The sequence below is a fragment of the Triticum aestivum genome, chromosome 3A (assembly GCF_018294505.1).
Source record: "Triticum aestivum cultivar Chinese Spring chromosome 3A, IWGSC CS RefSeq v2.1, whole genome shotgun sequence".
NCBI classification, from domain to species: Eukaryota; Viridiplantae; Streptophyta; class Magnoliopsida; order Poales; family Poaceae; genus Triticum; species Triticum aestivum.
This window is the reverse complement of record NC_057800.1, coordinates 650,662,656-650,734,744: the sequence shown is the minus strand read 5'-3', so window position 1 is coordinate 650,734,744 and position 72,089 is coordinate 650,662,656.

The following is a 72,089-nucleotide window of genomic DNA, read 5'->3' as shown; positions in this document are numbered from 1 at the left end:
CCGTGGTGTTAAGCGCTGAGCCGTCGTGCCTTGCCTCCAGACCACAGGAGACCGCTCTGAGTCACCCTATCTCCGGTTCCAACCCGGACCCGCCCGCCATGGCCACGCCTCCTCTGCACCCCTTGTGCGCGCCGCTCCGGCCTTCCCTGCCCGTTGAGCCCTCGCTGCTGTTCCATTACTGTGCACTGATGATCCTCTCGTGCAACCTGCGCCCCGTAAACCGGATCTTGCAAAGCCATCTATTACCTTACGTCTTTGAGGCCGCGGTGGACAAAGTGGTTACTAACCACGCCTTGACCAGAGTCAACAAAAAAACGGAAAGGGGTTAGTATGCTTGGTGTTACATACACATTATGTGGAGTTGAAAAGCTATTGTTCACTTCGTATCCAGACAAAAGTATGGAGCTATCATCAAAGTACATCAGGTGATATCTTTCCTATGTATTTTATGAGTATGTTAATTCGTCTAGGAACATTTACATGGCATGTAATATTGTTTTTGCAGATAATTGTTCATTACAAATGTGGCAAATGAGAACGTAAACTACAGGTACGGAGCACACACTGGCGGCTGTTCTGACCCGGCGTTTCATCCGTGCCACATTACCCGATGAACGGACGTGCGCAAGTAGCCCGGTCTACATTAACTCGTTCGTCTGCACCGGCTTACCACATTGCGGCCGGTTCACCCGTGACTGATTTCAGCTTCATCCGGTGATCATCAAGTCCGTGACGGATCATTTCCGACCTAAACGAATCAGGTGCTATCCATCTAAAGTCTATTTTATTAGCACGTGTTATTTTTTGTCAAAGAATAATTACTTTGATCTGTGTATTTTTATATACAGGACAATCATTCACTACAAATGTGGTTTATACCATGGGTACGGAGCACGCGCTGGCAACGCCCTGCCCAGTGTTCGTCCATACCACGTTACACGATGAATGGACGCGTGCAGGACGTCACCCTTACGGCCCGGTTTACATCAGCTTGCCGGGACCGCGCCTGCAAATGACTCCCCCATCCATACTGGCTTACAATGTCGCGGCCGACTCATCTGTCTGAGCCGCCTCTGATGCTGCGGTCATTTTTCCATCTGTCTCTTGTGGTCTGGTCTACATCAACACACCGGGCCGCACCTGTCTGCATGAGCTATTTATTGAATATGAGCAAGTCACTGCTTGGGTAGCCCCATTTTTCTTCCAGTACATTGGAGGCAAATTATCATTCAGCCACCGTCAGCACTGGATGGATCAATGGACATGCGCACAAATTGCTGCCACTACAGTTTGGTCAAACTCAAACAGCCAATTGGAAGGAACCATTGGCCGAGTTGCTGACACGGCTCATACGGGATCATTTATAACCTGCCGCAGTCACCTCAATCTTCTGTGGATTTACATCGCATTATTAACACCGATGATATATACCTTCTGCTATGGTCAAGTACGGAGAATCTCAAGACAACTCCTTGAGTCATCTTAAGACTCGGGGGCTACGATGATATGACGCAGCAAGTCTTGCCAGTTTCAGCAAATTCAAGTGCCCCAGGATGTTGAAGGGAAACCCGGTCCCGGAGGCTACTGTTATATTGATGAAAATTTAAAGGCCGTCAGAAATATTCCGGCTCACAATGATACTTCCGGTTTATAATCCGGTTCAAGGGAGATCTATTCTCCTGCAAAGCTCTGAAGCTCTCAAATCCGGTTTAAAAATGTCCAGTTCAAAAAGGAATTAACTTCTCGCAAGTTCGAGTTTAAGGGCCATCGGAAAATTTCCGGTTGAAAATGAAGATTCCGGTTTAAAATCCGGTTCAAGGGAAAGACGTCTCCCACAAAGCTTTGAAGCTCCCAATATCCGGTTCAAAATCCCGGTTCAAGAAAGATTTTATCTCTTGCAAAAAGTTAAAAGGTGCCAAAGAGGACCTGCTGCCATGATGCGCGGTTCAAACATGGGTATCATGCCTTATTGGCTTATCATATTATTAATCACTTGGGGGCTTGGTCGTATCCGAACCATAGCTACACCTCTTGATCGGTGCAATGCCACAATATCACTTGGGGGCTTGGTCACGTCCGAACCATAGCAACGCCATTTGGTAGGCGAAAAGCCACAACATCACTTGGGGACTTGGTCATGTCTGAACCATAGTCACGCCTCTTGATCGGCTCAATGCCACAGCATCACTTGGGGGCTTTGGTCGAACCCGAACCATAGCCACGCCTCTTGATCAGCGTAATGCCACAGCATCACTTGGGGGCTTGGTCATGTCTGAACCATAGTCACACCTCTTGATCGGCTCAGTGCCACAGCATCACTTGGGGGCTTTGGTCGAACCCGAACCATAGCCACGCCTCTTGATCGGCGTAATGCCACGATGTCATTTGGGGGCTTGGTCATGTTTGAACCATAGTCACACCTCTTGATCGGCTCAAAACCTCGCCTACAATGGTTGTTATTTTGCCTTTGTTTGAGTTTTGTTCTCTTTTTGATAAAGATTTTTGTTGTTGCTTTTTAAATCGGCATTAACAACCCGGTTCGACTGTCAATTACAAGTTGTCAGTACATGATCAAATCATAATTCGGAGACTATCAGCCCGGTCTGGTTTGACTACAAGTCACCAGTATTATATATGGTTAATCCGGTGTTTATCGCAAACCCGGTACGGTTTTATCATAAACCGGCACAATATGGAAGGAGTTATCAGTACTCAAAATTTGGGTTATTACCTTTACTACAAAAAGTTGGTAAACCAACGATGTGATTCAATGTCACAGGTATGATATATTTCATATTTGATTATTCTTAAGTGTAGCCTTGGTTATCAACCCAGGTTATATGTTGGGCATTGTGACCCGTCCGGCGGTAAACCGCCAGGACACTTTAAACTTGTTGTATGCAGAAACAGGTTGAATAAAGTATGATGATAAATTATCCGGTGTTTATTAAACCGGCCTGGCTTTCGACTATATGTCACCAGTGTGATGATAAATTATCCGGTGTTTATTAAACCGGCCTGGCTTTAAGACGCTAAATCGCCAGTCTATGATGAGAAATTGTCCGGTGTTTATTAAACCGACCTGGCTTTGGACTATAAGTCGCCAGTACATATTTGGATTGCGCCATTGGAATCATGAGCTTATAAATCATTGGATTATATCATTCAAATAGCCAACATGGCTGGATTTTTATTATGGTTATTAATATTATGATTAAGGTTTTCGAAGTCGCTTTAGCGCAATGGATATGAATATGATTCATTCTGCAATGGAAGGAATAGTCCCAAGTCGCTGCAGGCTTACGACCTGACACTTGGGGGTACATTATTCAAAGTTGAGATTATATCAAATATGCAAGTCTCATGTCGCTGCGAGCATGCACCATGACACTTGGGGGCTAATGCAAAGTCATATTTTGCTCATCTTATTGAAGACCCGACTCATCATATCATAATGAGCCAGCCCTTGGGGGCTACCAATTGCTCATGTCAACAATTCAAGTCTACATGATCATATCTACAATGTCCCTGCTCATTATTACATAATGACTCGGCCCTTGGGGGCTACACGTTGCTGTTCAAATCTATATGATCATATCTACAAAGTCCCTACTCATTATTGCTTAATGACCTGGCCCTTGGGGGCTACATTGGTTGAAGTTCTTATGAGTATAACGCAATTACAAGTCCCAGGTTGCTGCAAGCATAACAACCCGGCACTTGGGGGCTACATATGTGGAATATTCAGTTGTGACTAGTAACTGAGATGAACAATCTAGATTTCTTCAAGGTTGCAACATTTATATTGACACAAGTCTTAAGCTATCATTATGTTCTCCTCTTAAGACTCGGGGGCTACAGGTAATATGCATATAAAGGAGGAACATCTTCAAATTCTCAGTTTTTGGCAAATTGGGAAGATTAATTGTGTGATCCGGCGTTGGCAACAATCATAACCCGACGTCTATAAATGTTCATAATCCGGGATCATCAGTTTTTATAACCCGGCCATTTTGGTAATGTTAAACCAGCAAGTTTTTACATCTTCAAACCAGCTGAATATCAGATGAATATTTCAAGACCAATATTTCTTAAACCGACGCTTTGGAAGCCGACTCAAGTGGATTATTCTTCACAATATTTTTCTGTGAGAAACCAATGTCAGCAAATTGAGTATGACGCTGGCTTATTGACCTAGATTTTCTAGAAGGAGGAAATGACAAGGACTTAAGGATGATCAGGTGCCGGTTTACAAGAACTCTTAACCCGAAGCACAACCTGTCAAGTTTGTTCTTGTGTTTATTTTACAGGATCAGTTTAACATGGATAAATCCAAATTAAACTGGGGGCTAATGTCGGGGATATACCCCGTGGCGTAAACCGGCCGGAAGTATAACCCGGCCGGACTGGACGACTCACTGGTAACCCGCCCGGAGCTTGGCGGTTCACGGGCTACCCGCCCGGTCTTGGCGGTTCATTAGTAACCCGGCGGGCGGGTTAGATGGATGACGAGGCCCAAGGCCTAGAAGGCCGGTTCATGTTTAATGGTGGGCCGGTTTATGAGGAAAGCGTAAGGACTATTCTCCTACAAAGGAAGCAAGACTAGGACTCCACTTGTAATAGAGTAATCCTAATCCAACTAGGACTAGTTATGTAACCCGCCTCTTCAACATATATAAGGAGGGGTAGGGCTCCCCAAAGAGCTACAAGCAAGAAGAAACAGTCTTAGGGCTAGACACAAAGAGGAGAGCCGGTTTACGGCGACTCCCTCGTGATGATAATGAGACCTAGCCTCAAACAACATGTAGGGTTGTTACCAGATGATGTTTCCTGGGGCCCGAAGCTGTCTAAATCCCTGTCTTGTGTTGCGTCTCTCGATTCCGCTCAACCCCTCTCAAGCTACCACATAGATGCGTTGGCCTCGCGACTAAGTCCTGACACTAAGGACATCTGCCGTGACAATTCCACGACACTTACCATGTGTACATGCCTATATTCGCCCTTCAGCAATCAATGGCTAGAATAATATCCTCACAAAATTTTTGCCCACAGAACACGAGTATATAACAATGCATGGTCTGTTAGTTACCTTGAAGAATTTGTTTGTGAGGACAGAACATGATTACATAACATGCATGACATGGTAGTTTCCTGTGAAGAATCGATTGCGAGATAACATGAGTATAACCATGTATGGCACTTCTATATTTTCGAACCCAGTATACATTTCCCTGTATTTTCCTCACAGTTCCAACAGGGACATATCGATGTTGTTTCTTGCATTATCCTACTCATACTCTGAACAATGCTGATCTTACATTAAAAATGCATGTCCTTTTTGATATGATGCAGTGTCCCTATAGTTACTGTCCTTTGTAATCACACCACCTTTGCCAAAAACAGGGAAGCACAACTGGTTCCTCGCTCGATCAGACGACGACAAAAGACTGATGATCATTCGGACACATGAGCCGGAAAAGTTATATTGCCAAAACCCCAATGTATACAAGCACCGTGTAATACGTGAGTATCCGGATAGTGGTTGTTACGTCTATGAGCAGGATACCAGCTTGTTGGGGCCTTTGGGATTTTTTAGTTGGAGGCGGGTAAACAACCTTGGTTCACACTCTCTGTTTCTCGGACTCAATTATCCGATTAACCAGGAGATCACCGTTGGCAAGGACCTTGATGGCAGAGAGGCTCTGTTTGCTATGGAAAACTGTGTCTACACGGCGAGCCCTAGGAGTTCGGGAGGAAACTCCCCTGATTGTCAATGATACAGCTTGCAGCCAAAAGAAGGTGAGAATGACAAAGGCATCTGGATTAACTTTGATCCTTGGATGTCTCAATTACGACAGGCAGTGATGTGGTTCAAGCCTTCAGGTTGATAGGTAATTGGGCTGTTGCATCGAAAGGGTGGAGTACTGGTGTCTCCGGATCAATGGTCGTTGAAGCGAGGCTACAAATTATGATGGTGTTAGATCATCTCTTCGAATGACTTTGTTGCTTTTGCTGCTGGTTCTGGATGGGTAGTTCTTTCTTTTGTTATGCATATTCCTTGTCATTTGGTCATCCTCATCTATGTCACTCTTACTATGTAATAGTTGCTTCTGTTTAGAATGTCATTCTCGTTTGGATCACGAGAGTCTGAGCGCTGCAGATGGGTGCATTTTGTTGGTGTAGCAAGACTCCTTATGAACTATCATGTCTTGACGTTTATGTCAGTAGTAGTCACTAGTCAGTGTTTGAATGTTGTATAAATCGTTGTTTCGAACTGTTTATTGTCTCGAACTACTAGTGGGCTAAATCAGGGCATCACCATTCTCCAGTGTTCAGAGTATATCTCCTTTTTTCAAGTTATATAATTTGAGCTTAGTGTCTTTTCGATGATGTACACTTGTTTGGACCAATGAGGTGTCGTTGAATATCGGCCGAGTAGTAACACAATGCCAAACAGGTCAATCATGACTCTCAGGTCGGGCTCTCAAAAGATCCTGAAAAAAGGTCGGGCTCTCCAAAAAAGAAAGAATAAGGACTCTTAGGCCGACATGTGTGCACCACCGGTGTTTTCGTGCACTTGCGCGCCGAGAGCATATTGGCGCATGCTCGAAATTCATGCTACCTTTTCATCCCCAATCTCCCGCCCCTCCCCCACCTATGGAATCTCGATTCCTACTCCAGTTCCCCCAAATCCCCCTCCTGAACTCAAGCGCACTATCATGTCGCTGGTCAACGCGGATCTCCAAGCCGGAGATCCTGAGGTCCGTCCTACCTTCGGTCGTTGTGTGTTGTCGCCAACAGTGGCATGGCGGCGCTAGACGACCAGTTTGCCAGCAAAGTGCTGATGGTAACCATCAACAGCGACCGGCCTCCCGTCTCGCCGGACGACCTTGTCAAAGCTCTTGGCATTGCGCACTGCATCCAAATAAGTGACTTGCTCGTCGAAGTCTGTCCGCCACCGGCTGATTTCTTCGTCACGTTCCGGACAACTTTCGACTGTAGTCATGTGTTCGAATCTTCCCGGCGTTTGTTCTGCGATGCCGCACTGGTGAGCTTTGATCGGTGGCACCCAGGATGGGGCTCGGTACCCTCTGAGCTTGAGTTTTTAACAAAGCTTACCTTCCACGGCATGCCTCGACGTGCTTGGAACAGCGAGTCCATGAACGAGCTTATCAACGACCTTGGAGGTGAGCTCGTAAGTATGTTTGTTCCTCCAGACAGCTGGGCTCTAACGGTTATGGCATGGATGAAGAAGACGTCCACGATACCGAAGGTGATTGGTGTTGAGATACCGGTGCAGGAACCGGGGTTGTACTATTCGTCGCCACCAAGGCCGCCACGGACCATGTTAGGGATGTACCAGTATAGAGTGTTCGTGCATGTCGAAGAAGTGGTCAATCCATCAATCGAAGTCCTGCCGCCGCCGCTGGTGCCAGGGTCCGTCTACGGTGTACATTACAGGAGTCAACGTCATACTTTCCCCGTGTTGCTCGAAACGATGAATGGCACAGGGCCTACTCCATCGCGCGGCGGAGGCAACTGCTTCTTTGGGAGAAGAGGCAGGGATGGCTGCCTGGATGTGCTTTAATTTGAGGTAACAACTGAATCTTGTCAGATACTAGTTAAATCCGAGCTATGGGTGTGAAGCATTGATATGGCAGTACATTTGATTGTGACATGTTCTAATTTTGTACCTGAACTTTTTTTAGAAAGGGTTGTACGTCAACTTAATGTGCTAGCAGAACTTATTGTGTTGTCTGTCTGTTTTCTTTGCACAACATTCAAGATATTTCCCCATCATTGATAAAGACGGTGAACTGTTATGTACGACTTCGTTGGTTTCAACATAGCCCTTCCCGTAGCGATCCACTGCTTCCATCCTGATTGTGCCGCTTGCGTGAAATTTTTGTATGCATGTTCTGTGTGCTATGATGTTCTATATGATTGTGTCAACTATATAAGTTTTTACTGAGCATCAGCAATGCATATGGCTGAAAGATGTATTTACGAGCATCGACCAATGGGTCTCTCTCTCTACCTATCTCTCTCTCTCTCACACACACACACGCACACACACGCGCACACGCACAAGTGGGACCTGTTGAATTATTTATTTGCTCGTGATAGCTTTTAATTAGGTTCCACTGTAATCTAACTTTTTTCTTAAGTTATTAACTGAGCTCAATGACTTCAAAAAGTTGTACAGAAGCCTTGTTTGGGACTTTTCGGCGTCGCTGAATGTGGTCTGAGTAACCATGTTAGGTTGTATTGTACTACACAGGCCTTTTTTTCAACATCAGCAATGCAACTGGGCCGAAAGTTGTACACAATATCCGGGTCAACTTGTTATTCTCCGCCCCGCTGGGCTGCAAACTTCCCTATGAGGTATGCATTAGGCTTAGCAAAAAAATGGACTTTAAGAAATAATAAATGATATGTAATTATAATAACTGGACAGTTACTATGCACCAAACATGTAATTAGTTTGAAAAATATATTATTTTTGGAATTTGAAATTTTTAATTTCACTACTTGTTGCGCGCGCAATATTTCGTTGGATTTTAACGTAATACAACTTTATTTTGAAATTGTATTTAACCTGACTAGAAATTTCGAATAAAAATATTTCAGATCCCATCAAAATGTGGGAATTTTTTTTAATTCTGTTTTGAGCGGTTGTTTGAAATTATTAATCGTTGTCCTAGCTAAAAGCTTGGTTGTACTTTTAACAAACTGTAAATGGGCTATAGTAAATTCCATTAGAATTAAAAATGGGTTGTATATTTTTACAAATCGCAAATGGGCTATATGTTCTCTGCCAAATCCAAGTTGCGGGCCTACTAAGTTGACGCGTACCAAGGGCTTTGTCAACTTAGTCAATCTAAATGATTCTAGCTGCAATGATCGTACGATGTCCATCCAACGCCGTAGTGCTTCTTCAACCTCTGGTCTTCTTGCTCCAGCTGCCAAAAGCAGCGCCGGTCGTGTCGCGTGCTCCTGCCTCCCGTGGCCGGCTGTGATGTCGTGGAGGCCTCACCGCCCCGTACTACTCCCACCGCTGGCCAGGCCATCCCTCTACTCACCGACACCCCCTATTATTCTACGGCGATGGCAGCCTCACACCGCAGCCGAACCAGTGAACCCTTGTACTCCTCTCCGCGCGGGCTTCCACTGATGCGTCTTCCTCGGCTCCGCGTCGTCCCCTTCCTAGGCCTCTCCATCGTCCAGACCACCGCCCTAGTGCTCTCGGCGCGGCATGGTCAACGACCGACTAAAATTTATCTACTATAGTCTAACATAAACATATGACAACATGTAAAAATTTACAAAAATAATTAAAAACACTAATTATATGACTAAAACAACTACATAAGAAAAAAAGTATTGTTTTTGCAACAAACCTAACTTCAAATAAACTAAAAATAAATAACTATATGCTACTAGCTAAACAAAACAATAACAAAGCAGTAGCAGAAAGAATTAATCAAAAATATTTTATAAAACTCAAAATACGGCCAAAATAGTGATTTGAATAAATTTCATCAAACTAGATTTTAAACTACTCAAATTTCAAATCCAATGGCACTACCAGAAACTTCAAGAAATTTTGAATCTAATGCAAAAAAGAGTCACTCAATTTGGACTTAAAACATAAAAGATATAAGAAATCTTAGATTGAAACTATTCCTGTTTTTTAACAGAACAAAAAAAAACAAATCGGACAAGTGCTACGTGGTGGGCTATTACGGGGCTAAACGGTGGGTGATCCATCGCCAAACCGCGCTCGGTCGATATATAACCAAACCGCTAACGCCTGTACGAATAAAAGAAAACCAGTGAACCGGTTTAGATCTAAACCGAACTAACCGTAAATAAACCGCACTAAAACTGATCTAATCAAATAAAACCTAACCATACAGAGATCTAATCTAAGCCGCTGAAAAAGGATCGGGGGGAGGAGAAGCTCACTGTGGCGGCGATGAACTCCGGCGAGGTGCTCGGGCTTCGGCGGTCGATGGGGACGGTCCTCCGGTCGTCGGCGAGCTCGGTGAACTTGTCGGGAGGATGAAGCAGACGAAGGCGATCATGGTTGTGGCCTCGGTGGAGCTCGGGGACGTCGGAGGAGGACGGCGGCGAGCTCGGGTGGCGGTGACGTTCGATGGTTGATGAAGATGGCGCTCTGGCAATGCTGGAGCTCGGGTGAGGGCACGGGGAGGTGTGGGAGAGCACTGCAGAGCGAGGGGTGGCGTCGGACGGCGGTGAGGGTGGCCGTGGCAAGCTTGGTGGCGGCAATGGTGGAGGTGGATGTGGTGAACTCCGGCAAGGGATTGAGGTGGCGTGGGCGCGAGGGAGAGAGGGGTTTCGAGGGGAAACACATGAGGGAGGCATGCCCTTTATAAGGGGGTGTCTTGGGGCAGGGGGTGAATCGGGGATGCGATCCCGAGAAGATCGGGATACGGCGGCGGCGTTGCCCTGCGTGGCTTGCGGAGGAGGAAGAAGAAGACGCGGGCGGGGCGATCGAGCAGTGGGACCCAGCGGTTAGTGGCACAGGGCGAGCGAGGAGTGAGCGGTCGACCGAGCCGAAGGGGCTTCGGGCACGCACATGGGTGCTGGGCCAGCCTGGCGCGTAGATGGGCCGAGGGAGAGAGAGAGGTGGGCCTGGTGCGGCTGGCTGTGGCCAGTTTTTTTTAACAATTAGAAGGAAAAGAAAACAAACAAAATAAATCGAAATACTATATAGGCAAAGAATACATCAAAAGTTTTAGAAAAATAATTTCTAAAACATGAACACATTTTCAGAGGCAAAGAAATCTACAAAAATTCAAATAAAGCAAATAGTGGTACTGTTGCATTAAAACCCAACAAAAATCATTTTTAAAATACCAGAGTGACTTCAAAATTATTTTCTCCTAATTTTCCATTGAAGGGAATCATTTTACCCTTATTTCCATTTATTTAATTTTAGGAGAAAAATAATTTGATTAAAAGCCAAATAACTCCTAAATGGTTTTGAAATTGGAATTCAAACCACTTCCAAATCTTTTCTGTTTTTCCTCATTCAAATATATTTCAAATTTGCCCCTGGTTTGGAGTGTCATATTACTCCTCTCTTTATTTTGCAATGGGTCGGAGGAATTTGAAACTATTAAAATGGGAGGGATTCCGAATGGAATTTCAAAAGTGGTTTAACTCCCCACTCTCTTTCATTTAAACTTTGGAGAAGTCATTTCATCTCCTCTCTTGAAAGTCCTTGAGTGGCATGAAGTTTGCATTACTTTCAAATGAGGTTTCAAATCATTTAAGATGGAAACACTTTTGGGAAAGTCCTTTCATTCCCTCTCATTCAACTTTCAAAAAGTTTCAAATTGCACTCAATTTCACACAGTCATTCACACAACAATCAAACAAACAACCACAATTATTTATTTAATATAAAATTCCAAAATTTAGAATTTTGGGATGATACAATCTGCTTGGAGTGCTCGGAGTTGATGCGACGGGGATTTTCGATGGCCCGACAGGTCATCGTCGGCTCCGTAGCTGAACGGGCGATCATAGTAAAATCGCCCAGCTGGAGGGTTTGGCCCGGGGCCAAAACTACCCCCGCGGTAACGTTGTCTTTAATGACAAGGCGAGCCATCAAGCCTTTCATCGACGGCACAGTGTAACTCTCAATGAAAGCACCAATGTCGGTGTCAAAACCGGCAGATCTCGGGTAGGGGGTCCTGAACTGTGCGTCTAGGATCGATGGTAACAGGAGACAGGGGACACGATGTTTACCCAGGTTCGGGCCCTCTCTATGGAGGTAATACCCTACTTCATGATTGATTGATCTTGATGAATATGAGTATTACAAGAGTTGATCTACCACGAGATCGTAATGACTAAACCCTAGAAGTCTAGCCTATGGTAATGAGTATATATGGTGTCCTTTCCGGACTACCCCCTTCCGTTTATATAGACACCGGGGGGATCTAGGGTTTACATGGAGTCATTTACATAAGAAGGAGTCTTCGATCGCTAAGCTTGCCTTCCACGCTAAGTAGGGTCCAATCCGGACACGATGCAGTCTTCGGCCTTCATGTCTTCACAGCCCATCAGTCCGGCCCAAAGGATAATAGGCCGGACGCCCGAGGACCCCTTAGTCCAGGACTCCCTTAGTGACCACAACCCACCGGGGCAAGCCAGGGCCCTCTGGCATGCCCTGGTGGGTTGTTCCCACCTCGTAGCCCTTCTGGCCCTCCCATGAAGCTTCTAGTGCCTCTTTTGTTCCAAAAAAATCATCAAAAACTTTTGTTGCATTTGGAGAACTTCTATTTCTAGATGAAAAACAACACCATGGTAGTCCTGCTGAAAATAGCATCAGTTCAGGTTAGTTCCATCCAGATCATACCAAAACCATATAAAAAATTTGTAAACGTGGCATGAATACTTCATAAATTATAGATACATTGGAGACGTATCAGTGCCCGGACCCCTTTACCCTAGGTGCTCGGACCCCTCCGGTTGTGCCTCCGTGCACTATGGGAAAAAGTCCCTTGTACCCCCCTTTTCCCCCCAATTTGTTCCTAGCCTATAAGTACTCTTCACCTAGCTTGTTTTTAGGGTTATCGAAGTATTGGATAGACATTGAGAGAGATTTGCTCATCTTCCCCCTTCTTGGAGATCAAGACCTCTCTTGGGAAGAATCTTTGTGGATTATCAAGGCCTCCTCTTGGAGAAGATCATCATCAAGACCTCACCTCCTTGGGAGCAGGAAGAACTTTACCCTAGTGCCATTTTCCTTGAATTATTCTTGTATGCTTGTGGATCTCTTGTATGCTACTCTAGTGGATGTGTGATTGGGTTTGTTTGAGTGTTCTTCCCCTTGTGTTCTTGTGAGTTCATCACTTTTCCCCCTCCAAGTGTGAAAAGATCTCCCTTAGGGCTTCACCCTACAACATCTTGGTATCATGAGCAAGGCTGATTCACATCTTGGAGTCCCTGCCCCTCATTCGCTAGCCTAATTTCGTTGCTTTTTGGTCCCAAATTAAAAATCCCGACAAAAATAGAACCAAAAAATTTCTTGCAATTTGTTAGATCTTGTGAGATTTTGTTGTTTTGTTCCAAGGATTTGTTGTTTGTCAAGTGGATCTAGCCCCTCCCAACCATCCCCACCCTTTCCACCATGAAATCCACTGAATTTGGGCTCTTCTCAAAAATTTCGGCCCAAATCCGACACCACCGGATGCCCGCACCCCCGAGCAAGTTTTCCCTAACCACCCCAGGCACCCGCACCCCGTACCCTCAGGTGCCCGCACCCCCCCCCCCAAGAATCAGCCCACCAACAACACCATTTTGGCCATAACTTTCCCTGCCAGCGTCTGTTTTTGTGTCCTTTAGCTTGTTTTGCAGCTCTTAACATCCGCCATCCACAAATATCATAACCACCACCATTTTCCTCCATCAAATATTTTATCATAAAAGCATCCACCTTCCGCATTTGACTAATTTTGAGTTGCGGTTTTCGTTTCCTAAGGTGTTTCGGCTACTTAGGAATGGTGTGACTTCGACATCACCACCATTCATCATTGCCCCGGAGTCGTCATCACCAACAATCTTCACCTTTGATACCGCCAACCGTAAGCAAGGATGGTAACCTCGACAAAACTTAGTACATTTCCTTGCCTTTGCATTGATAACCCGAACCATTTTGCGTCACTTACCCATCGAGACTAACGAGTTGAGAATTGCTGAGCCACAGTATATTGTGCACCTTAGTGATACCTGATACGTACCTTAGTGATACCTGATATCTCTCCAACATATCTATAATTTATGAAGTATTCATGCCATGTTTACAACAATTTTACATGGTTTTGGTATGATTTGCATGGAACTAACCCGGACTGACGTTGTTTTCAGCAGAACTACTGTGGTGTTGTTTTTTGTGCAGAAATGAAAGTTCTCCAAATGAGCTAAAACTTTTTGACGGTTTTTTGGAACAAAAGGGACCCTCGAAGCTTCATGGGAGGGCCAAAAGATCCACGATGAGGGCACAACCCACCAGGGCACGCCTGGTGGGCCTGGCTTGCCCCGATGGGTTGTGCTCACCTCGGGGACCATCTTCGTGTGAAACCCACACCAAAAAATCCTATAAATAGAGAAACCATCAGGGTTAACCTAGAGTAGAAGTTCCGCCGCTGCAAGACTCTATAGCCATGAAAAACTAATCTAGACCCTGTTCTGGCACCCTGCCGGAGGGGGAAATCATCACCAGTGGCCATCTTCATCATCCCGATGGCCACCACGATGAGGCGAGAGTAGTCCACCCTCAGGGCTGAGGGTCTGTACCAGTAGCTATGGGTTTAATCTCTCTCTCTCTCTCTATCTCTCATGTTCTTGATATGTCACGATCTTGATGTATCACGGGCTTTGTTAATATAGTTGCATCATATGGTGTTTTCCCCTCTCTATCTTGTTGTGATGAATTGAGTTTTCCCTTTGAGATTTCGTTTTATCGGATTGAATACTTTTATGGATTTGAGAGCACTTGATGTATGTCTTGCTATGAATACCCGTGGTGACAATGGGGTATCATATTGATTCACTTGATATGTGTTTTGGCACTCAACTCGCGGATTCCCGAGGTGACATTGAGGTAATCTATGCATAGGGGTTGATGCACGTTCTCGTCTTTATTTCTCCGGTAGAAACCTTGGGCCACTCTTTGAGGTTCTTTGTGTTGGACTGAGTATTATGGATCTGAATTTGTTTTGGTGTTATTTTAACTCTCGATAGATCGATCGGAAAGAATAACTTGGTGTTATTTTAGTATGAACTCTTGATAGATCTATTGGAAAGAAATACTTGGTGTTATTTTAGTACGAACTCTTGGATAGATCGATTGGAAAAAATAGCTACAAACAATTCCTTCTTATGTTCTCCGCTAGATAAGAACTTTGGAGTGATTCTTTGTTGCACGTTGTGGGATGGTTATGTGATCCAATTAGATTAGCATTGTTGAGAGATTGCACTAGCGAAAGTACGGACCCTAGGCCTTGTTTTCAAGCATTGCAATATCGTCTGTGCTATGTTTTATCAATTGCTACCTTGTTGTTTTTTATTGTTCCTATTACAAAAATCAATATCTACTATCTACTACACTTTTATTACCATCTCTTCGCCGAACTAGTGCACCTATACAAATTACCATTGTATTCTGTGTGATGGGGACACAAGAGACTTTTTGTTATTTGGTTGCAGGGTTGTTTGGGAGAGATCATCTTCATCCTATGCCTCCCATGGATTGATAAACCTTGGGTCATCAACTTGAGGGAAAATTGCTATTGTCCTATAAAACTCTGCGCTTGGAGGCCCAACATGACTCTACATGAATAAAGTTGTGTAGTAGACATCAAGCTCTTTTCTGGCGCTGTTGCCGGGGAGGTTAGGTAAGCAGAACTCACATCCCTTCAACGAAGCTCTTTTGTGGTGCCGTTGCTGGGGAGGTGAGTGCTTGAAGGTATATCTTTATATCTTGCAATTGAATCTTTTAGTTTCTTGTTTTATCACTAGTTTGGTCTATAAAAAACTACAAAAATGGAATTGAGGTTGCATCATAATATTCATATTTATAATGTCTTTAGTGAAAATGATGGAAAGGAAAATTGTGCTCAACTGATAGAAAAAGAATTCAATAAAATGGTTGACAATTTTTTTTGAATGATGAGCATGATTGCAATGTTGTTAGTATGAATTCTTTGAATATCCATGATGCCAATGATATGCAAAGCCATAAGCTTGGGGATGCTATGTTTGATGAAGATGATATTTTTAGTCCCCCAAGATTTGATGTGCAAATTTGTTATAATGATTGCATGCCTCCTATTTATGATGATTTTAATGATAAAATTGGATTTGGAGAGGTCATGACTTTATTTAGTGATGAGTCCACCATTTTGGATGAGGCTTCAATTGACTATGGTAACAAAGTTGCTATCTATGATGATTACGGTGATGTCATGTATGCTTCAAAGAATAATGATAACCATGAAACTTGTCATCATGATTTTAATTTTCACTCTCATGATAGTTATTTTGTTGAGTTTGCTCCCACTACTATTGATGAGAAGAAATTTGCTTATGTGGAGAGTAATAAGTTTTCTATACTTTTGTGTCATGAAAAGAATGCTTTATGTGATATTTATATTGTTGATTTTCTTCATGATACTACTAAAAATTATTATGAGTGAGGAACTTGTGCTTGTAGTAATTGCAATAATATCAGGTTTTCTCTATATGTGTTGAAAGTTTTGAAGTTATGCTTGTTTTGCCTTCCTATGCTAGTTGATTATTGTTCCCATAAGTTGTTTTCCCAAAAAATCCCAATGCATAGGAAGTGAGTTAGACTTAAATGTGCTAGTCATATGCTTCATGATGCTCTCTTTGTGTTTCAATTCTTATCTTTTATGCGAGCATCATTGAAATCCTCATGCCTAGCTAAAAGGCATTAAAGAAAAACGCTTGTTGGAAGACAACCCAACACTTTTACCTACTGTTTTTGTGTGCTCACATGATTAGTCTACTGTAGTAATCATGTTTTATTGCTTTTGTTTCAATAAAGTGCCAAGTAAGACCATTGGGGTGGCTTACGTTGATAGTTGATTTGATCTTGCTGAAAAACATAAACTTTTTCGCTCAGGAAAACAATTCTTGTTTTTAAAAGGAGCGTGATAAAGTGCTGATTCCTTTTTTAGAATATTAACAGACAAATTTCTCAGGTTTTCTTATTTTTCAAGAATTTTTGGAGTAGCAGAAGTATGGTTGGAGTACAGATTACTACAGACTGTTCTGTTTTTGACAGATTCTGTTTTCAGTGCATAGTTTGCTTGTTTCCTAGTTTCCATGGCTTATATTGCTCAATATAAATTGTGGAAATGATATGCTATAGTAGGCATTGTGTGGAAACAATTATTAATCTTGTCTTTGACAGTACCAAAGTGAAATGGTTTGCTCTTTATCATACTAAAATATCTCACGAAGTTCCGTTAAGTTTTGTGTGATTGAAGTTTTCAAGTTTTTGGTGAGATGTCGATATGAAGAGAATAAGGAGTGAAAAGACCCTAAGCTTTGGGATTCCCAAGGCACCCCAAGGTGATATTAAGGGAAGATCTAAGCCACTAAGCTTGGGGATGCCCCGGAAGGCATCCCCTCTTTCGTCTCTAACATTATCGGTAACCTCACTTGGAGCTATGTTTTCATTCGTCACATGATATGTGTTTTGCTTGGATCATCATTTTATTTTGTTGGGATTTACTTGATGTTATTCGTAATAATGTTTTGCATCTTTTATTTAAATAAAAGTGGCAATGATAGCCTTTACTATGCTTATTTTGCAAGTATACATGTTGCTGTTTGAAAACAGAAAGTTTACCGCTGTTGCAAAAATTCCCTAGGAAATTCAGAATGTGATAAAATGTTAAAACTTTTTGAAAAATGAAATCTGATAAATTTTCTACAGTGTGGTAAATTTTCATAATTTTTGGATTTTAATAAGTATTGATACTCTTGTGTTCTTTACACACTGTACTGGTTTGGCAGATTGCTGTTATGTTTGCATTGTATGCATATGTTTGCTTGTAATGATTCTATTTGAGGATAGGAATATTAAATATGTAGAGGAATTTAGTGTGCAATTTTGAATAATAATTTTAGTGATTTGCTACAGTAGAGAATGATAAGGTTTTTGCATTGGTTTATACTTACTTATCTCACGAGTCCTTGTTGAGTTTTGTGTGGATGAAGCTTTTGAGATTTAGGAAAACCGTGATATGAGAAGAATTAAGGAGACACAAAAGCTCAAGCTTGGGGATGCCCAAGGCATCCAAAGATAATACTGCAAGAAGTCTCAAGCATCTAAGCTTGGGGATGCCCCGGTAGGCATCCCACCTTTCTTCTTCAACAATTATTGGTTAGTATCGGTTGAGCCTAAGTTTTTGCTTCTTCACATGATGTGTGCTATTCTTGGAATGTCATTTTATTTTGTTTTGCTTAATGTTTTAATAAAATTCTTAGATCTTAAAGTTTTTGAATAAGAGAGAGTCCTCAAATAGCTACCTATTTACTTAACTACTCGCTTGATCTTCACTTATATCTTTTTTTGGAGTAGCTCGTCATTTACTCTTGTGCTTCACTTACATCCTATGATTAAATCATTGAATGAATTGAATATCATGAAGTTGAAATTATATCACGCCTAGTGGTAGCTTCATATTGGGTTTAGAAAGTGAATCTTTTGAGGCTTGACAATCACAATATTGGTTAAACAAGCAATTTACGAATAATTAGTATAAGGAAGAGAACTTTCACATGCAAATACACTATCATGGAAATCTTTTGTTATTGTGAGCCCCCATCAAAATATTATATGCCAAAATTGTTGACATTGGACAATGAAGACAACGTAATGGTTTATGTTTGTTCATATTCACATAGAAGTTATATTGTCATAGATCCTTCAACATGTGCTGCTTGCCCCCCATCCTTGCTAGCCAAGAATTCCGCACCAAGTAGAGATACTACTTGTGCATCCAAAAACCCTTAAACCCAAATCTTATCTTCAAGATTCCACCATACCTACCTAAGGATTGAGCAACATCTTTCAAGTAAGTTGTCATCGGTGCAATAAGGCAATAAAAATTGCTTCTAAAAGTGTGAGCTCATTTAGTGTAAGAGAAAATTGAGCGTTGTACGAACTTGTGATGGTGAAGAATAAAAGCGACAAACTGCATAATAAAGGTTTCCATCACAAGGGGCAATACAGCATGACGTTCTTTTGCACTAAGGGGTTGAGCATACAAACAAATAAGTGCATGGCAACCTCTGCTTCCCTCTGCGAAGGGCCTATCTTTTACTTTTATTTATTTACTCTTATGCAAAGAGTCAAAGTTCTTCTCTCTATTTCTTTTTATTTTTCTCTTTTGGCAAGCATCATGTGGTGAGGAAAGATCTAGGCACATATATCTAGTTGGATATGGGTTGCAAGAGTTATTATTGTTGACATCGCCCTTGAGGAGAATGCGTTGGGAGGTGAAATTATAAGCCCCTATCTTTCTATGTGTCCGGTTGAAACGTTTTTATCATGTGTATGCGGTGAGTGTTAGCAGTCATAGAAGACTATATGATGGTTGAGTATGTGGAGCTGTTACTTAAACTCTGTTGAATAAGTTGAATTACAATTGATTGGTGACTGAGAACATAGGTTGTTGAGTTTCAAGAGAATTCATTGTTTGAACCTTAACATGTGAATTGTTGGCTACATTAACAATATGGCCTGGCAAATCAGGGGATTACACTGCCAAGAGCTTCTACATGATCATGCACTCTCATCTACCTACAATACAACCTTGCAAATGGTTGTGGCAGAGTAGGTGTACCATGAATATCAAGGTGTTTGGGTGGCTCCTTTTCTTTGACAGGCTAAACACCAAGGACATGCTGGTTAGAAGACACTGGCGCTCTAGCCAAGATGACAATTTATGTCTCATTTGTAGTGAGCTGGTGTATGAGGATAGAATCCATCTGTTCTTTAACTGCACCTTCAGCTCTAGAGTCTGGAATTACCTGGGCATTGATTGGACTGGGGGCTCAGATATCTTGCAATGTATCATGCATGCTAGGTCTAGCTTCAGGCATCCTTTCTTCTTTGAAGTCATGCTAACAGCAGCTTGGAACATTTGGATTTTAAGAAATGGCAGAACCTTCAGAGCTGAGAGAGCTACCTTCAGTGCTTGGAAGTGTAAATTCATCCATGACATCTCTCTGCTTGCTCATAGGGTGAAGGATTGTATTAAACCAAAACTATTGGCTTGGGTTAATTCTCTGTTGTAAAATAGGTAGGGATGTTTAGCCTTAGGTAAATTTTACCTTTCTTTGTTTGTATAGCCTGTATCTTGTTTGTACAGTTTCACTTGCTTTAATAAAGGGCTGTGGGGCTTTGCCTCACAGTAAATATTCAAAAAACATTAACATGAGAAGTTTTATAAGAAAGAGTTGTTGTTATGATGCTAGGAGAAGTGATTGAAATTATCATTGATCAAACTTATGCACTTTGCTAGCATTCACACTTCATAAATTATTTCTTTTATCATTTACCTACTCGGGGAAGAGTAGGAATTAAGCTTGGGGATGCTGATACGTCTCCAACGTATCTATAATTTATGAAGTATTCATGCCATATTTACAACAATTTTGTATGGTTTTGGTACGATTTGCATGGAACTAACCCGCACTGACGTTGTTTCAGCACAACTACCATGGTGTTGTTTTTGTGCAGAAATGAAAGTTCTCCAAATGAGCTGAAACTTTTTGATGATTTTTTTTGGAACAAAAGAGACCCCCGAAGCTTCGTGGGAGGGCCATAAGAGCCACGACGAGGGAACAACCCACTAGGGCACGCCTGGTGGGCCTGGCTTGCCCCGGTGGGTTGTGCTCACCTCGAGGCCCATCTTCGCGTGAAACCAACGCCAAAAAATCCTATAAATAGAGAAACCATCAGGGTTAACCTAGATCAGAAGTTCTGCCGCCACAAGCCTCTATAGACATGAAAAATCAATCTAGACCCCGTTCCGGCACCCTGCCGGATGGGGAAATCATCACCAGTGGCCATCTTCATCATCCCGATGGCCACCATGATGAGGAGGGAGTAGTCCACCTGGCTAAGGGTTTGTACCAGTAGCTATGTGTTTAATCTCTCTCTCGTGTTCTTGATATGTCACGATCTTGATGTATCACGGGCTTTGTTAATATAGTTGGATCATATGGTGTTTCCCCCTCTCTATCTTGTTGTGATGAATTGAGTTTTTGTCGGATTGCGGGTTCCGGCAGACCCTTGTGAGGTTCGAACTCTTGTGTGTGCACGAAGGACTCTCTCTCCCTAGTTCGCTCGCTCAACGATCTCACGGCCTAGCCCGACGAACCCGAAGAACATGAGACATGATGGTTTATACTGGTTCGGGCCACCTTGCGGTGTAATACCCTACTCCAGTGTGGTGGTGGTGGATTGCCTCATGGGCTAAGGATGAACTAGTACAATGGATGAATAACCTCAGGAGGAGAGGTGTTCTTGAGCTCGGTGAGCTGGTGGATGTGAGGATGGGATTGATCCAATCCAGGATGAGTCAATCACTCCCTATGTTGGTGGCTAGTCCTATTTATAGAGGCCCTGGTCCTCTTCCCATATGTTAGGCGGGAAGGGATCCCACAACAGCCAAGTTTGAAGGGAGACAACTAGTACAAGCTATCTTGACAAAAGGCGGTCTTTGCCTGCCAAAGGCTCTGGTGGTGACGCTGGTGTGGGCTCCGCGATGACCTCCGCCCTACCGTCCTGCTGGTCTTGGTCTCGTTGCACCAATATGGAAACCTTTGCCTGATGCCTCGGGACCCCATGCCTACGCCTGCCTCTTTAGCACGAAAGAGGAAACTGGTACACTGCACCCGCTGGCGCCCGCCTGGCCTCGGTCGTCATGGCTCACGTCACGTGAACCTCGTGAGGTACCCCTTGCATAGAGATCTCCGCTCCTCTGGAGCCAGCCTGGTGAGGCTAGCCCTAGGGAGGTCTTGGTGTCATCCGCCTCACGAGGCTTGGCCCCTCGCGAGGGGCTTGAGTGGTTGCTGCTAAAGATGGGCCGTACCAGGCCGTCGGTGGAGCCACTCACAAGCCCGCAGGCAGGCAAGTCTGGGCACCCCCGGTCCTAGAGTGCCGACAGTAGCCCCCGGGCCCAAGGCGCACTCGGACTTGTCTTCGAGGCGAAGCCAAAGGGCAAGTGCGTAACACCACGGGCCCCAACCACCTACGGCCTTGATTGACACGTGGCGATTGACGGGACGTGGGCATCTCCGCTTCCCCATGCTGCCTCAGCAACCATTCGACTTGACAAGACCCTGCTGCATCCAGAAGAAAAACCATCATTACATGTGATCATGGAGAGGCCGACGGTTGGCCTCCTTCTAACTATAAATGAGGAGAGGGGTGGAGCCCCTGTTGCTCATCTCCTCCTTCACTCCGTCTACTTATTCTTCCTCCTCTTTGCTCCGCCGTCTATTGCGACACCCATGGCGCCGATAAGGAGATTCTCCGTCACTGAGAAAGGAAAGACCCCCCGTGAAGAGCATGGGCCACTTCCTCCGAAGAAGAGGTTGGCCCACTCCCGCGACGTCATCGCGAAGTGGGAGGTGATGAGGCCTTGGTACGAGCGGCCTCCCCTGGCTACCCGCTGCCCTTGTACGCCCAGGCACAAGCCTCCGGAGGAGGAGGCAGCGGACCGCGCCGCTTGGGCCCGGCCATGGTGGTCGGGCCTGGTGGCTCGCGCCGCTGGCCCACAAACTCACGTCAAGGGCTCCTCGCGCGAGCTCGTGGTGTGGGCGGTGATGCCACCGCGCTCGTGGATCAGATTCCCGTAGTTCTTCGCTGAAGAGATGCCGACGAGGGGGCCGCTCGAGCTGTGGTTGCAACATGCCGAGTGCGGCACCCCGGCAACGGGAGTGGAGGTCGAGGTTGTCTCCCCGGGCAAGATCTTCATGACCCGTGGATGGGGCGAGGTCGCCCGCGCCTGCCACGTCAAGGGGGCCCTCACCATCCATTTTGAATATGATGGCTCCTCCACGTTGTTCTTCAAGGTCTTCGACGAGGAAGGCCGCCACCTGGAGTGCTGCCCTGGAGGGGGTCGCCAGGACGGCGCAGCGGCAGGCGCTGGGCCCGCCCTTGGCCTTGCCGACAGCTCCTCTAGCAGTAGCGATGGCGCCTGGGAGTCCAGCGACTCTCCTGAGCCTGATGAGACTCCAGAGATGAGCGACGACAACTACATGCCCCCGAGCTCTCGATGTGCCCGGAGCGCAGCAGCGGCGTCCGCTCGTCGTCGTCATTGATTTGGATGGGGTCAGCGCCGGCCCCTCGTGTCCCACTTTTGATGATGGCGTCGGCGGCAACATCTGTAGATATGACTCCTGGAAACCTCCTTCTTTTGTTCCCTGCAAGGAATCGAGATGAACCCCGTGGGTGTGTAAAGAACCTATAGTGCTTTGCATCAATGCTATTCCTATTATGAAATTCGCGATTGCGCATCTTGCTTTGGCATTGTCCCCCCTTTTCGTCCTCACGGTAGCTTAGTGCTCTACGTCGATAGGTCCCAGTCCCCAGGCAGGCTTCAGCCATCTCTGGTATGCTAGGTCACGATGCCGTGGTCAAGGCCAGGAGGTGAGTAGCCCAAGGTCCGATAAGAGCTCCTGAGGCGCGATTCTCAAGAGGTCCCCCTTAGCATGCAAGCCACTTCCTAAATGCATAAAAGGAAGGCGGCATTGCCAGAGCAAGGCTGCAAGAGTCGAAAATCCTGAGCCGACGTGCCGGGCCAACTTGAATGTGTGACGTATCTTAGCGAGCCTAAAACGATTCCTTGTGCAATGCCTAATTTATGCATCAACAATGGTGGTACTTCTAGGTTAGATCTGCGCCAGCTTCCCCCCTTTCATGCTCTTCTAGGTGCTCTGCGTCCATGGGTCCCGACCCTCGAGCAAGGCTCAGCTGCCACTGGTATGCCAGGTCGCAATGTCGTGGTCAAGGCCAGGGGTGAGGGCTGGAGAGTCGCTAAGGGCTCCTGAGGCGCGACGCTCTGAAGCCCTCCCTTTAACGCGCAAGCGAATCGCATGAAAAGGAGTAGCTGACGGGGCTACCCGTAGCTAAGCTCCGAAGATTCCTGCGAGTTAGTCCGAGGGGGTGATATAGCTCGTAATCACATTTCCTACCCTACCGCTGATCTTTCCGCAAGAAGATGAAGGCACTAAGGGTCTGGTGAGGTGACGTACGCGGGGCGTGCCGCGGGCCAGAGCTCGACCACTCAGGTTTGTCAGCGCTGCAGGGATGGACCTGAGCACAAGCGTCGTGCCAGCATGTGTAGTCCCCATTGCGGGATGAGCAGGAGGCTGGTCAGCAACACGGGTGGCCGTGAAGGGCAAGCAGGTGGTGATCATAAGGTAACTCATGCAAGGAGGCAAGCTAGCTCAAATAGATGCAAGAACGATACATGCCACAGGGATGGACCCATGCGGCCTGGGGATGATGTAGCCCAAGGGGTGCCCCCAACAGAGTAAGCTAAAGATGCATAAGGATACATGTCGCAGGGATAGGCCCATGCAACTTGGGGATGATGCAGCCCAAGGGGCGCCCCCAGCTGAATAAACCAGAAAATGTCACCTGGCACTATTGTCGACGAGGTGTTGGAATAGCTGAAGATGCATGCTGAAGAGGTCGTTCCTCATGGGCCGTCCGGCGGTCGGTTCCCGTGGGACCCCGGAGGTTCTAGCTCCTCGTCCCCCTAGACCTCCTGGCGCCTGGCCTCGTGAGCCACCAAGGCGCCCTGCATGAGCTGCTGGAATGTGACAGCAGCGTTCGGCAGGCCGAAAGGCATGCGAATGTAGCTGTGAGGGGGACCCTTGCACCGACCAACGCTCGATGGCCAGAAGCGCCCCTGAGATGCGGCCCTGTTGAGCCCTGGAATGTCGACATAGACGCGCAGCTCGTCGTCCCCGCCAAGACAAGGAGCTGCGCCAGGTGGTGGGTGGCGTTCGCCATGCATGGCTCTCGCTCCTTGGAGCTCCTCGGTCGCCTTGATGATGAACTCCTGAGCACCAGGCACTCCACGCCCTGTGTTATCCTGAGGGACACATGCTGTGAAGCACGCCTCCATGTGGTGCCCGAGTACCTCCCTCATGATGTTGGCTAGGTCTGAGGCTCTCCCGAAGAGAGCCCCCGAGCCCATCCTAAGGAGGGTGCCGGGCACGCCTTCCTATACAAGGGAGGGAGGCGCCCCATCTGCGGACGCAGGTCCAGAGGTGGTGCCACTGGAGACACCACTCTCCTGAAGCCCTTGATGGAGCAGTTGCTTCTTCTTCTTGGGGATGACCTCGGGAGGGTAGACGGCGCCTCCGTTATCTGGGTCTTCGGCCGCTGCATCTTGGTAAGCGCGCTCGAGGGAGCACACCGCGTCCTTCTCCTTGTAGGCGACCGTGATGATGCTGCAGCTCCCAGGCATCTTTAGGACGTTGTAGCCGTGATGGGTCACTGCCATAAACTTGGCCAGGGCTGGGTACCTGAGGATGGCGTTGTACGGCAGGCGGATGTGGGCGACGTCAAAGTCGATGAGCTCGATGCGGTAGTTGTCGCGCCTGCCGAAGGTGATAGGGAGGCGAACCTGCCCTCTCGAGGTGGGGGAGCAGTCGGTCACTCCTGAGAAGGGCTTGGTAGGCTGTAGCTGATCGTATGGGACTTGGAGGCGGTCGAACGTTTCAACGTACAGGACATTGAGCCCTGCACCATCGTCGATGAGGGTCTTGGTGACTTGGACATTGATGATGATTGGTGAGTAGAGCATCAGGAGGGCGCCGACAGTTGCCGCGCACTTGAGCTGGTCGGAGGAGCTGAAGGTAATGGTGCACTTGGACCACCTGAGCGGGGGTGTGGCCTCGAGCCTGGGGAGGGCCGCGTTCACCTCGCAAGCAAACTGCTTGAAGATACGCTGAGAGGCTGGGGCTTGAGTGCCACCCAAGATGCATGCAATGGCGCGAGGCTCCTGGAAGCCCCCTGCCCCCTCATCCTGATGATGGTCGCCGTTCCTTCTTGGTGGTGGCGGCAGCGGAGGAAGACCAGCATTGCCCTGGGGGCGGTCCTCGCGAGGCCGGTCTCTCCAGGCGCCCTCGCGAGGCTGGTCCTGCCAGCGGTGCTCACGAGGCCGGTTGCGCCACTCCTGGCGGGGGCCACGGTCGTCCTAGCGTCCTCCACTGTGGCCTCCCCCACGGTCTTAGCCTCGGTCGTTGCGCTCGGAGCGTTGCTACCTCTTAAGCATGTGTTGGTTTTCCCTTGAAGAGGAAAGGGTGATGCAGCAAAGTAGCATAAGTATTTCCCCCGGTTTTTGAGAACCAAGTTATCAATCCAGTAGGAGATAACACGCAAGTCACCTAGTACCTGCACAAACAATCAAGAACCTTGCAACCAGCGCGATAAAGGGGTTGTCAGTCCCTTCACGGCCACTTGCAAAAGTGAGATCTGATAAAGATAATAAGATAAATATTTTTGGTATTTTTGTTGTATAGATTGAAAATTAAAGATTGCAAAATAAAATAAATAGTAAACTAGAATTGTAGATCGGAAACTTATATGATATAAAATAGACCCGGGGGCCATAGGTTTCACTAGTGGCTTCTCTCATGATAGCATGTATTACGGTGGGTGAACAAATTAGTGCCGGGCAATTGATACAAAAGCGCATAATTATGAGAAAATCTAGGCAATGATTATGAACATAGGCATCACGTCCGTGTTAAGTAGACCGAAGCGATTCTGCATCTACTACTATTACTCCACACATCGACCGCTAACCAGCATGCATCTAGAGTATTAAGTTCATAAGAACAGAGTAATGCTTTAGGGAAGATGACATGATGTAGAGGGATAAACTCAAGAAATATGATATAAACCCCATGTTTTTATCCTCGAAGGCAACAATAAACTATGTGCCTTGCTACCCCTACTGTCACTGGTAAAGGACACCGCAAGATTGAACCCAAAGCTAAGCACTTCTCTCATTGCAAGAAAGATCAATCTAGTAGGCCAAACTAAACCGATAATTCGAAGAGACTTGCAAAGATATCAAATCATGCATATAAGAATTCAGAGAAGAACCAAATATTGTTCATAGATAAACTTGATCATAAATCCACAATTCATCGGATCTCGACAAACATGCCGCAAAAGAATATTACATCAAATAGATCTCTAAGAACATCAAGGAGAACTTTGTATTGAGAACCAAAGAGAGAGAAGAAGCCATCTAGCTAATAACTATGGACCCGAAGGTATGTGGTAAACTACTCACACATCATCGGAGAGGCTATGGTGTTAATGTAGAAGCCTTCTGTGATCGATTCCCCCTCTGGCAGATCGTCGGAAAAGGTCCCAGATGGGATCTCATGGGTACAGAAGGTTGCGGCGGTTGGAAAGTGGTTTCGTGGCTCCCCTGGATGTTTTTAGGGTATAAGAGAATATATAGGCGAAAGAAGTATGTCGGTAGAGCTACGAGGATGGGGTGCCTTGGTATCCCCAATCTTAGGCTCTTGCCACTCCTTATTCCAAAATCCATCAAACCTTTACCCAAAAATTTGAAAACTTCACAACACAAAACTCAACAGAAAATCTCATGAGCTCCGTTAGTATAAGAAAACAAACCACCACTTTAAGGTACTGTAATTAACTCATTCTTTATTTATATTGGTGTTAAACCTACTGTATTCCAACTTCTCTATGGTTCAAACCCCCCGATACTAGCCATAGATTCATCAAAATAATCAAACAACACACGAAAAACAGAATCTGTCAAAAAAACAGAATAGTGTGTAGCAATCTGGAGGTTCCGGATACTTCTGTAACTCCAAAAATTCTGAAAAATTAGGAAGGCCTAAATAATTTTTATATTGATCTACTTCAGTTGGAATTGGTATTTTATCGCTCTTTGGTACAAAACTAAGATTATTCTCGTGAGCGCATACTTTCTGTTTTTTCAGCAAGATCAAACAACAATCACCCAAGAAGATCCTAAAGGCTTTACTTGGCACAAACACTAATTAAAACATAAAAACAGAATCATAAGAGAGTATAGATGATTTATTTATTACTAAACAAGAACAAAAAGCAAGGAACAAATATAAAATTGGGTTGCCCCCCAACAAGCGCTATCGTTTAACGCCCCTAGCTATGCATAAAAGCAACAATAGATCTAGGTATTGTCATCTTTGGTATGCAATCCATAAGTGGCTCTCATAATAGATTCATAAGGTAATTTAATTTTCTTTCTAGGAAAGTATTGCATGCCTTTCCTTAATGGAAATTGGAATCTAATATTTCCTTCTTTCATGTCAATAATTGCACCAATCGTTCTAAGGAAAGGTCTACCAAGAATAATAGGACTTGTAGGATTGCAATCTATATCAAGAACAATGAAATCTACAGGCACATAATTCCTATTTGGAACAATAAGAACATCATTAATCCTTCCCATAGGTTTCTTAATTGTGGAATCTACAAGGTGCAAATTTAAAGAACAATCATCAAATTCACGGAAACCTAACACATCACACAAAGTTTTTGGAATCGTGGAAACACTACCACCAAAATCACACAAAGCATAGCATTCATAATCTTTAATCCTAATTTTAATACAAGGTTCCCACTCATCATAAAGTTTTCTAGGAATAGAAACTTCTAGTTCAAGCTTTTCTTCATATGATTGCATTAAAGAATCAACAGTATGTTTAGTAAAAGCCTTATTTTGATCATAAGCATGAGGAGAATTTAACACGGATTGCAACAAGGAAATACAATCTATCAAAGAACAATTATCATAATTAAATTGCTTGAAATCCAAAATAGTGGGTTCATTGCTATGTAAAGTTTTGACCTCTTCAGTCCCACTTTTATTAATTTTAGCATCAAGATCTAAAAACTCCGAATCATTGGGATGCCTTTTAACTAAAGTTGACTCATCTCTAGTCCCATATTTATCAAATTCGTATTGGAAAACAAAGATTTAATAGGATACACATCAATCACTTTCGGATCTTCATCATTATTATCATGAAAACTAGAAGAACATGCTTTTACAAAGCAATCTTTTTTAGCACGCATCCTAGCGGTTCTTTATTTGCATTCATCAATGGAAATTCTCATGGCTTTGAGAGACTCGTTGACATCATGCTTTGGTGGAATAGATCTAAGTTTCAAAGAGTCAACATCAAGAGAAATTCTATCCACGTTCCTAGCCAACTCATCAATCTTAAGCAATTTTTCTTCAATCAAAGCATTGAAATTCTTTTGCGAATTCATAAATTCTTTAACACTAGTCTCAAAATTAGAGGGCAACTTATTAAAATCCATAAGAGTTGTTGTAGGAATTACCATAATTATTAGAGGAATTATTAGGAAACGGTCTAGAATTAAAATTTCCTCCATACGCGTTGTTACCAAAATTGTTCCTACCAACAAAATTCACATCCATAGATTCATTATTATTCTCAATCAAAGTGGACAAAGGCATATCATTAGTGTTGGGGATATTACTACTGGATGTAAACCGGCCTTGTGTAGCCGGGTTAACTCCTTGAAGCTTAGAAGCCCATGAAGATGCAAGGATGATGGCGCTTCATGAAGGCCCAAGGCCCAAAGGCGGGTTAAAGCCTGTAAATGTAAACCGACCTAGTCATGTAACTTGTATTATAAGATAGGAAGGATAGAGAACGAACCGGATATCTTTATGATCCGGCTTCGGGGCACTGTAGCCCGGCGGGCGCCAGCCTATGTATATAAAGGGACGACCCAGCTCCGGTTTAGGGACAGACAACAACTTGAGAGCCAGACAAAGCGGATTCGCTCCCTGGCCTTTGAAACCCTAGCAATACCAATCACAACTAGACATAGGCTTTTACCTTCCTTGAAGGGGATGAACTAGTATAAAATCCCCGTGTCCCCTTGTCCGGTTTAACCCCTTTGAGCTAACCCGTAGCGATGGCTCCACGACTAAGTCCTTTCACAAGGACATCTGCCGTGACAAACCCACGATAGTTGGCGCCCACCGTGGGGCTATCGCACAATGGTTTCGAGTTCTTGAAGGGTAGCTTCGATGGACTTAAGGGATACGCTATGGGCCGGATGACGAAGAGTCGTCGCGGCAAGCTCTACATCGACAATGCAGGACGGGGTCCCGAGGCCGATTCAATCGAGTACGGGTATCGGGTCCCCTTCGGTGGGATTCACGTCTTCATCGGAAAGATCGGCGAACCGGCCCTGAGCCGGACATCTGCACCGACATCATCGAAATGGCTCGGCGTGCAAGTTCTTTGCCGGTTCAGCCCGAGGCAAGGCATGTTTTTGTAGGTGTCATCCATGGATCAAGATACGAGGACGGGTCGGTGTCCGATGGAGAGACCGTGGTCTATTCTGATGACGAGTCTTCTGGAGAGACCGAATCGCTTTATCAGTTGCAGGACGGGCGGATTGATGGAGGATCTAAGGGCAACAGTATTCCGGATTCCCCTGATCTGCCAAACCGGGCCGCCATCTTCATGGCCGGCACACAATCAGCGCCTCATTCATCGACCGCCGTAGCAATGCTCTTTGGTTCAACAACGGCTACACCGGCAGGGGCAGGAAGCTCTGCGCCGCCTCCATCCCAAGTCATGTCTGATTTGTTTGACGCTTTGGCAATGTTGATGGCCGCAGAGGTGGATGCAGCAGCCAGGGATTAGCACAATGCGGAGATGGCAAAAGTGAAAGATCAAATAGCTCAGGCTAAAGCGGACCTGGCGACAGAAAATGCTAGGATGGCTACAGAGCGGGCTGAATTGGAAGCACAGGGCTACCGGATTAGGATGGATCAGAATGCTTCAGAGGAAGTCATGAGAAGAAGGTACTGATCGCGTCTCCCGTCAGTTTATGAGCCGCAGAATCTCTTCAACGCACCAGGAGAGGATCTGGTAACCAACCCATACTAAACCGGGCGGAGGCACCGGGAACAGGAGCGCCGGTTCAACCGCGCACGATGGACCCGCCTCGCCAGAACAACGTTGTGCCACAGTATGTGCCAACACCTCCCGGGCATTATTCCAACCCGTTGGACAATATTGTGGCCGCCGCTTCACGCCTGGCAGCCCTCCCAACCGACGGTGAGTCACCAATTGCGGTGGAAGCACGTCGGGCCAGGGATCTCCTTCAAACAGCGCTAAATCAACCATAGGCATATTCACACAGTCGTGAGAGGATTCATTCCACTCCCCGTCCAAGCCGAAGCTATAGCAGACACGTGGAGGACAAACCGGCTGTGTCCAGCAGTGCACGTCACCGAAATTCACCATGAGGAAACAACCCAGCAGGGGGAGGCGCTAATGCGTAGGATGTTGTGGACCACGGCCGTGCACGTCGAGAGGCCGAGTTGGCAGCTCAACATGGAGGACGACAACATACTTCGGTTCACCCCACGGCTTCAGTAGAGCCAGGTGTGGTGTTCAGTTCCTTAGGGGTGTCGTGTCTCACCCCCGCTTTTGCGTAATGTGAGACTGCCCAAGGACTTCAAGGGACCTCGTAAGGTACCAAATTACACCACTGATTTGCAACCAGAGGCGTGGGTGGAGAGCTATGAGATGGCAATGGAGATGTTAGATGTGGATGAGGCAGTGTCTCCTAAATATTTCACCATGATGTTGGAAGGAACAACTCGTACTTGGTTGAAGAGCTTGCCAACTAACTCTGTCGGATCATGGGCTGAATTGAAGCACCGGTTTATCTAGAATTTCAAAGATACTTGTAAGCAGCCAATGTCAATCGTGGATCTGGCCGCTTGTCTCCAAGAGGAAGGGGAGTCCACGACCCATTGGGTTAAATGAGTCTCAGCGAATTTGCACTCATCCAATCGTATCAATGTAGACACCGCAGTGTTAACATTAGAGGGCAATTGCTGTTTCAAGCCGCTCAAATAGAAATTAGGAAGGCTCAAATGTCACTGCAACGATATGTCAATGCTCATGGCCGCTTTGGTTAAATACAACGATTCAGATAATACCAAGGACCCAGATTCAGAGGAGGACAAACCGGAGAAAGGGAAAAAGAACGGCAACACCAAGGGTCAGCAGCCTAATCCGGCAGGCCATGGCAACAGCGGTAAGAGCAAGGCCGACAGTAGCTTGGACTTTGTTGCTAACACCAATGCTCAGGAGAATGGCCAGCATCGTAAGGGCAAGCAGCCCCAGAGGGGAGGAGGTTCAGGCCCCAATTTGGAGCGCCTGTTAAATCAGCCCTGTCCAAAGCATGGATCAAAGGAGGAGCCAGTATCGCATCTTTGGAAGAACTGTTATATCATGTGGGATTTCAAGAATTCCAATATGTTCCAGTATGATAATGGCCCGCCTGGCGGTTCAGGAGGTGGTTTCCACGGGTCGGGTTACAGAGGTGGTGGTTCCGGTTCAGGGTTTCAAGGCAACCAAACTGGACACATCAATCAAGGGCACCAAAGCAACCAGGGAGGCTACAACCATCAGGGGAATCAGCAGCAACAACAGCAGTCGGGTTACCAGAGCAATCCCAAGCAGCTAAATAGCAGGCAATATCATGTTTTCACCACTAGTTTATGTAAGCATGATCAGAAACTTCACAAAAGGGCAGTAAACTCTGTTGAACCGACAGTGCCTCAGTATTTGCGCTGGTCTGAGAAACCCATTTTGTGGAGTAGGGAGGATCACCCACCTCGGGTTGATAATCCGTGTCACTTGGCCCTGGTGGTAGCCCCGCAAGTCTGGGGATACAAGTTTACTAAAGTGCTCATGGATGGCGGAAGCAGTATCAACATTTTGTATTATGACACATTCCGTCGTATGGGGTTGACAGATAAGAATCTTAAACCGTCAAATACCATTTTTCCTGGCGTGTTACCTGGTAAGTCTGCATATCTTGTTGGCAAGATAGCCTTAGAGGTGGCTTTTGGAGATGATTATGATTCAAGGTCAGAAACATTGATGTTTGAGGTGGTAAAAATCAAAAGTCTGTACCACGCCTTGTTTGGGCGGCCGGCTTATGCTAAATTCATGGCAAGGCCATGTTATGTTTATTTACAGCTTAAAATGCCAGGTCACAAGGGGACCATCATAGTACTTGGAAGCAGAAAGATCGCTTTGGATTGTGAGGAAGGTGATGCGGCTAATGCTGAGTCAGTTTGTGCCACGGAGGAGCTGAAATTCTATAAGGAGCAAGTTGATCCGGCAGACATAACTTCTTTGAAAAAGCCAACTACGGAACACGATCTGGCATTGAAGTTTATATCGGCCACAGATACTAAGATGGTTGACTTTGTTCCAGGCGATTCATCCAAACAGTTCAGCATCAGCGCTAACCTGGATCCCAAATAGGAAAGCATGCTCATCGAGTTCATCCATGAGAATCGGGACATCTTTGCATGAAAACCTTCTGACATGCCAGGTGTACCGAGGGAACTCGCTGAGCACACACTTAACATTGATCCTAAGTTTAAACCGGTCCGGCAGTTTCTCCGCTGCTTCAATGAAGAAAGGCGTAAGGCTATTGGTGAAGAGGTAGGCCGTCTGTTGGCCGCAGGGTTTATTGTAGAAGTCTTTCATCCAGAGTGGTTGGCTAATCCGGTGCTGGTTCTTAAGAAAAACGGCACTTGGCGTATATGTGTGGAATACACAGATTTAAACAAAGCTTGCCATGCAGACCCCTTTGCTCTCCCTCACATTGATCAGATAATTGATGCGACGGCAGGTTGTGACCATTTGTGTTTTCTGGATGCGTATTCTGGTTATCATCAGATCAAGATGGCAGTTAAGGACCAAGAGAAGACAGCTTTCATAAATCCCTTTGGAGCCTTTTGCTATGTTTCCATGCCTTTTGGACTCAAGAGTGCTCAGGCAACTTACCAGCGATGTGTTCAGAATTGCCTTCATAAGTAAATTGGGCGCAATGTTCATGCATATGTGGATGATATTGTGGTAAAGTCCAGAAAGGAGGAGACATTGATAGATGATTTGAGAGAAACCTTTGACAATCTCCGGGTTTACAAGATGATGCTCAATCCGGAGAAGTGTGTCTTTGGTGTCCCGGCAGGCAAGCTCTTGGGTTTTCTGGTGTCAAACAGAGGCATTGAGGCTAATCCGGAAAAGATTGCAGCAATTACATCCTTGGCTAAACCGGCGTGTATCAATGATGTTCAACGTCTGGCCGCGGACCTGGGATTACAGCCTTGAGCCGGTTTATCAGTCGCCTTGGAGAGAAGGCCATCCCCTTATATCAGATGCTCAAGAAAACAGATAACTTTGTCTGGAGCGAGGCAGCTGATAAAGCGTTTGAGGATCTGAAGAGGCAGCTAGCTGAACCGCCCGTGCTTGCAGCACCGATCGATAAAGAGCCGCTATTACTATATGTGGCTGCTAATGCCCGGGCTGTTAGCGTAGCCATTGTGGTAGAGCGCAAGGAGCTTGGCAAGGAATATCCGGTTCAACGACCGGTTTATTATATCAGCGAGGTGCTCATTGAGTCAAAGCAGAGGTATCCGCATTGGCAGAAGCTGGTGTATGGAGTGTTTATGGCAAGCCGGAAGCTTAAACATTATTTTCAGGGCCATCCCATCACAGTGGTCAGTTCGGCTCCTCTGGGCGATATCATTCAAAACAGAGAAGCTACTGGCCGGATTGCCAAGTGGGCTATTGAGCTCGGACCTCATGGGCTCAAATATATACCCCGCACGTCGATCAAATCCCAGGCACTCGTGGACTTCATCAATGATTGGACAGAGTTACAGGCACCTGAAGAGAAACCAGATAATACATATTGGACTATTCATTTTGATGGGTCCAGACAGTTGGAGGGCTCGGGGGCTGGAGTCATACTAACTTCCCCACGAGGTGACAAGTTTTGTTATGTCCTCCGTTTATTGTTCCCTTGTACTAACAATGCAGCTGAATATGAGGCTTTGCTCCATGGTCTTCGGATGGCTAAAGAGATGAATTTAAGCCGGGTTAAGTGCTTCGGCGATTCAGATCTAGTGGCTCAGCAGGTGTCTGGCACTTGGGATTCTAAGGACCCACTCATGGCTGCGTATCGGCGAGAGGTGGACACAGTGGCTGGTCACTTTAAGGATTATCAGGTGGACCATATAGATCGGCGGAAGAATGAAGCGGCGGACACTTTAAGTCGTCTTGGTTCCCAGCGTAAACCCGTCCCGCCCAATGTCTTTCTTGATGTATTGCATAATCCGTCAGTCAAGGTGCCAACCGAAGAAGATTTGGCTATTCCTGATCCGGAGGCTCAGTTGGTGGCAGCTCTGCATGCCATACCGGATTGGACAATCCCCTATCTGGCTTACATGAACCGGGGCGAGTTACCAGACGATGAAACATTGGCCCGACAGATAATACGGCGTTCTAAGTCCATGACCATACTCAACGGGGAGTTACATCGCTACAGTGTTTCAGGAGCAATTCAGCGTTGTGTTTCTCCTCAAGAAGGTTCTGAGATTTTGAGAGAAATCCATGAAGGGGATTGCGGTCACCATGCCGGTTCAAAGTCTTTGGTTGCTAAAGCTTTTCGCCATGGTTTTTACTGGTTGACGACACATGCTGATGCGGAAGATTTAGTCAAGAGATGTGACGGGTGTCAAAAATTTGCCCGCCGTGCGCACATTCCGGCTCAAGAGTTGAGGATGATTCCAATTATGTGGCCGTTTGCGACTTGGGGGCTTGATATGGTTGGACCCTTCAAACGATCCAAGGACAAAAAGACCCATCTGTTAGTAGCAGTTGATAAATTCACCAAATGGGTGGAGGCAGAGCCAGTCAGCAAGTGTGATGCAGCCACGTCGGTTCAATTCATCAAAAAGGTGATATTCCGGTTTGGCTTTCCACACAGCATTATAACTGATAATGGTACTAACCTGTCAAAAGGGGAGATGGAAGAATTTTGTCAACGTGAGCACATCCGGCTTGATCTAGCATCGGTGGCTCACCCCCAGTCTAATGGTCAAGCAGAGAGGGCAAATCAGGAAATTCTACGAGGTATCAAACCCAGGCTTATGGTTCCCTTAAAGCGGACGCCGGGTTGTTGGGTTGAGGAGCTACCTTCTGTGTTATGGAGTATCAACACCACACCCAATAGGTCTATGGGTTACACACCTTTCTTCATGGTCTATGGAGCGGAGGCAGTTCTTCCTAGTGACATCCGTCACGACTCGCCCCGTGTGACAGCTTATGTTGAAGCTGATAATGAGAAGGCACGTCAAGATTCTCTGGACCTGTTGGATGAAGAGCGTGATCTGGCAGCAGCACGATCGGCGATTTATCAACAAGATCTCCGACGTTATCACAGCCGCCGGGTTAAAACCAGAACCTTTCAAGAAGGCGACTTGGTGCTCCGGCTCATCTAGGATCAGACTGATATGCACAAGTTATCCCCACCTTGGGAAGGACCCTTTGTGGTCAGCAAAAATCTACACAACGGATCTTACTACCTCATTGATGTTCGAGAGCATCAAGACTCACGTCAATCGGAGGAGGAGACCAAGCGGCCATGGAACATAGCTCTCCTTCGGCCTTACTATACTTGAAGCTATAGGCTCTTCATCTGTACATATTTATGACAGTGTATATATTATATAATAAACCGGATCGTCCAATTAAGCGGGGTATCTGTTCTTTTTACATCCTGTGTATGTTATACGAGTTTACTGGCAAGGCGGAATTTTTTAATCCGGTTTTAGCAATTGCACGGGTATAAAGAAAATCACTAGGGGGCTTGGTCATATTTGAACTACAGCTACACCTCTTGATAGTTTTAAAAACCACGAAGGGATATCACTAGGGGGCTTGGTTGTTATCACACCATAGCTACACCTCTTGATAGGCATTTAAGCCATAAAATAAAAATATGTGGAGCCAAAGAGAGTGTTGCACAAAGCACAGACTCAAACATGGGCACACACTGAGCACAGATCACAAAGTTACTTGGGGCTCTTTTTGCAAAGCAACAAAGAGTTTGAAAGGACCCTTGTAATTGGATATCAAGCCATGGCTTGGAAGCCTGGTGTATTCACCTAAAACCCCAGGTTAACCTGCCTTCATCAAGTAAGCCACTCCTGTCCAGGTAATCCTGGTATGACCCATCGAACGTTTGACATGTCAATCTTTTATAGACCCTGAACTTGTCAAAGTTAAAACGATGATTGGTTAATTGGAGGCCCATCTTAAAAGGCTTTGTTAAATGGTTTTACTCAGAGGCCTGGCAGCCCATGAAAAGCCTCGATTTGGAGCCTGGCAGCTCGTAAAAAGCCTTGCATATTTTCCTTTTTGAGTTTTATTTGTTGAAGTTCATAAATATTTTTTGATAAACTGGCGTCCTTGACTCGGTTTTCTTTCAACTATAAAGTTGTTGGCACATGATCAGTTGTAAATCGGTGTTTATTGACCTGGTCTGATTTGACTAAATCACCAGTGTTATACAGAAAACCCGGTAGTTATCCCGGTCCGGTTTAATATATAGACCGACATTACAAAAATGGGGTTATCAACATCCGGATTGGCATTAACGCCTTTGCCGTATACACTGTTGGTCAGCCAATGAGGTATGTACATTGCTTTTTGTACAAACACTTGATTATTCATCTAAGTATTATATACTTCTTGGACATCATGACCCGTCTAGCGGTAAGCCGCTAGATACTTTTAAGTTGTTGTACCCAGGGACACAATTCATCATGGGTTATGCATAAATATATCCCAAAAAGTGGCACAAGATTGTCACGAAGTATTACGAAGCATGCTCGATGGCATGGTAGATAATGGAGTTTTTGGCTATCCTATTACAAGAAGCTTTCAAAGCGGTTCCAATGGTATCATTGTTTTTCACAGTAGCCATGTAAACCGGTGATCGGATCAGGATTCTTCATCTGGACGGTTTGATGGTTGAGGGTCAGTTGGTGTGGGCACTTCTTCATCCCTCCCCAGACGCTGGAAATCCACCGTTGACCAATCGATTCCAGTTAAAGCTTGAAACACTGCTTCTTCATGAATAAGATTGCAGGGGTTAATATCAGGAGCATAGGTGTACTTACGAATCGGAGGCACAAGTTCTTCAACTTCATGGATGTCGGTCGGCTGTCTTTTCCCCTCCGCATCATAAAACGGTTGAAAATGGGACAAATCGGTATCATTGGCCAACTTGCTGGCTGTTGGCCGCATCTGTTTGGTCAGCCGCCGGAGGTCATCATTATCGAAGTTTGAACCGTCTTCCTTTACACCTGGGTATCCTTTAATAATATCCTCCGCTTCAAGGTCTGGAATCCAGGCTTTGGCTCGAATAAGTGCAGTTAAAGCTCCGGCTCTAGCAGCTGCTTTCTTCAACTCGGCGATACCGGCTGGTAACATGGCCAACTTCTCAAGAGTTTCTTTAATCAAAGTTGGGGCCGGTTTGTTATAAGCTGTCGTGCAAATAGCCCGCTGAGACCCAGAGTATAGTTGTTCAACCAATGTGTATGCCACCTTGAGCTTCATCCGCATATCTGTACCAAGATGAGCGATCCGAGTGCCTGCCAAAGATTTTATCAACATTTTGGTCAGTTATAAGGTTCATTGACTGGCGCAACACACATAAGCAGGCACTTACCAAAGATAGCAGAGGTCATAGCATTTATTTGACGTTTCAAACCGGCTAGTTCATCTACCACTGGCTTCAGGGCTGCCTCGGCGTCTACAGCTCTTTTGGTTAAACCAGATTTCTCGGTTTCCCAGACAGCACGATCTTTGTTGAAAGATTCTTTCAGTTTTTCCATCATGGCCAGGGCCTGGGTCAGCTCCTCTTTGTCTTTTTCAGCCTCGGCTTGTTGTGACTTCACATTCTCTTGCAAGTCAGAATTTCGGGCATCTTTGCTTCTCAGTTCAGCCTGCAACGACGAAGGTATATTAAAACAAAAAACACATATATATGTGTTAAGTACAAAGCGTATAACAAGTTATGCACTTCATACTTGGGGGCTAATGCCTATTTGCTCTAAAGTACTACATTTTATACAAGTCTCCCGAACAATGCAAGCATTGTCCTTGACACTTGGGGGCTAATGTGCGTCTATTCTAAAACGGATGTGTGGATTAAAACTCGGATTAACTTGCCAAGTTAAACCAACCTTTGGGGGCTATGCTGCAGAAAGTTATCTAATTATTCCAAGATGAGTCTTATCTCTTATTAGAGACCTGCCATTGCAAGGATAAATGATGAGAAACTTAAGGTGTTACAAAGACCCGGTTTATGATTAATAATCATAAAATGGCCCTTGGGGGCTACTTGGGATAGTATTTCAGCTATAAATCAATAAACAAAGGGAGAGGAATTTACCTCATATCGCTCTTTCATCAAGTTCACCAAGCCGGCTTCATAATCCCGGTTTGAGTGCAGACGGTTCAAGAAGCCAGACTGAAGCTCATCAGCGTTAAGATGAGCATAGCTTGATAAATCACTGCTCCATTTGCCTTTTTCCCTGGCAGCTTGCTCTTCTTTTGCACTGTGTTGAGCCAAAATGACGGGATGGCTAGGAGAGCTGTGGCGCATTCCAGTAATAACCACATCGTCTCCTTGGCCTTTAGTGTTTTTGGTTGGTGATATTGGAATTTCAGCATCTTTCACCGGATTAGCCCGGTTTGGTTCTACCGGTTCAGCATCGGGCGCGGCAGGCTCAGCGTCTGTGGGCTCATCAGTATTTTGGCCTTCAAGGGGCGGCTCATTAGAAGTAGCTTTAGGATGAGGACCTTCCGGTTCACAAGTTTCTTCCGGTTCACCTCTTCGTTCTTCTTCTTCTGCGACCGGGTTTTCGGGCAGATTGGTGACCCGAGCTTTCTTGCTGGGTCTGGCTTTGGCCCTACAAATAGGATAAAAGAGGATTAACATCCTATTCAAAGGATTTATGACACATTGAAAGGAAAGGTTTTTACAACTTACCCGGCCACAGTTTTCAAAGGGGGAGTTGAGTTGTTGTCGATTCACTAGAAGATGAAGGAGGTGTCACCTGATAATTTGAATCGGGCGGATTAAGAGGTTGTCTGAAATAACCTGCCTTGGGGTAAGAATGGTCAGAAGTAGGAGAGACCACAGACCGGCGCTTTCGAACCGGGGTATCAGGTAAACCGGCTGAAGTGACATGTTGGCCACTGTGACGGGTTGTCCGGCGAGCTTCATGCTGCTGAGTCTTCAAAATAAATGTTGGATCCAAGTAAGCAAGAGGATGAGAAAAGCTTACTTTCTAGACTGCTTGGCGGGTTTTTTGTGTTGGCATAGAGTCTGAACCGGAGGAAAGGGTAATTACCTCTACATCATCAGCTTGACTAGCTTCTGCGTCCTCCCGAGGAAGATCATTGTTAATGAGATGCATGAAAAGAGAGCCAAGTGAGTCAAGTTCTACCTCGACTTCTGGATCAACAGTGTCATCGTCAAGTTCCATGTTGATCTGGTCAGCCGTTTTCCATTTTGACGTCCGTTTTATGATTTTGGTTTTTGGGCGGGATGGCTTGACCACTTTATCCCCAGTCGGCTTTGCCGCTTTCTCTACGGTTTTCCGTTTCCATAAGGGGTCATCACCCTACATACACAGAAGAAGGATTACAGGTTGCATAAGCTAAAAATATTAGAGATGAAAAGGAAGTATAATGCTTATAGCAGGCGGTTTGTTCTTGGCATAGAAAGGACTTGGGCCAGTTTGACTACAGTCCAGTTCCGATTCATTCAGAATCTTCTTTACACTTCAGTGACTTCTTCCTCAGATAATTGAAGGTTGCAATGGCGTTGAGGGTCGTCAACCTCACCGGTATACTCACACATTAAACCGGAACGCCGCTTAGTGGCAAGATACTCCAGGATATCCAACAGCGCACAAAGTCCACACCTGTTAAACCGTTCGCCATAAAGGCCTGGAGTTTGGCGAGTTGAAGGGCATATTTCGCCCTTTCTGAAGAGCTCAGGTGTTGTGGCCTTGGATGGGTGTTGGATAGTCTGTGATCACGAAAGCCGGGGAGGGGATTTTCATCTTCAGGGGATGTATCTCTGCAATAAAACCAAGTTTGGTTCCATTCCTTTGGATGGCTGTGCAATTTGGCATGAGGAAATTCAACCTCTTTCCGCTTTTGAATTGAGACACCCCCAAGTTCAGTGTTAGGGCCATTTACAAATTCTGTGCACCGGTTTAAATGAAAGAAGTCCCAGAATAGCTCGGCGGTTGGTTCCTCTTGTAAATATACTTCACAGAAGACCTGGAAGTTGCATAAATTGGAGACCGAGTTGGGACCAATATCTTGAGGATGAAGTTGGAAGCTGGCAAGCACATCTCGGTAAAACTTTGACCCTGGCGGTTTGAAGCCACGGCCTATGTGGTCAACAAAGACAACCACCTCACCCTGCCTTGGGGTTGGAGGATTTTCTATTCCTGGAACTCGCCATTTGATTTCAGTTTTCTTAGCCAAAGTGCCAATGCTGACCATATCATTCAATTGTTCCTCTGTGACCCGAGAACGAGCCCAGTTGCAAGCGGTGAATTGCTTGGCCATCGTGGAACAAACGAGCTGGAAACAAAAGGCCGGTTTATAAATCACACAGGATAACATACAAGATGCAAGGGAGTAAAATATGCCCTGATAGGGGACATGGCATAAACCAGAGATCGATGCAATAATGCATAAAAGGTAGTACCACGACAGGGGTACTCATACACTGTTAAAACCGGAGTATAACTATGAAGGTAAAAGGCTCCTCTGGTTTAGCAGAGGGCTAATGGTATAGATTGCTTATACAAGGTTAAACCGCCTATGTTGGTGTCAGGAGAAACATATTTCACAGAGACATGTGAAAATTTCAGATCTAAGGTAAGACAGAAAAGCAAAATAGTTCGACCTAAAAAGGGTAAGACCCGAAACAGTTTATGAAGGATTGCAACAGTTGTTGCGTATAAGGATTTGTGAGGGTAACAAAAGATTCATCACGGCAAGGGATATGATAAGTACGAAGCATTCATCTACGGGCCAAGGAAGAACAGCACTAAAAGCTCGTTGAACCTCAAGAACAGCAAGGAAATCCTAATGGATCTAGGAAAGAAGGGGGAAAGGACTTACTGCGACCGCAGAAGCAGCGGAAGGGCGTTGTGGAACTCTGGTGCGAATAGGTTGATGTAGCGGCCGACGGCGAAGCAGAGGCGAGATTCGAAGATGACGGTGGCGCTCGAGTGCGGGGTCGTCAAGAGGAAGAAGAAGAGATGAATGGGTAGCGGAAAGAAAAGAAAGGGGTCCTCTGCCCCTATTTATAAGGCGAAGCGATAAAACGGCAAGTGCGAGAATCGAGGACCCCAAAAAATGGATAAGTTAATAAAGGTGTCGCCTCGGTGACTGGATACATATTAAATGAAGGTAATCTTCGACATCAATGGATGGATGACGTCAGGGCGGTTTATCATAATCTCGAAATATGACGTCGCGGCGGTTTACAAGATCAAAGTGAAGATGATGAGGGAGGAATTTTTCTAAGTGTAGAAGATTGACATGAACAAGTTCAAACCAATCTGGGGCCTAATGTTGGTGATATCACTATTGGATGTAAAACGGCCTTGTGTAGCCGGGTTAACTCCTTGAAGCTTAGAAGCCCATGAAGATGCAAGGATGATGGCGCTTCACGAAGGCCCAAGGCCCAAAGGCGGGTTAAAACCTGTAAATGTAAACCGACCTAGTCATGTAACTTGTATTATAAGATAGGAAGGATAGAGAACGAACCGGATACGTTTATGATCCGGCTTCGGGACTCTATAGCCCGGCGGGCGTCAGCCTATGTATATAAAGGGATGACCCGGCTGCGGTTTAGGGATAGACAACAACTCGAGAGCCAGACAAAGCGGATTCGCTCCCTGGCCTTCGAAACCCTAGCAATACCAATCACAACTAGACGTAGGCTTTTACCTTCCTTGAAGGGGACGAACTAGTATAAAATCCCCGTGTCCCCTTGTCCGGTTTAACCCCTTTGAGCTAACTAGTAGCGATGGCTCCACGACTAAGTCCTTTCACAAGGACATCTGCTGTGACAAACCCACGACAATTAGGATAAGAAGAAACACTCTTTTAGTAAACAATTTCATAAGTTCATCCATCTTTCCACTCAAAACATTAATCTCTTCAATCACATGAACCTTTTTACTAGTGGATCTTTCGGTGTGCCATTGAGAATAATTAACCATAATATTATCTAGGAGTTTAGTAGCTTCTCCTAAAGTGATGTCCATAAAAGTGCCTCCCACGGCCGAATCTAAAAGATTTCTAGAAGCGAAATTCAATCTGGCATAAAAAATTGTATAATCAGCCATAAATTCAAACCATGTGTAGGGCAATTATGTATCATTAATTTCATCCTCTCCCAAGCTTGTGCAACATGTTCATGTTCAAGTTGCTTAAAATTCATAATATCATTTCTAAGAGAGATAATCTTAGCTGGAAGAAAATACTTAGAGATAAAAGCAGCTTTGCACTTATTCCATGAATCAATACTATTTTTAGGCAAAGAAGAGAACCAAGTTTTAGCACAATCTCTAAGAGAAACTAGAAATAGCTTCAATTTAACAATATCATTATCCACATCTTTCTTATTTTGCATATCACACAAATCAACAAAGTTGTTTAGATGGGTAGCGACATCTTCACTAGGAAGGCCAGAAAATTGATCTTTCATCACAAGATTCAACAAAGCAGCATTAATTTCACAAGATTCGGCATCGGTAATAGGAGCAATCGGAGTGCTAATAAAATCATTGTTGTTGGTATTGGAAAACTCACATAATTTAGTATTATCTTGAGCCATTGTGACAAATAATCAATCCAACACACAATCACACAAGAAACAAGAGAAAAGAGGCGAACGAAAAAGGGGCGAATAAAATGGCAAAGGTGAAGTGGGGGAGAGGAAAACGAGAGGCAAACGGAAAATAATGTAATGTGAGGGAGAAGAGTTTGTGACGCGTACTTGGTATGTATTGACTTGAGCGTACATATCCCCGGCAACGGCGCCAGAAATCCTTCTTGCTTCCTCTTGAGCATGCGTTGGTTTTCCCTTGAACATAAAAGGGTGATGCAGCAAAGTAGCGTAAGTATTTCCCTCAGTTTTTGAGAACCCAAGGTGTCAATCCAGTAGGAGATAACACGCAAGTCACCTAGTACCTGCACAAACAATCAAGAACCTTGCAACCAATGCCATAAAGGGGTTGTCAATCCCTTCACGGCCACTTGCAAAAGTGAGATCTGACAAAGATAATAAGATAAATAGTTTTGGTATTTTTGTTGTATAGATTGAAAAGTAAAGATTGCAAAATAAAATAAATAGTAAACTAGAATTGTAGATCGGAAACTTATGTGATATAAAATAGACCCGGGGGCCATAGGTTTCACTACTGGCTTCTCTTATGATAGCATGTATTATGGTGGGTGAACAAATTACTGCCAAGCAATTGGTAGAAAAGTGCATAATTATGAGAATATCTAGGCAATGATTATGAACATAGTCATCACGTCCGTGTTAAGTAGACCGAAACGATTATGCATCTTCTACTATTACTCCACACATCGACCGCTATCCAGCATGCATCTAGAGTATGAAGTTCATAAGAACAGAGTAATGCTTTAGGCAAGATGACATGATGTAGAGGGACAAACTCAAGCAATATGATATAAACCCCATCTTTTTATCCTCGATGGCAACAATACAATACGTGCCTTGCTACCCCTACTGTCACTGGGAAAAAACACCGCAAGATTGAACCCAAAGCTAAGAACTTCTCCCATTGCAAGAAAGATCAATCTAGTTGGCCAAACTAAACTGATAATTCGAAGAGACTTGCAAAGATATCAAATCATTCATATAAGAATTTAGAGAAGAACCAAATATTGTTCATAGATAAACTTGATCGTAAATCCACAATTCATTGAATCGCGGCAAACACACCGCAAAAGAATATTACATCGAATAGATCTCCAAGAACATCGAGGAAAACTTTGTATTGAGAACCAAAGAGAGATAAGAAGCCATCTAGCTAATAACTATGGACCCGAAGGTCTGTGGTAAACTACTCACACATCATCGGAGAGGCTATGGTGTTGACGTAGAAGCCCTTTGTGAACGATTCCCCCTCCGGCAGATCGCCGGAAAAGGTCCCCAGATGGGATCTCACGGGTACAGAAGGTTTCGGCGGTGGAAAAGTGGTTTCGTAGCTCCCCTGGATGTTTTTAGGGTATAAGAGTATATATAGGCGAAAGAAGTGCGTCAGTGGAGCCACGAGGGGCCCACGAGGGTGGGGGCGCGCCTACCCCCTGGGCACGCCCTCCTGCCTCATGGCCCCCATTGCGTCTCTGACTTCCACTCCAAGTCTCCTGGATGGCGTCTATTCCAAGAAAGATCCTCGTGAAGGTTTCGTTCCATTTGGATTCCATTTGATATTCCTTTCCTGCGAAACATTGAAATAGGCAAAAAAACAGAAACTAGCACTGGGCTTTCGGTTAATTGGTTAGTCCCAAAAATAATATAAAATACCATATTAAAGCGCATTAAACATACAAAACAGATAATATTATAGCATGGAACAATCAAAAAATATAGATATGTTGGAGACGTATCAGGCGTCGACCGAGACGCCCATCACGGATGGCCCTAAGCTCCTGGCAGTCGTTGGTGTTGTGGCTGTTTGTGGAAGGCGCGGAATGGGCGGTTGGCCTTGGATGACTCGGGGTGGTCATAGCCGCGCTTCATCTCCGGCTCCTCTGTGAGCACGGTAGCCCCCTTGCGCTTTACGTCCTTGGTCTTGGCCTTCTTGTCTTCTGGGTCGGTGGCAGGAAGCTCAAGGAGGGAGAGGAGCCCTTCCTCAGCTCTTGCGCACTTGGTCGCTATGTTGAACATACCCAGCCGTGCATAGATCCTCATGGATGGCGAGCTCCTCCTTCATCTTTACTCCATGGACGCCAACGGAGAATGCTGAGATGATGGCCTCGTCCGTCACCTTGGGGATCATGAGGCGAACGCTGTTGAAGCGTTGGATGTACTTCTGCAGGGTTTCCCCTGGCTGCTGCTTGATGCACCACAGGTCACCTGTGGCCGGCGGGCGGTCGCGAGTGCCTTGGAAGTTGGCGATGAAACGCTCACGCATCTCGCTCTAGGAGGAGATCGATCCCACGGGCAGGTTCAGGAGCCATGAGCGCACGTCATCCTTAAGGGCCATGGGAAACCAGTTTGCCATGACCTTTTCGTCACCGATGGCTGCCTTGATGATCGGCTCGTAGAGCTGCAGGAACTCTGCAGGGTCGTGGGTGCCGTCGTAGCGCGGAGGCAGGTCGGGCTTGAACTTGCCAGGCCAGACGACGCTGCGCAGCTCGGGGTGAAGGTGCGGCAGCCCGCCGTGGTCACTGGAGCCCGTCGTGGAGGCAGAGCCCAGTCTTGGTACCCAAGCACCATCGCCGCAGGCGGCGCGCGATCCTGACGTGGTAGTGTTGGGATCGCGGGGGCATTTTCTTGCGGCCGAGGGATTTCTTGGCAGCTTCCTTCTTCGTGCGCAGGCACCCTGCGCGGTAGGTCGCGCCGCGGGGCCACGCGTCTTGGTGCGAGGGCGCCGTCTTGATGTGGAGGCGATGGAGGCGCTCCATGGGCTACGTCCCCCGCTGCAGGAGGTGGGCGAGGCAGCGAGAGAGACGGCGCGGCATAGCCCCCAGCGGCGTTGACGATCTCGGCGATGCGGTCTAGCCAGTCTTCATAGAGGTCGTCGATTGGGCGGTAACGCAGGAGCTCGTGTGCCATGAGCAGCGCGGCCTGCGCGTCCGTGGGTGCACGACAAGCATGGGACGACGAGCCGACCGGAGTCGGCGACGGGGTGGGGTGCGTTCGTCCCGCCGCACAAAGGGGTGCAATGACGAGGCCTGCTGCTCGTTTCCCGCCGAGCCAGTAGCTGCGTTGGCTACGGGTGATGGAGAACGGCGGGGAGCTCCGCCACTGGTGCCGTCTGAGTGACGCAAGTGGCAAGGGCGGCCCGACGCTCAGCACGGGCCCGGTGAGCGTCAGCCATGGATGCGGAGGAGCAGTGGTGTGTCGGTCGACCGGAGAAAAGCTTCAGCGCCCCCCTACCTTGCATGCCAAATGTCGGATTGCAAGTTCCGACAGACCCTTGTGAGGTTCGAACTCTGGGGTGCGCACAAAGGACTCTCTCTCCCTAGTTTGCTCGCTCAATGATCTCACGGCCTAGCTCGATGAACCCGAAGAACACGAGACATAGCGGTTTATACTGGTTTGGGCCACCTTGTGGTGTAATACCCTACTCCAGTGTGGTGGTGGTGGATTGCCTTGTGTGTTAAGGATGAACTAGTACAATGGATGAACAACCGCGGGAGGAGAGGTATTCTTGAGCTTGGTGAGCTGGTGGATGTGAGGATGGGATGGATCCAATCCAGGATGAGTCGATCCCTCCCTATGGTGGTGGCTAGTCCTATTTATAGAGGCCCTGGTCCTCTTCCCAAATGCTAGGCTGGAAGGGATCCCACAATGGCCAAGTTTGAAGGGAGACAACTAGTACAAGCTATCCTGACAAAAGGAGGTCTTCTCCTACCAAAGGATCTAGTGGTGACGCTGGTGTGGGCTCCGTGATGACCACCATCCTGCCATCCTGCTGGTCTTGGTCTTGTTGCACCGATATGGAAACCTTTGCCTAATGCCTCGGGACTCCTCGCCTGTGCCTGCCTCTTTAGCACGAAAGAGGAAATTGGTACACTGCGCCCGCTGGCGCCTGCCTGGCCTTGGTCGTCATGGCTCACGTCACATGAACCTCATGAGGTACCCCTTGCATAGAGATCTCCACTCCTCGGGAGCCAGCCTAGTGAGGCTGCCCCCAGGGAGGTCTTGGTGTCGTCCGCCTCGCGAGGCTTGGCCCCTCGCGAAGGTCTTGAGTGGTTGCTACTGAGATGGGCCGTACCAGGCCGTTGGTGGAGCCACGCACAAGCCCGGAGGCAGGCAAGTCTGGGCACACCCAGTCCCAAAATGCCGACAGTTTTCCCTTTGAGATTTTGTTTTATCGGATTGAATACTTTTATGGATTTGAGAGCACTTGATGTTTGCCTTGTTATGAATACCCGTGGTGACAATGGGGTATTGATACGTCTCCAATGTATCTATAATTTTTGATTGCTCCATGTTGTTATATTATCAATCTTGGATGTTTTATAATCATTTTATTGTCATTTTATATCATTTTTTGGTACTAACCTATTGACATAGTGCCAAGTGTGAGTTGTTGTTTTCTGCATGTTTTTTACATCGCATGAAATCAATATCAAACGGAGTCCAAACGCAATGAAACTTTACGGAGATTTTTTTGTACCAGAAGGAACATAATGGGCCCTGGCTGCGCCAGGGGGGTGCTCCAAGGAGAGTACAACCCACCAGGGCATGCCAGGAGGCCCAGGCGTGCCCTGCTCGGTTGTGCCCATCTCTGGTGCCTCCCGGACTGGCTCTTTGCTCTATAAATACCCCAATATTCCCAAAACCCTAGGGGGAGTCGACGAAATATTCATCCAGCCGCCGCAAAGTCCAGAATCACCAGATCCAATCTAGACACCATCTCGGATGGGGTTCACCACCTCCATTAGTGCCTCTCCGATGATGCGTGAGTAGTTCTTTATAGACCTTCGGGTCCGTAGTTAGTAGCTAGCTGGCTTCCTCTCTCTCTCTCTCTCTTGATTCTCAATACAATGGTCTCTTGGATATCCATATGATGTAACTCTTTTGCGATGTGTTTGTTGGGATCAATGAACTTTGAGTTTATGATCAAATCTATCTTTTATATCCATGAAAGAATTTGAGCTTCTTTGATCTCTTTTATGCATGATTGCTTAAGCCTCGTATTTCTTCTCCGATATTTCGGTTTTGTTTGGCCAAGTTGATCTATTTATCTTGCAATGGGAAGAGGTGCTTTGTAGTCGGTTCGACCTTACGGTGCTTGATCCCAGTGATAGAAGGGGAACCGACATGTATGTATCGTTGCTACTAAGGATAATACGATGGGGTCTATCTCTACATAGATAGATCTTGTCTACATCATGTCATAGTTATTATTGCATCACTCCATTTCTCCACAAACTCAATACACTAGATGCATGCTGGATAGCGGTCGATGTGTGGAGTAATAGTAGTAGATGCAGGCAGGAGTCGGTCTACTAATCTTGGACGTGATTCCTATGTAATGATCATTGCCTGGATATCGTCATGAGTATTTGAAGTTCAATCAATTACCCAACGATAATTTGTTCACCCACCGTTTGCTATTTTTCTCGAGAGAAGCCACTAGTGAAACCTACGGCCCCCGGGTCTCTTTCTCATATTATTTGCCTTTGCGATCTAATTTTCCTTTGCATTTATTTTTAGATCAATCAAACCAAAAATACCTTGCTACAATGTATTCTTATTTATTTTATTTGTCGTTTGATCTATCAATCTACTACAATTTTATATCACGTCTGTTTGCCTATCTTGAGGCGCCGTACCCGGAAGGAATTGACAACCCCTTTAACATGTCGGGTTGCGAGGATTTGTTATCTGTGTGCAGGGATTGTTTATGTTGTGTTGCTTGGTTCTCCTACTGGTTCGATAACTTTGGTTTCATATCTGAGGGAAATACCTACCGCCGTTGTGCTGCATCATCCCTTCCTCTTTGGGGAAATACCGATGTAGCTTCAAGCGACATCAAAAGGAATTTCCGGCGCCGCTGCTAGGGAGGATCTTCAACATATACCAGGTTCCTAATCACAAATCTCATCTCCTCACAATTTATATTATTTTCCATTTGCCTCTCGTTTTCCTCTCCCCCCACTTCACAAAAATTTGCCGTTTTATTCGCCCCTTTTTCGTTCGTCGTTTTCTTGCCAGATCTGTTTTTTAGTGCAATCTTGTTGTGTGGTCATCATGACTCAAGAGAACACCAAGTTATGTGATTTCTCAAATACCAACAACAATGATTTTATCGGCACTCCGATTGCTCCTCCCGCCACTAATGCAGAGTCTTGTAATATTAATACTGCTTTGTTGAATCTTGTTATGAAAGATCAATTTCCCGGTACTCCTAATGAGGATGTCGCCTCCCATCTTAATACCTTCATGGAATTATGCGATATGCAAAAGAAAAAAGAAGTGGACAATGATGTGGTGAAGATGAAATTATTTCCGTTTTCTTTGCATGATTCTGCAAAAATTTGGTTCTCTTCTTTGCCTCGCAATAGTATCGATTCTTGGAATAAGTGCAAAGATAATTTTATCACTAAGTATTTTCCGCCCGCAAAATTTATTTCCCTTAGAACCCAAATAATGAATTTCAAGCAACTTGAACATGAACATGTTCCACAATCTTGGGAAAGGATGGAAATGATGGTAAGGAATTGCCCAACTCATGGGTTAAATCTTTGGATGATCATACAAATTTTTTATGCGAGTTTGAATTTTGTTTCTTGTAATCTTTTAGATTCCGCCGCAGGTGGTACTTTTATGGAAACTACTTTGGGTGAAGCCACCAAATTGCTTGATAATATTATGGCAAATTATTCGCAATGGCATACCGAAAGAGCTCCTACTAGTAAAAAAGTTAATTCGGTTGAAGAAATTTCTTATTCGAGTGAAAAAGTTGATGCTCTTGTGAAATTGGTTGCTAGTAGAAGTGATCCTATTCATTTTAATGATATGCCTTTGTCTACTTTGATTGAGCAAAATAGTGATGCCGTAGATGTGAATTTTATCTCTCAAAATAATTTCAATAGTAATGCTTATAGAGGTAATTTTAATCCTAGGCCTTTTCCTAGTAATTCCTCTAATAATTATGGTAATTCCTATGAAAATTAATCATATAATAATAATAGGAACACCTCTGATCTTCAGAACAATGTTAAAGAATTTATCAATATGCAAAAAGTTTTCAACACTTCCATAGAAGAAAAGTTGAGTAAGATTGATGATTTGTCTAGAAGTGTTGATAGAATTGCTCATGATGTAGAAAATATCAAGATGAAAATTTTTGTGCCTAAAGTAGATGAATCAATTGAAGCTCTTTATGTTTCTATGGATGAAAGTAAGAAAAGAACCGCTATGCTTAGAGCTAAATACCGTTTCCTAGTGATTTCTTTCGCAAAAGTGATGAAGATCTTAAAATGATTGGTGTTTCTTCTATTGAATCCTTGTTTAGTAAAGTTAAGATTGATGAAAAAGGGAATGGAGAAAAGGTCAACTTTAGCTAGAAGGCATCCAGATGTTTCGGAGGGTGAAAATCTTGTTGAGAAAATTGATAAAAGTGGGTTTGAAGAGATCAAAACTTTAGCTAGTGATGTGCCCACTCTTTTGGATTACAAAGACTGGAATTATGATAGTTACTCTTTGATTGATTATATTTATTTGTTGCAATCCATGATAAATTCACCCCATGCTTATGAACAAAATAAAGCTTTTACTAAACATATTGTTGATTCTATGATGAAAGCTTTTGAAGAAAAATTGGAATTAGAAGTTTCAATTCCTAGAAAATTACATGATGAATGGGAACCTACTATCAAAGTCAAGATTAAAAATTATGAGTGTTTCGCTTTATGCGACTTGGGTGCTAGTGTTTTGTAACATCCCAATTTTCAACTTGGATGTTATTCATTAGACCATCATATGCATCCATAATTTGTGCAATTTTGAATTTATTTTATTTGGAATTTTGATCCGAGAAACCTTAAGCAACTCAAGGACGAATTGAGAGAGTTGGTGGTTTTCACAAAAATACATTTTTGAATTTTTCAAAATTGGCAAATTTGATCAAAATTATTTTATTCAAAATTATTTTTCCAATTATTTCAAAATAAAAAAATAATGAGAGAAGATAATATGACTTCTTCAAAGCAGCAAAGAAATACTGGAAATTTAATTCTGAATAAAAATATTTTTATTTGGAATTTTATTCAGTTGCATTTTATTAAATTAGGGAAAAAGATGCATTTTAAAAATTACATTTAGTCCATAAAAATGTTCACATTGTCCCAAATATTAGGAGGGGATGGTGAAAATTGTTTGTGGAATTTTATTTTTATTTTATTTGGAATTTTTCTTCACCACACTATTTAAAAAAACTTCGGACCGACTGGGCCGAAGCCCAGCCGGCCCAGCAGCGCCACCGCCTTCCTTCGCCGCGCCCGACTCGGACTCGCCAGAGCCCTGCTCGCGCACGCCGCCGTGGCCGCCCCCTTCCCCTAGTCAGACCCTCCCGCCGGCCTCCTTATAAGCGTCGCCGCCCGCCCTCTCTCCTCACAGCCGTCGCCGCCTACCGCCTCAAGCCGAGCCGCCGCCGCAGATCACCGCCGCCGCCACTGTAAAACCGCCGACGACGCCGCTTGCTGCGCCACTAGCCGCTGCTACGCCACCCCGCCTCTCGCCCGAACCGCCCCACAGCCACCGGTGCCGCCCATAACCTTCGTCGGAGCCCACCGACGCCGAGCCGCCATGGACCGGTATAAACCGCCGACCCGATCTGGTTTTTTTAGTTTTCGGTTTTCTAAAAAAACGGTTTATTATTTAGTTTTGTTTATTTAGCGGATGTTCGTCCGTTAGTCTTCGGTAGCGAACGGTTTTCGTTCATTAGGTCTCTGTAGCGAATGTTCGTTCGTTAGGTTTTTCTTTTTCTGTTTATTTTCGGCCAGGGACCTATCCATAATTATTTTCTTCGCGGATTAGTCCCTGATCTTAAAACCCTCACAACTTTTTGCTCGTTTATCCAAATCCAATGAAACCAACGCCAAATTCTTCGTTATGTTTCCCTCTATTCAGATAATCAACTTAAATATGTTTTTGAAAATTTAAAATTTGATTTCAAACAATTTGAATTTGAAATTCTTTTGTTCGTAACTTGAGTTTCGTATCTCTGATTTGATTGATTCTTTTTACAAATCAAAGCTCTTCACTTGAACCTTCTGTTTAGATCTTTTATTTGGTTTTACCCTTGAATCTTATGCTTGAGTACTTATGTATGCTATTGTTTGTCTATGATAGATTTTTCGGAGTGCGAAGCTTGCTACTACGAATCTCTAGGGTTTTCCGATCGTCAGCAAGGCAAGTTACACTTTGATCATATCCCCTTTATTACCCAATTTTTATGCATTAGTTTCGACCCTCAAACATTGCATGAGTAGGATTGGGAACATGTGGTTGTTGGTAAGTAGTTGATGAGGTAGGGACCTAATACCTTTTATCATCCCGGGAATATACGTTATGCTCATATTGCTTAGCCATCCTCGTAGACGGGGATTGGTATGTGTGATTCATGAAAGTTGCGAGAATAGTAACTAAGGGAAACTTAAGGTGGCTACTTTAATACACATCTGGGTGGATTGGTTGCGGGCACCTGGAGAATCCAGTGTTGTCCTAGGATATCCCGGAGTACCCATGTGATCATCCTATGAAATGCCACCCAAGCTCAAAGGGATCATAAGATTATTCATGCTAGAAACTTCCATGTGCAGCCACAAGCCATTATGGGCTCTGGCATAGTTGAGTAAGTTGTGTGACCTCTTTCAGTGGTAGGCTAGCAGAGGTAGAGGAAAGTAGGTGTAACTGTCTACCCACAGTAAAGAGTTAGTGCTTCGGAAAGACTGTGTCTCGATCATCCGTTTCTCAAACATCATGTAGTGCGAGAAATTCAATGGAGGAGATCGAGTCTTGTGGGGAAAAGTGCGCAAACCTCTCCAGAGTTTAAAACTAATCATGGTTAACCGTGTCCCCGGTTATGGAAATCTTGAGTATCTGGTATTTGAATTGTTGATTGATCTCATCACTTTACTTAATGAATTTTGTTGGGTTATTGATATTAGTTTGGGATTGAGTTGGGGGAACCTTCTCAATAATGGCATAAACTTGGTAGTTAAATAAAATCTATTCCTTTTGTTGTAGGGAAAAATTAGCTTTATGCAAATGTTAAACTTAGAGCCTCCACCAGCCAAATATGCATGTAGTGATAGCCATTATTTCATCATTTTATCTATAGTGTGATCTTGCCAGCATATTCCATGTGATGACCTACATGGCTACAACATATCATGTTGCAGAATTTTCAGACAAAGAGTAAGGTGCAATAGGTCATTGTCATGCACTCAGTTTTGCCGTGGAGTTGGATGGACTCATTTACCTTCGAAGCTTCCGCGGTTATTTTATTTAGATGGCCTTCAGCCATATTGTTGTAATAAGTACTCTTTATGAGACACTCGATGTAATAAGTGTGTGATTGAACTCTATTAGAAATCCTCGAGTATTGTGTGTGTCAGCAATACCGATCCAAGGATCACACTTATGCACAGAGACTTCGATCCATTGGGATCGGGTCTCTACAAGATGGTATCAGAGCACATGCTGACTGTAGGACGTGACCACTAGGAAAAGCCACAGGATACTCTTCCCTACTCATTTCTAACTCTTCTCTATTTCTACACTATAGATGTCGGACCCAAGGAACAAGTTCACTCAACCGGATGATGACACCCCTTTTGGACGACACTTGAAGGAAGTCACTACGTACCTGAACATCGGCATACCAAGCTTCACCAGAACCTTCACCGCCACTTTTGCACCAATTACCAAGCTTCACTAGAACAGAAGAGGAGCGCTGGACGATTCAAGTTCATGTTCCGGGAAGGACTTTTGCACCAATTACCGAGCCCATCGAGTTTTCCTTTCATGCACCAACCTGGAGTTTAGGGAAGAGCATGGCCGCCCACATAGGCAAGGTGTACAACAAGGATCTTAAAGACACCACCTACTAGATATGTGGACGCCGAGACAAGCAATGGGAGATGATTCGCACCAGGAAAGATAAATCTATTGCGGCCAACATACAGGAGCTGAACCAGCACATTCGTCGTTATGAGAACCAGATGTGCGCTAACATGATAGATACGAAGAAGATGATGACTCGGAATATGGAGCTAGAAGAGGAACTCATGGCTACACTGAAGGAAATATGCCCTAGAGGCAATAATAAAGTTATTATTTATTTCCTTATATCATGATAAATGTTTATTATTCATGCTAGAATTGTACTAACCAGAGAAATAATACATGTGTGAATACATAGACAAACAGAGTGTCACTAGTATGCCTCTACTTGACTAGCTCGTTAATCGAAGATGGTTATGTTTCCTAACCATGAACAAAAGAGTTGTTATTTGATTAACGGGATCACATTATTAGGAGAATAATGTGATTGACATGACCCATTCCATTAGCTTAGCACCCGATCGTTTAGTATGTTGCTATTGCTTTCTTCATGACTTATACATGTTCCTATGACTATGAGATTATGCAACTCCCATTTACCGGAGGAACACTTTGTGTGCTACCAAACGTCACAACGTAACTGGGTGATTATAAAGGAGCTCTACAGGTGTCTCCAAAGGTGAATGTTGGGTTGGCATATTTCGAGATTAAGATTTGTCACTCCGATTGTCGGAGAGGTATCTCTGGGCCCTCTCGGTAATGCACATCACATAAGCCTTGCAAGCATTGCAACTAATGAGTTAGTTGTGAGATGATGTATTACGGAATGAGTAAAGAGACTTGCCGGTAACGAGATTGAACTAGGTATTAAGATACCGACGATCGAATCTCGGGCAAGTAACATACCGATGACAAAGGGAACACCGTATGTTGTTATGCGGTCTGACCGATAAAGATCTTCGTAGAATATGTAGGAGCCAATATGAGCATCCAGGTTCCGCTATTGGTTATTGACCGAGACGTGTCTCGGTCATGTCTACATTGTTCTCGAACCCGTAGTGTCCGCACGCTTAAGGTTTCGATGACAGTTATATTATGAGTTTATGAGTTTTGATGTACCGAAGTTAGTTCGGAGTCCCGGATGTGATCACGGACATGACGAGGAGTCTTGAAATGGTCGAGACATAAAGATTGATATATTGGACGGCTATATTCAGACACCGGAAGTGTTCCGGGTGATTTCGGAGAAAACCAGAGAGCCGGAGGGTTACCGGAACCCCCCGGGAGAAACAATGGGCCATATGGGCCTTAGTGGAGAGAGAGAGAGGGGCAGCCAAAGGTGGGCCGTGCGCCTCCTCCACCCTGGTCTGAATTGGACTAGGAGAGGGGGGGCGGCGCCCCCCTTTCCTTCTCCCTCCCCACTTCTTTCCCCCTCCTAGTAGGAGTCCTACTCCTACTAGGAGGAGGACTCCTCCTTGGCGCGCCATAGGAGCTGGCCGGCCTCCTCCCCTTGATCCTTTATATACGGGGGCAGGGGGCACCCCTAGACACACAAGTTGATCCACGTGATCATATTCTTAGCCGTGTGCGGTGCCCCCTTCCACCATAATCCTCGATAATATTGTAGTGGTGCTTAGGCGAAGCCCTGCGATGGTGGTACATCAAGATCGTCACCACACCGTCGTGCTGACGGAACTCTTCCCTGACACTTTGCTGGATCGGAGTCCGGGGATCGTCATCGAGCTGAACGTGTGCTAAAACTCAGAGGTGTCGTAGTTTCGGTGCTTGATCGGTCGGGCCGTGAAGACGTACGACTGCATCAACCGCGTTGTGCTAACACTTCCGCTGTCGGTCTACAAGGGTACGTAGATCACACTCTCCCCTCTCGTTGCTATGCATCACCATGATCTTGCGTGTGCGTAGGAAATTTTTTTGAAATTACTACGTTCCCCAACAGTGGCATCCGAGCCTAGTTTTTATGTGTTGATGTTATATGCACGAGTAGAACACAAGTGAGTTGTGGGCGATATAAGTCATACTGCTTACCATCATGTCATACTTTGGTTCGGCGGTATTGTTGGACGAAGCGGCCCGGACCGACATTACGTGTACGCTTACGCGAGACCGGTTCTCCCGACGTGCTTTGCACAAAGGTGGCTAGCGGGTGTCAGTTTCTCGAACTTTAGTTGAACTGAGTGTGGCTACGCCCAGTCCTTGCGAAGGTTAAAACAGCACCAACTTGACAAACTATCGTTGTGGTTTTGATGCGTAGGTAAGATTGGTTCTTGCTTAAGCCCGTAGCAGCCACGTAAAACTTGCAACAACAAAGTAGAGGACGTCTAACTTGTTTTTGCAGGGCATGTTGTGATGTGATATGGTCAAGACGTGATGCTAAATTTTATTGTATGAGATGATCATGTTTTGTAACCAAGTTATCGGCAACTGGCAGGAGCCATATGGTTGTCGCTTTATTGTATGCAATGCAATTGCGCTGTAATGCTTTACTTTATCACTAAGCGGTAGCGAAAGTCGTGGAAGCATAAGATTGGCGAGACGACAACAATGCTAGGATGGTGATCAAGGTGTCGCGCCGGTGACGATGGTGATCACGACCGTGCTTCGAAGATGGAGATCACAAGCACAAGATGATGATGGCCATATCATATCACTTATATTGATTGCATGTGATGTTTATCTTTTATGCATCTTATCTTGCTTTGATTGACGGTAGCATTTTAAGATGATCTCTCACTAATTATCAAGAAGTGTTCTCCCTGAGTATGCACCGTTGCGAAACTTCTTCGTGCTGAGACACCACGTGATGATCGGGTGTGATAGGCTCTACGTTCAAATACAACGGGTGCAAAACAGTTGCACACGCGGAATACTCAGGTTATACTTGACGAACCAAGCATATACAGATGTGGCCTCGGAACACAGAGATGGAAGGTCGAGCGTGAATCATATAGTAGATATGATCAACATAGCGATGTTCACCAATGAAACTACTCTATCTCACGTGATGATCGGACATGGTTTAAGTTGATTTGGATCACGTAATCACTTAAAGGATTAGAGGGATGTCTATCTAAGTGGGAGTTCTTTAGTAATATGATTAATTGAACCTAAATTTATCATAAACTTAGTACCTGATAGTATCTTGCTTGTTTATGCTTGATTGTAGATAGATGGCCCATGCTATTGTTCCGTTGAATTTTAATGTGTTCCTTGAGAAAGCAAAGTTGAAAGATGATGGTAGCAATTACACGGACTGGGTCCATAACTTGAGGATTATCCTCATTGCTGCATAGAAGAATTACGTCCTGGAAGCACCGCTGGGTGCCAGGCCTGCTGCTGGAGCAACACCAGATGTTATGAACGTCTGGCAGAGCAAAGCTGATGACTACTCGATAGTTCAGTGTGCCATGCTTTACGGCTTAGAATCGGGACTTCAACGATGTTTTGAACGTCATGGAGCATATGAGATGTTCCAGGAGTTGAAGTTAATATTTCAAGCAAATGCCCGGATTGAGAGATATGAAGTCTCAATAAGTTCTATAGCTGCAAGATGGAGGAGAACAGTTCTGTCAGTGAGCATATACTCAAAAATTTTGGGTATAATAATCACTTGATTCAATTGGGAGTTAATCTTCCAGATGATTGCATCAATGACAGAATTCTCCAATCACTGCCACCAAGCTACAAGAGCTTCGTGATGAACTATAATATGCAAGGGATGAATAAGACTATTCCTGAGCTCTTCGCAATGCTGAAAGCTGCGGAGGTAGAAATCAAGAAGGAGCATCAAGTGTTGATGGTCAACAAGACCACTAGTTTCAAGAAAAAGGGCAAAGGGAAGAAGAAGGGGAACTTCAAAAAGAACAGCAAGCAAGTTGCTACTCAAGAGAAGAAACCCAAACCTGGACCTAAGCCTGAAACTGAGTGCTTCTACTGCAAGCAGACTGGTCACTGCAAGCGGAACTGCCCCAAGTATTTGGCGGATAAGAAGGATGGCAAGGTGAACAAAGGTATATGTGATATACATGTTATTGATGTGTACCTTACTAATGCTCGCAGTAGCACCTGGGTATTTGATACTGGTTTAGTTGCTAACATTTGCAACTCGAAACAGGGACTACGGATTAAGAAAAGATTGGCTAAGGACGAGGTGACGATGTGCGTGGGAAATGGTTCCAAAGTCGATGTGATCGCAGTCGGCATGCTACCTCTACATCTACCTTCGGGATTAGTATTAGACCTAAATAATTGTTATTTGGTGCCAGCGTTAAGCATGAACATTATATCTGGATCTTGTTTCATGCGAGACGGTTATTCATTTAAATCAGAGAATAATGGTTGTTCTATTTATATGAGTGATGGGGTCATGTACCTAGGGTAGGGTCACAGACCTGATCTAAGTACCCTACCCAAGGACACCCTCAGAAGAGGTCACCTTCCAGTCGACCACCGAGGGACTCACTCGACTGACTTGAAGGACTCGACCACGAAGACTCACTCGACCACAAGAAGGTCAAGAGGCACTCTGCACTGCAACGGCCTGTAATTAAGTAGACTTTATGATAGTAAAGACACTTTATATGGGGCGTTACCAATAACGCCCCGGACTTAACTCACCTTAAACCCTCTCCTACGTGGGCTGGCTGGGGTCCTGGCGCACCCTATATAAGCCACCCCCCTCCACAGGTAGAGGGGTTCGGCATCCTGTAATTCATATACACATAATCCACTCGACCGCCTCCGGGCTCCGAGACGTAGGGCTTTTACTTCCTCCGAGAAGGGCCTGAACTCGTACATCTCTTGTGTTTACAACCTCTCCATAGCTAGGACCTTGCCTCTCCATACCTACCCCCACTCTACTGTCAGGCTTAGAACCACGACAGTTGGCGCCCACCGTGGGGCAGGTGTTTTAGCAATTTTGTGGAGAAGTTGCGATTCTTCCGAGTACTTTCATCATGGTGGCTGCTGGAGTTTTGGTCGAGGGTCGAGAGATCCGTCTCGGCGCTCTCACCTTCATCGCCGACGACTCCGCCTGGCTCCAGGAGGCTCCACTCGACGTTGATGCGCTCCCCGTCCGCGGTGCGATGCATTTTCGCGCATGTGTCCGCGGCGTTCTGCTGCAGCAACCGTCAACCCCGTATCGGTCGACTCCCCCATCGGCCACCCTCCCGATCTCCCGCCAGCGCAAGCGCTCAGGCCGGTCAAGGCTTCAGCGGTGGGTGAGGCACGCGGTGGCTCGCCAGTCGGCCACCACCCAAGTTGCGGCAATCGAGCCCGACGAATCTCTCTACGGCTTGTTCGATCTATCGACTGGCTCCGTAGAGACCGCATTCGAGTGCGATAGCAGTGATCCTGCGGCGGAAATCCTGATGGTCGACGGGCCCCGTAGTCCCCCTGGCTTCGCCCGTGATGGTGGAGCAGGCGACGGAGGCGACCCCGCATGAGACCATGAAGAGTACCAGCCCGAGCCACTCGACTCTCTGCAAAGAGAGGAACTTCGCCGCAGGAACATGGATGCCCTGCGTACTCCCATCGCAGGAGAAACCCCTGAGGCTCGCGCCTTGGAGGAGGCACGTTTGGCCAATTTGGCCGAACGCACTTGACTGGAGAATCTTCAGCGAGCACTCGACAAGCGCGCGCGGCAACGAGTTCCCGACACCAGTCGACGTCAACTCTTCCCGCCGACTCAGGTATATCGAACCCCAATCCAGAATTTAGCAGCTGCGACCCGTATAGCAGAGTCCATCCAGCCTTCTCAGTCGGAAGCTGGCAGAGGCTTGATGCAGATCAGGGATCTGCTCCGGGCAGCAGGAGATCAGAATTCGGCCGTGTCGTAGTCGCGCAACAGAATTCACAGTCGACCCGTCGCTGCGAATACGGTTCAGTCGGCTCACAGTCCCAGATCGCCTCCGCGGCGCGAAGGGCGCGAGAATCGGCGAGACCAATATGGTGACCGACTCGACCGAGATGATAGGCGTCGAGTGCCCAATTCCCCTCCGAGGGGTGGGTCTTACGCTCCTCTGTAGCAAGATGACAGGCGTCAGTTCAGTACGGGGCGAAGAGTTCCAGTCGACCCCAAAGAACCAGGCTTCGACACGCGATCCATTATCGTGCAAGGTTTGGTCGACCGGAACAGAGCCCATCGAGGCGGACTCGACAGAGACGCGCCCACAAGCAGTCGAGTGCATGTTTCTGGTCCCGAATGTTTCAGCAGAGCTATCAGAGCCGCAGTTATCCCTCCCAATTTCAGGTTGGCAACAGGAGTCAGCAAGTTCACTGGTGAGTCTAAGCCTGAAACTTGGCTTGAGGACTACCGAGTGGCAGTTCAGATTGGTGGTGGGAACGACGAGGTGGCCATGAAGCATTTGCCCCTCATGCTGGAAGGTTCTGCCAGGGCATGGTTAACTCAATTACCTCCTAGCAGCATTTACACTTGGGAAGATCTGTCCCGAGTGTTCATCAGAACGTTTGAAGGAACTTGCAAGCGACCAGCTGGACTGACAGAGTTGCAAGTCTGCGTGCAAAAGACCAATGAGACTCTCAGAGAGTATATTCAGAGATGGATCACTTTGCACCATACTGTGGAGAATGTGTCTGATCATCAGGCAGTCTGCGCCTTCAAGGATGGTGTCAAGAACAGAGAATTAAGTTTGAAATTTGGTCGAACCGGTGACATGACCTTGAGTCGGATGATGGAGATTGCTACCAAGTACGCCAACGGCGAAGAATAAGACCGACTCCGAAGCGGCAAGCACAAGCCGAGCCAGTCGAAAAAGGGAAACACCAGTCGGAAACAGAAGCAGAAGGCTGAACCAGCAGCTCCTGGAGAGGCTCTGGCCGTGACTCAGGGAAAGTTTAAAGGGAAACCAAAAGGATCCTGGAACCCTAAGAAAGTAAAGGATAAAGAAGGGAACGACGTAATGGATATGCCATGTCACATCCACACGAAGAAAGACGAAGAGGGGAATATCATCTACCCGAAGCATACCACTCGCCAATGTCGACTCCTGATCCAGCAGTTTCAGGGAAAACAGTCTAAAGACAAGGAGAAGGAGTCGGACAAGGCCGAAGACAAGGAGGACAGTGAGGAAGGATATCCGCATATCAACTCCACTCTGATGATCTTTGCAGATGTGGAAAGCAAGAGTCGATTGAAAGTCATTAACCGAGAGGTGAACATGGTTGCCCCGGCAAAAGCAAATTATCTAAAATGGTCCCAAATACCCATCACATTCGACCAATCTGATCACCTGACTCATATTGCCACCCCTGGGAGGCAAGCTTTGGTGGTTGATCCAGTTGTCGAAGGCACTCGACTGACAAAAGTGCTGATGGACGGTGGAAGCGGGCTGAATTTGTTGTATGCAGACACACTGAAAGGAATGGGCATTCCGATGTCCCGACTGAGCACCAGTAACATGAGCTTTCATGGAGTTATACCAGGGAAGAAAGCCGAGTCACTCGGCCAAATAGCTTTGGACGTGGTGTTTGGTGATTCGAAACATTTTCGCAAAGAAAAGTTGACGTTTGAGGTCGTGGATTTTCAGAGTGCATATCATGCCATTTTGGGGAGACCAGCTTACGCACGATTCATGGCTCGACCATGTTACGTGTACCTCAAATTGAAGATGCCCGGCCCCAAAGGAGTGATCACTGTCACCGGTGATCGGAAAAAGGCAGAAGAGTGCTTTCAGAAGGGCTCAAAGATTGCCGATTCCCAGGTGACAGCGGTCGAATTCGAAGAATACAAGCAAAATGCAGATCCGAGTGATTTGCTGCGATCCAAGAAACCCGCCACAGAGTCTGCATTTCAGTCGTCCGGTGAGACGAAGCCTGTTCACATTCACCCGACCGACCCCGATGCAGCTCCGACCCACATCTCCACAACACTCGACCCGAAATAGGAAGAAGCGCTCATCCAGTTCCTCCGTGAGAACTGGGACATTTTTGCATGGAAGCCCGCTGACATGCCTGGTGATCCCAGGGGACTGGCTGAGCATCGCCTAAGAGTCGACTCATCTGCAAAACCAGTCAAAGAGCATCTTTGGCGGTCCGCCGTCCAGAAGAGAAAAGCCATTGGTGAGGAAGTGGCTCGACTGTTGGCGGCAGGATTTATCCGAGAGATATACCACTCCGAGTGGCTCGCTAATGTCGTCATGGTTCCTAAGAAGGACAAATCGCTCCGAATGTGCATTGATTTCAAGCACATCAACCGGGCCTGCCCGAAAGATCATTTTCCTCTCCCTCGCATAGATCAAATTGTTGACTCGACCGCGGGATGCGAGAGACTGTCTTTTCTAGACGCCTACTCCGGGTACCACCAGATCCGTCTGTACGGACCCGACGAGGTAAAAACAGCTTTCATCACTCCATTCGGGTGCTTCTGCTATATCACCATGCCATTCGGCCTCAAGAATGCCGGAGCCACATTTATGCGAATGATTCAGAAGTGTCTACTCACTCAAATCAGTCGGAATGTGGAAGCGTATATGGATGATATCGTTGTCAAGTCACGAAAAGGTTCCGACCTGCTCGCTGATCTCGCCGAAACATTTGCCAACCTTAGAAGGTATGATATCAAGCTCAATCCATCAAAGTGCACATTTGGAGTTCCTGGTGGCAAGTTACTCGGTTTTCTCGTTTCCAAACGAGGAATCAACGCTGAAGACAACGCTGAAGGAGATAGTGGATAAGTGCGAGGGATGTCAGTTTTACTCGAATATGTCGCACAAGCCTGCATCAGCCCTGAAGACCATTCCACTCGTCTGGCCTTTCGCAGTATGGGGGTTGGACATGGTCGGTCCTTTGAGAACAGGGCGAAGTGGCTTCACGCATGTACTGGTGGCAGTCGACAAGTTCACCAAGTGGATTGAGGCTAAACCAATCAAGAACCTTGACGCCGGTACTGCTGTTAGTTTCATCAGGGAACTAATATTCAGATATGGAGTCCCGCACAGCATCATCACGGATAATGGGTCGAACTTTGCCTCGAAAGAATTCAGAGATTTCTGTAACTCTCAAGGCACACGGATCGACTATGCTTCAGTCGCCCATCCGCAGTCGAATGGACAAGCAGAGCGAGCCAATGGCCTGATTCTCAAGGGATTGAAACCCCGACTGATGCGTGATCTCAAGCATGCAGCTGGAGCTTGGGTCGACGAACTTCCCTCAGTGCTTTGGGGACTGCGGACCACACCTAATCGGTCGACCGGAAGAACTCCATTCTTCTTGGTCTACGGAGCTGAAGCAGTCTTGCCGAGTGATCTTCTCCACAATGCTCCTCGAGTTGAAATCTACAACGAAGCAGAAGCTGAACAAGCGCGGCAGGACGCAGTCAACCTTTTAGAGGAAGAAAGGGAGATGGCTCTGATCCGCTCGACCATTTACCAACAAGATTTGCGTCGTTTCCACGCCAGAAATGTGAGAGGTCGAGCCTTCCAGGAAGGGGATTTGGTTCTCCGAGTGGATCAGCACAAACCACACAAGCTTGCTCCTTCTTGGGAAGGTCCCTTCATCGTCACCAAGGTCCTCCACAACGGGGCGTACCGTCTTTACAATGTCGAGCATAATATCGACGAGCCCCGAGCTTGGAAAGCGGAACTACTCCGCCCATTTTACACTTAAGGTTTATCACTCGGATGAGTTGCAATAAAGTACTTCTGTAGTTCATGGACCTCAAAATAATAGTGTCATAGTTCCTCCATATTTTTTGTCACTTTTTATTTTTGTCCAATAAAATTCCCCCTCAGTGGGTGACTTAGCCGCGAACCCGTTTCGCCTAAGTTTGTAAAAATCCTACCGAGTGGTGAGCCAGACTCCCACTCGGAGGCTTAGCTGCGAATCCGTTTCGCCTAAGTTATCGAAATCCTACCGAGTGGTAAGCCAGACTTCCACTCGGGGGCTTAGCTGTAGCCCTGTGCTCGCCTAAGTTTGTAAAAAATCCTACCGAGTGAAGAGCAAACCTCTCACTCGGAGGCTTAGCTGCAGTCCAAGAACTCGCCTAAGTTATCAAAATCCTACCGAGTGAAGAGCAAACCTCTCACTCGGGGGCTTAGCTGCAGTCCAAGCACTCGCCTAAGTTATAAAAATCCTACCGAGTGAAGAGCAAACCTCTCACTCGGAGGCTTAGCTGCGGCCCAGTGCTCGCCTAAGATATAAAAATCCTACCGAGTGGTAAGCCGGACTTCCGCTCGGAGGCTTAGCTGCGGCCCAGTGCTCGCCTAAGATATAAAAATCCTACCGAGTGGTAAGCCGGACTTCTGCTAGGAGGCTTAGCTGCAGTCCAAGTACTCGCCTAAGTTATCGAAATCCTACCGAGTGAAGAGCAAACCTCTCACTCGGAGGCTTAGCTGCAGTCCAAGAACTCGCCTAAGTTATCAAAATCCTACCGAGTGAAGAGCAAACCTCTCACTCGGGGGCTTAGCTGCAGTCCAAGCACTCGCCTAAGTTATAAAAATCCTACCGAGTGAAGAGCAAACCTCTCACTCGGAGGCTTAGCTGCAGCCCTGTGCTCGCCTAAGTTTGTAAAAAATCCTACCGAGTGAAGAGCAAACCTCTCACTCGGGGGCTTAGCTGCAGTCCAAGAACTCGCCTAAGTTATCGAAATCCTACCGAGTGAAGAGCAAACCTCTCACTCGGGGGCTTAGCTGCAGTCCAAGAACTCGCCTAAGTTATAAAAATCCTACCGAGTGAAGAGCAAACCTCTCACTCGGGGGCTTAGCTGCAGTCCAAGCACTCGCCTAAGTTATAAAAATCCTACCGAGTGAAGAGCAAACCTCTCACTCGGAGACTTAGCTGCAGCCCAGTGCTAGCCTAAGTTATCAAAATCCTACCGAGCGGTAAGCCGGACTTCCACTCGGAGGCTTAGCTGCAGTCCAAGTACTCGCCTAAGTTATCGAAATCCTACCGAGTGGTAAGCCGGACTTCCACTCGGAGGCTTAGCCGCAGCCCAGTGCTCGCCTAAGTGGACTAAGGAATAAGTCGATTGCAGTAAAGGCGCCCTGCTTTGAACCTGCAAAAGACATTTCGAGCCAAAAGCAATCATATTCAAGCACCAAATTCAAGTTCGAATCGATATCTAAAGGAACCGAAAGTGCTCAGGCGTTAAGCCCGTTAAGGTTTATCGGTTACAATTCCACTCGGCATTCCGAGGCAAATTTAAAGCGTCGAGCTTAGAAGAAGTTTTTTACCCCTCCTGTGGAGGGCTGGAAGGTGCAACAAACTCATCAAGATCAATTCCGTCTGCGATCCGAGTGGCAGCCGCAAGGAAAGTTTCCATAAAGGACCTGAAGTCGTGTTTCTTGGTGTTGGCCACCCGGAGGGCCGCCAGCTTCTCTTCTCGCGCATCTTTGCAGTGGACTCGGGCCAGACACAGAGCAACATCTGCACCGCACCGAGCCGAGGACTTCTTCCATTCCTGCACTCGACCAGGGATCGTGTTCAAGCGAGCCATCAGCGACTCAAGGTCATTCTGAAGTGTCTCCCCGGGCCAGAGCGTCGAGTCGATGCGAGATGTGGCGACCTTCAGCCTTGCGAGATAGTCCACGACAGCTGCAACACGGGACTCCAGTCGGAAAACATCCATGGCAACTTCGTCGTTCACCGGAGAATTGACGGGGTCGAGGTTTGGCTCCAGCCGGCTAGTTTCTTCTTCAAAGTTTTGGCAAAATTCTGCAAGGACGATCACTGAGTCAAGGGAATGGTCGAATGGAAAAACCACGATTGGAAATGATTGCCGAGCATAGAGGTTTACCTTCAAGCATAAGAAACAGCTTCTTGGCAAGACCACTCAGGAAGGCCTCCAGATCATTTTTCTTCCCAGTCAACTTACTGACTTGGTCGGTCAGGGCAGCTTTATCAGTTTTCAGTCGACTGACCTCCTTGTTGGCGATCCCAAGAGCAGCTTTCAGATTGGTATTGTCTTGTTCAAGCTTGGTGACTGAAGCTAACTTCTCGTCAGCAAGCTTGATCTTCTCAGCTAGTTCAAGGTCTTTCTTCTGTTGGGCCTCCCTTACCTTACCTGCAAGTTACAGCAAGATCAGATTTTGAAACAAACAAGGGGAAAAGCAGTCGTCAGGGTCTCACCAAACATACCTTCGGTCTCCTCCTTTGCCTTCGTCAGCTTCTCCTGAACCAGCTTCAAGTTCAGCTCGAGTTGAGTGTGCTTGTTTTCCAGCTCAGAGTAGCGAGCCACAAGATCACAGGAGTTCTACGAAGAACCAATCGACTAGATGTCAAAATAATTCACTTCCGAGTGAAAAAGGGAAAAATCACACGTTTCTAAGACTACAGCCGAATACAAGCATTCGACCGTAGTCTCGGGGACTACACCCAGTGGGTGCACTCAGCGTGCCCCCACTAATCCTATTGAAGATAGAGTCGACCAGTCGACCTCAAAAAAAAGAGAGAGAGATGTATTCTTTAAGACTGTAATCGACTGCAAGCAGTCGACCACAGTCTCGGGGACTACACCCAGTGGGTGCACTCAGCGTGCCCCCACCGGTTTGCGAAATCCAGTCGACATAGTCGAATGACAGAAAGATTGAAATTATAAAGCCTAAGGCCGACTGCCAGCAGTCGACCTTAGCCTTGGAGACTACACCCAGTGGGTGCACTCAGCGTGCCCCCACTAATCCTATTGAAGACAGAGTCGACCAGTCGACCGGTTTGCGAAATCCAGTCGACTTGGTCGAATGACAGAAAGACTGAAATTATAAAGCCTAAGGCCGACTGCCAGCAGTCGACCTTAGCCTTGGGGACTACACCCAGCGGGTGCACTCAGCGTGCCCCCGCTAACACGGAGTCTGAATCGACACACCCAGTGGGTGACTACTATAAATTCTAGAAAGAAAAGTTTTTGATAGCATATCCTAACAGAACAGGCGGTGGTCGACTGACCTGAACATTGCTTTGAAGGGCGGAACTGGCGTCGTAAGCTGCCTGGCTCGCATCCCGGATGGTCCTTAACTGCTCCATCATGATCCCTGCCTGGCGTATCGCCTCCTTCGCGGCGCCAGCTTGGTCCTCTGGGACGTGGTGCGTCGTGAAGAGGGAGGGCTGCTGAGCACTCGTCAGTGGATCTGCGAAGGACACAGTGTGTCGAGTGGTGTTCTCTTCCTCCGCAATCACAATCTCAGGCGCCGTCACATCCTGGGGCACCCTGCTGGCAGACGCTTTCCTACTCCTTCTGCGCTTCAGCGGTTCCTCATCCTCATCATCATCAGGGAGAGTGATAACAACATTGGGTGGAGCTACAGAGAAGAATCAGGATTAGAGATCATGAGTCAGTCGACTAAAAACGGCGTTAAGAATATAGTACCTGGTTTTGAGGTTGCTGCGTCCTCCATCTCATGGTCATCAGCCCGGGCTGAGGTCTCAGAAGTAGCAGCACTGCAACTCCAAAGAATCAGTCGACTAACTTCAGCGTCAACCAGAGACAAAGTTCACACAAAATAAGAAGACTTAAGCAGCATGATTACCCTGATATGGTGGGGATGGACACCTTCATCTTCGGCAGGAGCTTGGTCGGCTTCGACGGAGCCGCCCGGGGCTGCTTCGGCGCCTTTTCAGTCGGCGCCGGAGAGGTGGTCCGAGGGCGCTTGGTCGACTGTGCAACGGTCGCAACCCCCTTGCCACGTTCAGTCGAAGGGTCGTGGACAAGCTTCGACCGCCTTTCTGAGCGCGGTGGTACGACCTCCTCCTCCTCTTCTTCCTCGTCTTCAGCGTCATCTTCATCACCGTCATCGTCGTCATCGTCATCATCATCCTCAGCAACGTCCGAGTCCCATTCCTCCTCCTCCTGGCTCTCGCCCCCACTCGCCTCACCCTCCTCAGTCGGAGCCTGTGCTCCATTGGGCATCGAGTACAGCTCGGTGAGGGCCTGATAGACATCAAGACAAGGATCAATCGACCAATTGGCAGAATAAACAGAAATGAATATGACAAGAACACAGTGGAGAGCAGAGCAGGCATACCTTGTTTGGATCACTGTTGTGGTCGAGTGGAGGAATCCTTCTGGCTCCGCGTGGGTTATCCTTGTTTCCGGTAACGGCGGCCATCCATCTTTCCAGAGTGACATCGTCGACTGCTTCTGGATGGACTCGAGTCTCGTCTTCAGTCCCACAGTACAACCACATGCAGTGGCTCCGGAACTGAAGGGGCTGGATACGACGCCTAAGGAAAACCTCCAGGAGATCCATGCCCGTCACTCCCTCCCGAACCAACTGTACCACGCGCTCCATCAACATCTTCACGTCAGCTTTCTCCTCCGGAATCAACTTCAGAGAGGAGGGCTTGTTCACTCGGTCCATGGTAAACTGAGGGAGTCCACTCGACTGCCCCGGCGTCGACTGATCCTGGCAGTAGAACCAGGTCGACTGCCAGCCTCTGACTGACTCGGGAAAAGTCATGGCTGGGAAGGTGCTCTTATTCCTCACCTGGATCCCCAGGCCCCCACACATTTGGACGACTCGGGTTCTTTCGTCGCCTGGGCTCGCCTTCTTCACGGTCTGAGAGCGACACGTGAATATATGCTTGAACAAGCCCCAGTGCGGTCGACAGCCCAGAAAACCCTCACACATGGACACGAACGCGGCAAGATAGGCGATAGAATTTGGGGTAAAGTGGTGGAGCTGCGCTCCAAAGAAGTTCAAGAAACCACGGAAGAAAATACTCGGCGGCAAAGAAAATCCACGATCAACATGGGTGGCCAAGAGCACGCACTCACCCTCTTCTGGCTGGGGCTGCCACTCCTTCCCCGGAAGCCTCGCAGCTCCATGGGGGATCAAGCCCTCGTTGGCCATGTCGAGGAGATCTTTCTCCGTGATGGTCGACTGGATCCAATCTCCTTGGACCCAGCCCTTCGGCAGGCGGGATCTAGACGAAGACCCGCCGCGGCTGGTGGATCTCCTCTTCGCCTTCTCCGTCGCCGACGCCTTCTTCGCGCGTTCCAGCGCCGCCGTCTTCTCCTTGGCCATGGTTGCCGGCGAGACGCGCGAGGAGAGGTTGGGCGGAGGCGAGAGCGAGCGCGTCGGGCGGAGACGAAGGGAGCAGAGAAAGAGAATGCTGAGGCACTGTACAAAAAACCCTCGCCGGGCGCATTTATAAGGTCCCTTCCGAGTGGATGACAGGTGGGCCCGGTCGATCTAATCATATCCAGGAACAGTTATGCAGGCGGGATACGTGGCGAAGAAAGCGGCGCGGGGATCGAGGCGTCTATATCCCGTCCCATCCGAACGCCGCGGTCCGCTCCGTTTCGCGCGCTTCCCCAAATTTCGCATCCCGCGGAATCCGCGAACGGCAGACCGGTCTGTCAGACGCGGGATTTCCTGCGATCCGTCGCTCGGAAATCGTCAAAGCCCGAAAGATCACTCGACGAAAGAAGAGAATGGATCGAGTCGACTGAAGACAAGTTGGTCACTATCAACGAAGAGATTCTTTGGTCCAGAACAACGCACGACCAGTGTGCAAAAGTTAATCGGAAATAACATCAACTCCTTCCTCACTCGAAGCCTCAATCCATTCGGGGGCTAATGATGGGGTCATGTACCTAGGGTAGGGTCACAGACCTGATCTAAGTACCCTGCCCAAGGACACCCTTAGAAGAGGTCACCTTCCAGTCGACCAACGAGGGACTCACTCGACTGACTTGAAGGACTTGACCACGAAGACTCACTCGACCACAAGAAGGTCAAGAGGCACTCTGCACTGCAATGGCCTGTAATTAAGTAGACTTTATGATAGTAAAGACACTTTATATGGGGCGTTACCAGTAACGCCCCGGACTTAACTCACCTTAAACCCTCTCCTACATGGGCTGGCTGGGGTCCTGGCGCACTCTATATAAGCCACTCCCCTCCACAGGTAGAGGGGTTCGGCATCCTGTAACTCATATACACATAATCCACTCGACCGCCTCCGGGCTCCGAGACGTAGGGCTTTTACTTCCTCCGAGAAGGGCCTGAACTCGTACATCTCTTGTGTTTACAACCTCTCCATAGCTAGGACCTTGCCTCTCCATACCTACCCCCCACTCTACTGTCAGGCTTAGAACCACGACAATGAGTAATATCTTTTATGGTCATGCACCCTTAAAGAGTGGTCTATTCTTATTAAATCTCGATAGTAGTGACACACATATTCATAATGTTGAAACCAAAAGATGCAGAGCTGATAATGATAGTGCAACTTATTTGTGGCACTGCCGTTTGGGTCATATCGGTGTAAAGCGCATGAAGAAACTCCATACTGATGGGCTTTTGGAACCACTTGATTATGAATCACTTGGTACTTGCGAACCGTGCCTTATGGGTAAGATGATAAAAACACCGCTCTCTGGTACCATGGAGAGAGCAACAGATTTTTTGGAAATCATACATACAGATGTATGTGGTCCGATGAATGTTGAGGCTCGTGGCGGATATCGTTATTTTCTCACCTTCACAGATGACTTGAACAGATATGGGTATATCTACTTAATGAAACATAAGTCTAAAACTTTTGAAAAGTTCAAAGAATTTCAGAGTGAAGTTGAAAATCATCGTAACAAGAAAATAAAATTCCTATGATCTGATCGTGGAGGAGAATATTTGAGTTACGAGTTTGGTCTACATTTGAAACAATGTGGAATAGTTTCGCAACTCACGCCACCCAGAACACCACAGCGTAATGGTGTGTCCGAACGTTGTAATCGTACTTTACTAGATATGGTGCAATCTATGATGTCACTTACTGATTTACCGCTATCATTTTGGGGATATGCTCTAGAGACGGCCGCATTCACGTTAAATAGGGCACCATCAAAATCCGTTGAGACGACGCCTTATGAACTGTGGTTTGGCAAGAAACCGAAGTTGTCGTTTCTGAAAGTTTGGGGTTGCGATGCTTATGTGAAAAAGCTTCAACCTGATAAGCTCGAACCCAAATCGGAGAAATGTGTCTTCATAGGATATCCAAAGGAAACTATTGGATACACCTTCTATCATAGATCCAAAGGAAAAAAAATTGTTGCTAAATTCGGAAACTTTCTAGAGAAGGAGTTTCTCTCGAAAGAAGTAAGTGGGAGGAAAGTAGAACTTGATGAGGTAACTGTACCTGCTCCCTTATTGGAAAGTAGTACATCACAGAAACCAGTTTCTGTGACACCTACACCAATTAGTGAGGAAGCTAATGATAATGATCATGAAACTTCAGAACAAGATACTACTGAACCTCGTAGATCAACCAGAGTAAGATCTGCGCCAGAGTGGTACGGTAATCCTATTCTGGAAGTCATGCTACTAGATCATGATGAACCTACGAACTATGAAGAAGCGATGGTGAGCCCAGATTCCGCAAAATGGCTTGAAGCCATGAAATCTGAGATGGGATCCATGTATGAGAACAAAGTATGGACTTTGGTTGACTTGCCCAATGATCGGCAAGCAATTGAGAATAAATGGATCTTCAAGAAGAAGACTGACGTTGACGGTAATGTTACTGTCTACAAAGCTCGACTTGTCGCAAAAGGTTTTCGTCCGTAGCGATGCTTAAGTCTGTCCGAATCATGTTAGCAATTGTCGCATTTTATGATTATGAAATTTGGCAAATGGATGTCAAAACTGCATTCCTGAATGGATTTCTACAAGAAGAGTTGTATATGATGCAGCCGGAAGGTTTTGTCGATCCAAAGGGAGCT